Consider the following 65,656-nt stretch of genomic DNA (forward strand, 5'->3'; position numbering starts at 1 on the left):
CTACGGTGAAGCATGGTGGTGGCAGCATCATGCTGTGGGGATGATTTTCAGCAGCAAGGACTGGGAGACTAGTCAGGATCGAGGCAAAGATGAACGGAGCAAAGTACAGAGAGATCCTTGATGAAAACCTGCTCCAGAGTGCTCTGGACCTCAGACTGGGGCAAAGGTTCACCTTCCAACAGGACAACAACCCTAAGCACAAAGCCAAGACAACGCAAGAGTGGCTTCGGGACAAGTCTCTGAATGTCCTTGAGTGGGCCAACCAGAGCCCGGACTTGAACCTGATCTAACATCTCTGAAGAGACCTGGAAATAGCTGTGCAGTGACGCTCCCCATCCAACTTGACAGCGCTTGTTAGGATCTGCAGAGAAGAACGGGAGAAACTCCCCAAATACAGGTGTGCCAAGCTTGTAGCGTCATACCCAAAAAGACCCAAGGCTGTAGTCGCTGCCAAAGGTGCTTCAACAAAGTAATGTGTAAAGGGTCTGAATACTTATGTAAATATGATATTACAGTTTATTTATTTTAATTTGCAAGAATTAAAAAAAAAAGTTTTTGCTTTGACATTATGGTGTAAATTATTATGAAAAAAAAAAATTAAATGCATGAAATGAAATGTATTTATCTTTTACATTTTAATTAAGATTTTTAAGGTTAACCGCATTACAATGATTTTGAGATACAAGGATGATATTATAATATATGGGTTTTTTTTCTCCAGATTTGTAAAATTCTCCTATGACCACATTTTCATATCAGGCGACCCCTAGTGTGGATAGCCTGTCAAATTAACTCGTAATTCATATCTGACAATATTCTAGAACTTGAAAACGTCCCTTTTGATCACTTTACGATATTGAAAGAGGGACATGGGCTTTCCAATGGGGGATATCAGTTTCACTAGTAAATTGAGTGTACCATCCTACTGGGCACATACGTCAATTCAACTTCTATTCCACGTTGGTTCAATGTCAAATTACGTGGAAACAATGTTGATTCAACCAGTGTGTGACCTGTGGGATTTCACTGCATTCTCATTTCAAATGTACATTTCCCGCCATTCCGATGTCAGGCGTCTGAGGAGCCTAATTTCAGATAGAACTATTGAAACCGCTAAGAGATCAGACCATATCTGAGAGACCACCAAAACCACAGTACATGTGTTATTGATGGTCCTCGCCTCCTTAATTAAAGGAAATGACCCTGCAATATGATCTTGCGTGACTACTTTGTCGCACATTGCACAGATATTCGGATCTAATTATAAAATACTTTTTTTAAATCGTCATACATTGGCCCTATCTTTATTTAAAAATATAAAATTAAGCAGGACACATCTTTAAAAATATATATATCTACATCTTCATATTCGTAACGTTTGCTGCAATCATAGAAAGTTGAAAGTGAAAAATGAGCAAAATCTATCACCAGCCTATAGATGAGTTCCAGATAAGAGACAGGCACGGCTCTCCACCAATCGGACAAGGAGAAAACGTTCCGCCAATCAGACAAGGAGAAAACGGAGCGCGCTGGGACGTCAACCAACCAGAGCTCGCGCTAGAAACATTCTGGGTTGAACCCGGGGTGCGGGAATGGAATAGAGAGGGAGTCAGTCTACTTCTATCTTTCAGTAGTCGTGTGGTCGTGATAGTGAGCAAGAGAGAGGAAGGACATCGTACAGGAAACCCTGCAACGATTTCGCTTTCATGTTTTGGAAAGTCCATATGCCTACATCACAAAGGTAGGTGTGCAGTCTACAAATTATATACATTTTCCATGCATAGAGATTATGCACAGTACAATATGTTGAATAAATTAGCCTATACCCAACCCGTCGTCGGCAGTTTTTCATGACAGCTTGTATTGGTGTCTACCTAGACTGCCTGTTATTGAGTGCAAGATGATTGAGTAGCATACTAGCAATAGCTTACTAATATATCAGAGCATTCGATTCATAGTTTTTTTTCATAGCACTTGTTGGCATAACACCTGTCTGCTTGTCAAGCCATTTGTTTTACCATTAGTGGTAGAAGGCTGATGTTGCCGTGTAACAGCTTCTTGATGTCCAGCAAATCAGTCTTGTGTAGCCTAGATAATTCTCTCAATTTTGGATTTGGCAGAATAATGCCATTCCACGCTCTTGTCCTAACAGCAATGATCATCAACCCGAAGACAGTTAAAATATAATTTTGGTTGGGAGCGCGCCGGCGTACTTGTCAGTCAATGTCGATAGCCTACTGCCTATGAATGAGAATTAGTGTATGAAATCCACCGAGCTCCGAGCGCTAATCAATACGCTACATGTGCAAATAGTCTCCTCTCATTCTTCTCCTATGTCCCGAAATATTAAAGCTGTAAAGGCGTAAGAGAGAGTGAGTATATTCACTTACAATGAGAAAGAGAATAAAGAGACTGTATAGGCCTAGGCTATATTCACTTACAGTTTAAAGCCCCTCCAATTATAAAGCAGTAGACTGCTGTTCTTGTTGGTTGTTGAGTGCTTTTCACAGCTGCTTACATTGTATCCTCTCTCCTTTCTTTCCAGGTGAATGCTGCAGCACATCCCCCTCTGAAGGGAATGAGAAGCCTTGTGATTATTTGTTGACGCAGCACCAGCACGACACTCCCGTCTCCCTCAAGACGTGAATAACAAGATGGGGAATGGATTATCAGACCAGATCTTCCCCAGCCTTCCTTCCTTCCAGGCCCTCCATATTGTCATCCTGGGTCTGGACTGCGCTGGGAAGACCACTGTCCTCTACCGCCTTCGCTTCAATGAGTTTGTGAACACGGTCCCCACTAAGGGATTCAACACAGAGAAGATCAAAGTATCCCTGAGCGCGGGCGGAAAGTCCTGGCGGAAAGCGGCGTTCCACTTCTGGGACGTGGGCGGTCAGGAGAAGCTCCGCCCCCTGTGGCGCTCGTACACGCGGTGTGCTGACGGCATTGTGTTCGTGGTGGATTCCGTCGACACCGAGCGCCTAGAGGAAGCCAAGACGGAGCTCCATAAGATCACGAGGTTAGCCGAGAACCAGGGGGTGCCTGTTCTAGTGGTGGCCAACAAGCAGGACCTGAGGAACTCTCTGCCGCTTCACGAGATGGAGCGCTCTCTGGCGCTAGGGGAGCTGGGTAACGGAACGCCCTGGCACCTGCAGCCCGCCTGCGCTATCATAGGGGAGGGGCTACAGGAAGGTCTGGAGAAGCTCCACGCCATGATCAACAAACGGAAGAAGACACAGAAAGCTCAACAGAAGAAGAGATGATTTGAATAGTCGCACACACAACCGCCATCTTGTTGGCGCTACACAAGGACTTAAACTAACAATGGTGGTGAATGGGGACTCACCTGTTGTGGTGTTAATCATGAGCAGGGCACGTGGTGTTGACTGTAGCATGATGTACTACAGTACCCATAATGCTCAGTGTCTCGTGGAGCTCTCAGTGATGGCTCAGCTGCTTGCCTGCCTGTCGTTGGCTGAGTTGTATTAGTCATATGGACTGGGACTAAGTCTGTTCACGGCTGTTGTCACTCTGTCCTGACTGGAACTGATGGAATAGATTTTCATGGACTTTGGATGGCAACTATCCTGGCTGGCACAGCATCACAGGACAGTGGACACTAATGTATGTTTAAAGGAAGTGTTATTCTATACCATGAGGCACACAGGGGTTCTCAGAGACAAAACAATCAAAACACTGTTGAAGTGTCAGAAGTCAAATATATACACTTGATTGTATTCTGTCTATACTCTCAAGTGTTACAAATGTATGTAGCCCACTTTTCAATCAGTTTGAAGCATGAAAACACATTGAAATGATCGGTTTACCAAAGCCTTTTTTGACAATGAGATTACATGTGGAAAACAAAGGACAATCAAGTTGCAGTCAGTCACTTGTTAGTGTGACCTCAAAGTTAGTGTTACAATCAGTCAGTATTCTGTCTCCATGTTGCTCAATGGAAGTTGAGAGGGTCTAGATAGACGGGTTTAGCATAAGCTTGATGATTCACTGAGAAGAGAATACAGAGATGGATGTTTTCAAACGATATGTAACAACCTTATTGTTTCATCAGTGATAAATGATCAGAATCTATAGCAGTTAGGCTATTTTAATGTGACTATCATTTGGGTTAGGTTGGAGGTAGGGGTAAAAACAGCTGTCAGGCAGGGTGGTTGTCTTGTGTAATTCTGTTGATTTGACATGCTGTTGGCTCAACATACCCTGAATATTCCTTCCTGGCTTGGCTAGCTGTCTGATCTGGACCCTGTACTCAAAGTGTCAGGCTTCTGTCAGATCCAGTCCTAGTACCTGCCTAAGACTTTGGGTGCAAGGACCGAAGTAGAATGAGTGAGTGTATCTGGAACACACCCAAAGTTTTAGGTAGATGGCGAAGTAGGGCTGGATCTGTAGATTTAGCCCTTCTTCACTATCTACCTAAAGCTTTGGGTGTGTTCCAGATACTCATTCTACTTAGGTCCTTTCAGTTTATAGGATTGTTATATCATGTTGATGTGGTTCCTAATACATTAAATAGTTCCGCAGATGTAAAGATCTGATCAGATCTCAGACTTGTGCAGAGTTTGTGTACCTGGAACGCACCCATGGACTTCCATGTTGATAGACAGTCAAATAAAGGCACTTTATTGGTCTGTTTTCTGACCTTAGAACTTGCATCAGATTTTTGTATGAGGTTTATTATGATACTTAAAGAAGTGAAATGTTGATATTGCTTCGAAGGAAGCGTTTAAAAATAATGTGTTATGCTGTTATCACATTGGAATGTCAGTTGTCCCCCTGTTTACTCTGTCTGTGTGTGAGGGGAAGGGGTGCTCATATTTATGTATTTGTTTGTATAAATGTGTTCACCTTGAATAAAGCAACAATTAAACACTAACATGATATTGAACATTTTTTTTTTTTCCCTCATCAAAAGTGGTAAATTAATTTCCTAGATGGCATTAGACATTGGGTAACAGGTTTGTGAATACTATTTTCAGAAATATTTAAGTTGTGCTTCTGTCCTAGCTCATCAGCAGTTGTATGGCATTTACACTGCATCAGATGTTGGGGGCAAATAAAATGTAGACTCACTGATATTTCCTCATGCAATAGGTTCCTGCCCTCATGTTCAGTGTAGAAACAGAGAATAACAAACTAGAGCGACTGCACTGCAATCAGAATCAAGTGCATTCATTACACCGTCTACTTTACTGTTCTCGCACACACACATTATTTCACTTTTCACCAACCTGATCTCACTGCCTACGCCCTGAACTCAGTGGTGAAAGTAATTCAGGTTTAACAGCCACTCACTGTTAGATAGAATTGAGGCTGGTGTTCTAAGGCTCATGAATATTCCTGAGAAACACAGGGAAAAGCATGATATGCATAATGGGCAGGGTCCTAGTGGTGGGATTTTAAGCTGGGAACAGAACTAGAACTCTGGATCAGGTGGTCTTGGGATCGTGGCTACTTACAGAACAGAAGAAACAGTAAAACACGTTCACATTACCAGCTGTTGAAATGTCTTATCTTATCTGGGGCTGGTTTCAATGGTGTTGGTGACTGTGTTTGGAGAAGAGACAAGCGGACATCGTCAGTTCTAGCCCAAGAGAACCCGCCCTCCTCAGAACAATAACAGACTAATAGAGGGAGGGAGGAGAGTGGGCATTGGTAAGAGATGACCCAGTAAGGAGTGATCTCTCTCTAAGTGTTTCCCCTGTTAAGCCCTTTCCTGGTTATTGGATGGATGGAGGTGAGGGCACAGTCACGTGAGGGGAGGGCAACACACATGCGCAGGCACGCCCACAGGTACACACACACACATACACACACACAGCGGCTCCAGGTCACCCAGGTATCTATCTGACAGGTATGGATAATGGAGGTGAAACTGAAAATGGCTCACAGTTAATTGTTTCAGAGATAAAAAAGTAACTTTTATTTAACTAGGCAAGTCAGTTAAGAACAAATTCTTATTTACAATGACGGCCTACACGGCCAAAACCGGACAACGCTGGGCCAATTGTGCTCCGCCCTAAATTGAAATATCCAAACAAATTCTCTCTGTATGCATGTTCTCTCACTGCATGTTTGTCTACAGAAAACCTGGTCCTGCACCAACGTTTTTAAGAATTTAGCATTAATTTAATGTAGGAGCAACATGAACATTTTTGCAACTAAATAAGCAGCAGGAAACATAAATAATATTGATTTGACTTTGTAAAGCTTCATACTACTCTTTCAAACTCCCCTTGGCTCTGCTGTAAACATTTGGATGAAACATTTCAATACAACACCTAACCAAGTTTTACTTCCTATTACATGTGTAAATGACTGAACGATCGGCCTTGCCATGTCAACGGTGGCACACACTTTCTGTGACATCCCTTGTCCAGGCGAAATGGCCGTTTGCCCAGTGCCCATGTCAATGTTTCCATCATAGTGACGTCAGACAGGTCTGTGTGGCACCAGAGGTTAAGGCCTCTCTGTTCCCATGGCCAGGGGTACACACATACACATACACACACACACACACAGGGTTGGGAAGGTTACTTTATGTAATCTGTTACAGTTACTAGTTACCTGTCCAGAATTGTAATCAGTAATGTATCTTTTGGATTACCCAAACTCAGTAAAATAATCTGATTACATTCAGTTACTTTTAGATTACTTTCCCCTTAAGAGGCATTAGAAGAAGACAAACATGTATGTTACCAATTGAACAACATCTATTGCAGGATAAATGAATGTTAAAGTTTACATAGCTGGCCATATATGGATGTTAAATTTGACTTTATGGGTTGGTTATGTAGGCTTCTTCTAACCAATCACTTTCTACTACATATAATAATATGATTAAATTATATCTTTATATTAAAAACCAAAGTCTATCAGAATTCCAGTCATTCCAATAAATGTTTTACCCCTTGATCTTCAAGAATAGGACTTGGAAATATGGAAGAATAGATTAACCAAATTGTTTTACCTGAACATAACCCAAAACATAGGACTTAATAGCCAGCTGTGGTGTAAAGTATACTTTAAAGTACAACTTAAGTCATTTTTTGGGGTATCTGTACTTTACTTTACTATTTATATATTTGACAACTTTTACTTGTACTTCACTACTTTCCTAAAGAACATAATGTACTTTTTACTCCATATATTTTCCCTGACACCCAAAAGTACATTTTGCATTGCAAGCAGGACAGGAAAATGGTCCAATTCACGCACTTATCAAGAGAACACCCCTGGTCATCTCTACTGCCTCTGATCTGGCAGACTCACTAAACACAAATGGTTAGTTTGTAAATGATGTGTTGGAGTGTGCCCCTGGCTATCCGTATATAGATAAAAACTAGAAAAGGGTGCCGTCTGGTTTGTTTAATATAGGAAATACTTTTACTTTCGATACTTAAGTATAATTTAGCAATTACATTTACTTTTGATACTAAAGTATATAAAACAAATATACTTTTACTCAAGTAGTACTTTACTGGGTGACTTTCACCTTTACTTGAGTAATTTTCTATTAAGGTATCTTTACTTTTACTCAAGTATGACAATTGATTACTTTTTCCACCACTGTTAGCCGCCCTACTCAAAGCAAAACAAATCACATTTTATTAGTCACATGCTCCGAATACAACAGGTGTAGACCTTACCTTGAAATGCTTACTTACAAGCCCTTAACCAACAATGCAGTTCAAGAAAGAGTTAAGAAAATATTTGCTAAATAAACAAAAGTAAGTAGCAGCAGTGTGTGTGTGGGGGGGGGGGTCAATGTAAATAGTACGGGTGGCCACTTGATTAATTCTTATGGCTTGGGGATAGAAGCTGTTAAGGAGCCTTTTCGTCCTAGACTTGGAGCTCCGGTACCGCTTGCCATGCGGTAGCAGAGAGAACAGTCTATTACTTGAGTGACTGGAGTCTTTGACAATTTTGGGGGGCATTCCTCTGATGCCACCTAGTATATAGTTCTCTGCTGCCAATGATTGGAACGAACTACAAAAATCTCTAAAACTGGAAACACTTATCTCCCTCACTAGCTTTAAGCACCAGCTGCCAGAGCAGCTCACAGATTACTGCACCTGTACATAGCCCATCTATAATTTAGCCCAAACAACTACCTCTCCCCTACTGTATTTATTTATTTATTTTGCTCCTCTGCACCCCATTATTTCTATTTCTACTTTGCACTTTCTTCCACTGCAAATCTACCATTCCAGTGTTTTACTTGCTATATTGTATTTACTTCACCACCATGGCCTTTTTTGCCTTTACCTCCCTTATCTCACCTCATTTGCTCACTTTGTATATAGACTTATTTTTCTACTATATTATTGACTGTATGTTTGTTTTACTCCATGTGTAACTCTGTGTTGTTGTATGTGTCAAACTGCTTGTATAGGTCCTGGATGTCAGGAAGCTTGGCCCCAGTGATGTACTGGGCAGTACACACTATCCTCTGTAGCGTCTTAATCTATTGTTTATGATTTTGTTGTCATGGAGGACTGATTGGGCTCATTTATTCGATTTGAAAAAGAAATGCTAAGCTCATGGAATGGCTTTGAGCACTACTGAAAAGTGCTATTTACGTGTGAAAAATGAATGCCATATGCTGCATTTGCTGTAAGCCTATTGTTCACCTTTTTGTTGGTGACATTTAGATATCTTGATAATATGAAGCTGCTTAAAGGGCAAATCCACAGATGAAACAATAACAAAACGGTCACCCGCCTCTGTTTTGGTAATAAGCTGAGGGATGGGCCTGGAGAAATGTAAGCACTCTCAGATTAATAGACAGAGCTATGGATGCAAGGACTGACCATCCATGATATCAAAAGTATTGTTTTAACCATGTTATGAGGCTATACAGTGTTTGTTTAAACTTACAATGTTTACAAACATTGGAGAAAAACAAGCTTATATTTTGGGTTCTCATGGAGTGTGACAGTTGAACATTTATAAGTTATATTCTTCAAAAATCAATGAATATGTATACAGTTGAAGTCGGAAGTTTACATACACCTTAGCCAACTACATTTAAACTCAGTTTTTTACAATTCCTGACATTTAATCAGAGTAAAAATTCCCTGTCTTAGGTCAGTTAGGATCACCACTTTATTTTAAGAATGTGAAATGCCAGAATAATAGTAGAGAGAATGATTTATTTTCATTTTATTTCTTTCATCACATTCCCAGTGGGTCAGAAGTTTACATACAGTCAATTAGTATTTGGTAGCATTGCCTTTAAATTGTTTAACTTGGGTCAAACATTTCGGGTAGCCTTCCACAAGCTTCCCACAATAAGTTGGGTGTATTTTGGCAAATTCCTCCTGACAGAGCTGGTGTAACTGAGTCAGGTTTGTAGGCCTCCTTGCTCGCACACGCTTTTTCAGTTCTGCCCGCAAATTTCTAAGGTTGAGGTCAAGGCTTTGTGTTGTCCTTAAGCCATTTTGCCACTACTTTGGAAGTATCCTTGGGGTCATTGTCCCTTTGGAAGACCCATTTGCGACCAAGCTTTAACTTCCTGACTGATGTCTTGAGATGTTGCTTCAATATGTCCACATAATTTTCCATACTCACGATGCAATCTATTTTGTGAAGTGCCTCCTGCAGTCCCTCCTGCAGCAAAGCACCCCCACAACATGATGCTGCCACCCCCATGCTTTACGGTTGGGATGGTGTTCTTCGGCTTGCAAGCCTCCCCCTTTTTCCTCCAAACATAATGATGGTCATTATGGCCAAACAGTTCTGTTTTTGTTTCATCAGACCAGAGGACAATTCTCCAAAAAGTACGATCTTTGTCCCCATGTGCAGTTGCAAACCGTAATCTGGCCTTTTTATGGCGGTTTTGGAGCAGTGTCTTCTTCCTTGCTGAGCGTCCTTTCAGGTTATGTCGATATAGGACTCGTTTTACTGTGGATATAGATACTTTTGTACCTGTTTCCTCCTGCATCTTCACAAGGTCCTTTGCTGTTGTTCTGGGATTGATTTGCACCTTTCACACCAAAGTACATTCACCTCCAGGAGACAGAATGCATCTACTTCCAGAGCGGTATGACGGCTGCATGGTCCCATGGTGTTTATACTTGCGTACTATTGTTTGTACAGATGAACGTGGTAGCGTCAGGCATTTGGAAATTGCTCCCAAGGATGAGCCAGACTTGCGGAGGTCTCCAATTTTCTTTCTGCGGTCTTTGCTGCTTTCTTTTGATTTTCCCATGATGTCAAGCAAAGAGGAACTGAGTTTGAAGGTAGGCTTGAAATACATCCACAGGTACACCTCCAATTGACTCAAATGATGTCAATTAGCCTATCAGAAGCTTCTAAAGCCATGACATCATTTTCTGGAATTTTCCAAGCTGTTTAAAGGCACAGTCAACTTACTGTATGTAAACTTCTGACCCACTGGAATTGTGATACAGTGAATTATAAGTCAAATAATCTGTCTGTAAACAATTGTTGGAAGAATGACTTGTGTCATGCACAAAGTAGATGTCCTAACCGACTTGCCAAAACTATAGTTTGTCAACAAGAAATTTGTGGAGTGGTTGAAAAACTAGTTTTAATGACTCCAACTCCACCTATTGCAAGTGTATGTAAACTTCCGACTTCAAATGTATATACACTACCGTTCAAAAGTTTGGGGTCACTTAGAAATGTCCTTGCTTTTGAAAGGAAAACACATTTTTTTCCATTAAAATAACATCAAATGTATCAGAAATACAGTGTAGACATTGTTAATGTTGTAATGACTATTGTAGCTGGAAACGGCAGATTTTTTATGGAATATCTAAGTTGTTCTGATTAAAGAAGCAATAAAACTGGCCTTCTTTACACTAGTTGAGTATCAGTTTTCAGTAGTACTAACATCATTTCAACAATGTTTCTAATAATCAATTAGCCTTTTAAAATGATAAACTTGGATTAGCTAACAAAACATGTCATTGGAACACAGGAGTGATGATTGCTGATAATGGGCCTCTGTACGCCTGTGTAGACATTCCATTAAAAATCAGCCGTTTCCTGCTACAATAGTCATTTACAATATTAACAATGTCTACACTGTATTTCCGATCAATTTGATGTTATTTTAGTGGACAAAATATGTGCTTTTCTTTCAAAAACAAGGACATTTCTAAGTGACCCCAAACTTTTGAACGGTAGTGTATATATATATATATATAATTTTTAAGTAAAATAATAGATGTAGCAACTACAGATTGCCCCTTTAAGTTTATCAAAAGTGTGCGAGTTTGAGCATCTGTCCATTAGGCCCACGGCTTTTATTTTTTTATCAGCATGAATTAGATTGTGAAATAAAAGCCCAACTTGAATTCCATAGACTGGGATCCGCAGTATGCAGCTGTTGCAAGAGCACATTTTTCACTGCCTGTTCACTGGTTTCAAAAACAATGTTAGATAGGCAGCATAAAAACTTATTGAATTCAATCATTATTGGGTTCAAATACACATTTAGATGTGTGAACAGCCACCCACAACAACTACAATCCGTAAATCGCAAATAGCCAAATGATAGAGCAGCAGTGTGATTCACATCAATGCGCCATGTAGATATCAATAAGTGATATCCGTATCGCCGTTGACTACCCCACTGCTTACCCACATCCTTACCTCCAAGCGTTTATTCAAGTTGGATAATCTTTGGATGCCGACAGCAGTCGCACCATTGGAAGACATACATTGGACTGTAGCCTACAAAAGTTTCTTCCTGCGTTTTTTCCTCGATCGATCAAACACATTTGGTGTGTCATCTTAGCGGTCTCTGACTTGTGGTCAGGTGGAACAAACTTAAACTCGCGCCTTTTTTCAATGCTGATTTTAATGTCATTGAGAAAACAGCAAAGTGTCAAAGATTCTTTTCGCAAACATGCTATCTGAAGTAATCATCTAGTTTTTCAAAAATATCTGTAATCTGATTACAATATTTTTGCTGGTAACATAACAGATTACAGTTATCGTTTTTTGTAATCCCTTACACGACCGGTCAAAAGTTTTAGACCACCTACTCATTCAAGGGTTTTTCTTTATTTTTACTATTTTCTACATTGTAGAATGATATTGAAGACATCAAAACCATGAAATAACACATATGGAATCATGTAGTAATCAAAAATGTGTTAAACAAATCTAAGTATATTTTCTATTTAAGATTATTCAAATATCCACCTTTTGCCTTGATGACAGCTTTGTACACTCCTGTCATTCTCTCAACCAGCTTCATCTGGAATGCTTTTCTAACAGTCTTGGAGGAATTCCCACATATGCTGAGCACTTGTTGTCTGCTTTCCCTTCACCCTGCGGTTCGACTCATCACAAACCATCTTAATTTGGTTGAGGTGGGGTGATTGTGGAGGCCAGGTCATCCGATACTGCTTTCCATCACTCTCCTTCTTGGTAAAATAGCCCTTACACAGCCGGGCGGTGTATTGGGTCTATCAGGAATCAAGGTAAGACCCAGATGCAGGCACGTCGAATTAACAAGGATTTAATATTCCAACAGTGGCAGGCAATAGACAGGTCAAGGCAGGCAGTGGTCAGTAAACCAGAGGTGGGGCAACGGTACCGGACTGCAGGCAGGCTCAGGATACGCAGAGATCAACAATCCTATCAAGGCACAAGGCGAGACCCAGATGCAGACACAGGAGGCAGATGGTTGGAGTTTTACAATGTTTATTCATCCAAAAAGGGGTAGGCAAGAGAATGGTTGTGGACAGGCAAAAGGTCAAAACCAGTTCAGAGTCCAATAGGTACCGAAGGGCAGGCAGATTCAAGGTCAGGACAGGCAGGATGATCAGGCAGGCAGGAAGGAAAGTAGTCCAGAGTCAGGCAGTGGTCAAAACCAAGAAGACTAGCAAAAGACTATAGAAAAAGGAGTACGGGGAAAAAACACGCTGGTTGACTTGACTAAACATACAAGACAAACTGGCACAGAGAGACAGGAAACACAGGGATAAATACACTGGGGAAAATAAGCGACACCTGGACAAGGTGGAGACAATCACAGGGACAGGTGAAACAGATCAGGGCGTGACAAATCCAGAGGTGGGGCAACGTTACAGGTCGGCAGGCAGGCAGAGTGGTCAGGCAGGCGGGCTCAGAGTCAGGACAGGCAAGGGTCAAAACCAGGAGGGCGAGAAAGAGGAGAGACTGGAAAAAGCAGGAGCTGAGGACAAAAACACGGGTTGACTTGACAAACAAGACTAACTGGCAACAGACAAACAAAGAACACAGGTATAAATACACAGGGGATAATGGGGAAGATGGGTGACACTTAGAGGGGGGTGGAGATAATCACAAGGACAGGTGCAACAGATCAGGGTGTGACAGGGTCATTGTTCTGTTGAAAAACAAATGATAGTCCCACTAAGCCCAAACATGTAATCCGTTACTCCCAAGCCCTAAACACACACACACACACACACACACACACACACACACACACAGTTTATTTATCACATTGGGGTGTAGGGTTCAGTCGTTCCCATACCATCCTATCAATCTCCACTGCAACACCTGCCTGGGCCCTTGCCCTCTAATCTTTTGATGTAAGTCATATGGTATTAGTAGGCTAAATAAAAAGCATGGTCTCCAAGCCCGTTCAACTTGAGCTGCGCTTGAAATCAAATCAAATCAAATTGTATTTGTCACATGCGCCGAATACAACTTACTTACAAGCCCTTAACCGACAATGCTTTAAGAAGTTAATAAAAATAAGCATTAAGTAAAAAATAGATAAGTAAAAAATAGAAAATAAAAGTAAGAAATATTTAAACAGCAGCAGTAAAATAACAAGCGAGGCTTTATACAGGGGGTACCGGTACAGAGTCAATGTGCTGAGGCACCGTATAGTTGAGGTAATTGAAGTAATATGTACATGTTGGTAAAGTGACTATGCATAGATAATAAACAGAGAGTAGCAGCTGTATAAAAGAGGGGTGGGGGTAGAAGCTGCTAAGAAGCCCTGGACCTCGACTTGGCGCTCGGGTATCGCTTGTCGTGTGGTAGCAGAGAGAACAGTCTATGACAGGGTGGCTGGAGTCTTTGACCATTTTTAGGGCCTTCCTCTGACACCGCCTGATATAGAGGTTGTGGATGGCAGGAAGCTTGGCCCCAGTGATGTACTGGGCCGTATACACTACCCTTTGTAGTGCCTTGCGGTCGGAGCCCGGGCAGTTGCAATACCAGGCAGTGATGCAACCAGTCAGGATGCTTAATTTGTCCTGTACAATGGAACCAATGGATTAGCCCCAAAAGTGCAGACTCTGAGATAAATCAAGCACATCTGCTGACCAGGTCCCTGCGTCATGGGCTTTCTTCCTGCCCTCAGAACTAGCTGATTCAGAAGCTATATGTCAAACCACACCCTGTTCCACTCCAACCCTGTTCCAGTCACACCCCCTCCCTGACCCACTCCCCCCACACCCTCCACTCCTCCTGCGTGACACTGAACAAGGCCTACACTATGGTCATAAAAGAGCAGCTCGAAGCCATAAAAAACACTCTGCACATGGTCATTAAGTGTTTCCGTGGAGGAATGTAATGGCGAGCCAGATCTGGACTGTAAATGCTTTCATCTGCACCAGATGGTTTACTGTACCTTCCTCTCTGTCTGCTATGTTCTAAATGACGAGAGACAAACTCACACCCCCATGAAGTCCCAGTCACCATGTCCACCCTTTACTTCCTCATTTCATTTCATGCCATTTGTATTTATTTAACTAGGATAGTCCACTCACTCACAATTAGCACTTTTATGTTAAGGTAACAGATAGGCTTTTTGTGTACTCCACCAACAGACTAGTCTGATCTGATGGCTTTCTGTGGTTGAGGAGATATTACCAGAGCAATCTCTGTATTATGGTATTTCTATCACTATTACCAGTCATGTGAAGCCTGTCTGTCTCACAGGTCTAGCACAGTGAATACTCCAGAGCTGTGAATGTTGGAGTGGAACCATTCCTGTTGGATGGGTGTGTGTGTGAAGCTCAGATGTTCCCTCACCTCTAGTTTGTGTGTGCTAGGGGCAGCCAGGGTGTGGCTGGTGAGGCCGTCGGGCAGAGGAAGGGACTCATTGATAAGAGAGGAACCAGAGTAACCACTCCCTGTAGCATGGCTTTCCTGAGAGGAGGCCTTCATCGCCTCGCCCTTGCTAACACTCAGGACATTACAGTAGAGCTTTTCACACTTTGCAAAGTATAGGGAAATGTTTTTCCTTCTTTACAAATGTGGCCTATTGTCTTACCTTTCCCCTCAGTTTTCTTATGCAGCAGCAATTTTTTACTGGCATCAATAATAACAATTTAAGACATTTTGGTCCATGGTAATTTTTGGAAAAGCACAGTGTAATGTTGTGAAACATTAATTATCCCCTCTCATTTGTTTTAAGGTGAACAAATATCAGATTCAAAATGATTTCTGTGCTTAAATACTCCTTAATAACAACTAACTGCTGTGTAAATTGCATAATAAGGCTCAATGAAGCGTTTTAATTTCTTTTTCATAATAGCAGGAAATGAAGCTCATTGTTGAGTAGATATTATCAGGGAGCAATAAGCTCTGGAATCTGTGCCCTGTTTTCTGCAAGGTGAACCTTCAAAATGCCCTGAGGGATTGAAACCGAACTCAGATATTTTCTCATATATTTATTAGATTTTGAGTTGAACAGCAGTGCAACATCTGACTCATGTCAACACAGCATGCAGAATGTTATCTTTCAAGTAAACAGACTGACTCAACTAATGCAGTGTGTGTGTGTGTGTGTGTGTGTGTGTGTGTGTGTGTGTGTGTGTGTGTGTGTGTGTGTGTGTGTGTGTGTGTGTGTGTGTGTGTGTGTGTGTGTGTGTGTGTGTGTGTGTGTGTGTGTGTGTGTGTGTGTGTGTGTGTGTGTCTAAGGGTGGTGGAGCAAAAGGAGGAACACCTCAGACCAAAACAGTCTTACTTTACTCCGTTACATAACTATAGCCTGCATTTGGATGTCCCAGTATTATTCTTTTTACCTCTTTAGATGATAGTTCACCAATAGCAATCGTCTCTCTATTTAACTTCAATTACAGGCAATCTTAAAGCATTAAGAGGGTGCTGCCGTTGTTTATTTTACTGAATACTATTTTGGTCTGTTTCTCACCACATGGCTGCGCTCCACATGCAATGTGATCCACAGGAGACGTTGACACTTGTCTGACTGTTTCTGAAACAAGGCAGGCCTCACTTTCTCCTTGAGACAATGGGAAGAGAAAGGGAGGGAAAGAAGGAGGGAACGGTGGGGGAGGTTAGAGGGTGGTGGCTGGATAGTCATGGACTTACACCCTTCAAACGGTGTTGCCCTAAGAATAAGATGTCAAACCGAGTCACAGTAAGTATGGGTGTTAACCCTGGTATCCAGGCTAAATAAACAACATGTAGTAGTATGGGTGATAACCCTGGTGTCCAGGCTAAACAACATGTGTAGTATGGGTGTTAACCCTGGTGTCCAGGCTAAATAAACAACATGTAGTAGTATGGGTGATAACCCTGGTGTCCAGGCTAAATAAACAACATGTAGTAGTATGGGTGATAACCCTGGTGTCCAGGCTAAATAAACAACATGTAGTAGTATGGGTGATAACCCTGGTGTCCTGGCTAAATAAACAACATGTAGTAGTATGGGTGATAACCCTGGTGTCCAGGCTAAATAAACAACATGTAGTAGTATGGGTGATAACCCTGGTGTCCAGGCTAAACAACATGTGTAGTATGGGTGTTAACCCTGGTGTCCTGGCTAAATAAACAACATGTAGTAGTATGGGTGATAACCCTGGTGTCCAGGCTAAATAAACAACATGTAGTCGTATTGGTGTTAACCCTGGTGTCCTGGCTAAATAAACAACATGTAGTAGTATGGGTGTTAACCCTGGTGTCCAGGCTAAATAAACAACATGTAGTAGTATGGGTGTTAACCCTGGTGTCCTGGCTAAATAAACAACATGTAGTAGTATGGGTGATAACCCTGGTGTCCAGGCTAAACAACATGTAGTAGTATGGGTGTTAACCCTGGTGTCCAGGCTAAATAAATAACATGTAGCAGTATGGGTGTTAACCTTGGTTTCCAGGCTAAATTCTCAACCTGGCCCTCATACTATCATGACCATCACCTAATTATTCTCACCTTCCAATTGGCTCATCCAACCCCTCTCCTCTTATTTCTCCTCCTCTTCTGTGCTGTGAATCAGAATGTATTCTCTTCTCAGTCAACTTACCTTAGTAATTTTAGGGTTAAATAAAACAAACATTAAAGCTGGAGGGACTGTGTGAGTTGGCAGTTGGCACTTTGGTGGGTCTGGGAGCAGGAGTTCTGAAGAGTCACACCAGACAGGAAGTAAGGTCACTCACCAGCTTGTTCTGTTCCCTGTTCCTGTGATAAAAGAGCATGTGCTATAATGTGTACAGTACATTGGGCCCTTTCAACTCTGCTTTTAGTGGGGGAACATCCAAAACTTAAGATATCAAGACGTGCCCACGGCAACCCATTTTTACATTTTAGTCATTTAGCAGACGCTCTTATCCAGAGCAACTTACAGTAGTGAATGCATACATTTCATACATTTTTTTCTCCATACTGGTCCCCCATGGGAATCAAACCCACAACCCTGGCATTGCAAACACCATGCTCTACCAACTGAGCCACACGGGAAAGAGGTAATCTGATCTCAATTGGACTTTCTGGTTAAATTTGTTTTTTTTAACATTGACTGTAATATGGACAAATTAATAAAGTTATGTTTTGTTGGGGGAAAAAAACGAATTGTTTATCACCATGTTCAGGATCCAACCTGAATCCCAGAAGCATAATGCATGCAATAATAATATACAATATATATTTCTATGACTTAATAGGGCGAGGCAGACAGGACGTTGATTCTCTGTTTGTCTTTAATGGCTCCAGACTCTTAGGGTCAGAGTATTTCTGAGCTTTATTAGAGGAAACTCTGGTCTGGACAGGATCCAACCTGCGCCCCCGCATGCTGGCGGAAGCAATAGCTGAAAAGGGGTGGATGAGGATGGGATGGAGGGAGGGATGAGGAGGGGTGATGAGAACTAAGAGGGGTGGGGAGGAACTGGAGGAAGGGAGTGGTAGAAAGATAGGTGAGGAGGGGTGAGAAGAACTAGAGGGGAAGGGAGAGGTGATGGAGGGAGGGAGGGAGGTAGAGCAGTATGGAGGTAGAGAGGAGGTCAGTATAACAGGAGCTTGCAGAATCAGAATCATTCCTATACAGTGTGGGGATGTCCTGAGCTTCCTGCTCTTTGTCCCGACCCCGGCCTCGACCCACAGCCCACTGGGTAACACCGGGGTTAGGAGGTGACGTCTTTGACGTGTTCCTCAGACAGATGGTAGCCCACCGAGAGGAGACAGGATTTAAGATTTCCTCTGGATGTCCCACCACTACAACTGCAACTCTGTTCAATTCTGAGGAAGAGCCTCAATGGCATGTTGTTATATACTTCTATCCATCGATACTGTGCCCTATCTTTATACTGAGCCCAACATCTTTCTATCTACAGTATAGGTTATCCCTAAACCTCGAGTAGCCAAACGGACTGATGATACTGATCTGAAATCTAGTTGAAGGTGTGATGAAGCCTACATGCTCTGACTTGTCTTGCCGTACCTTCCTCCACCTCTCTCCACCTTCCTCCGCATTCACTACTGTAAGTCGCTCTGGATAAGAGCGTCTGCTAAATGACTAAAATGTAAATGTAAAATGTCTCTCCACCAAACCCACTGGGCACAGACGTCAATTAAACGTCTATTCCACATTGAAATGACGTGGAAACAATGTTGATTCAACCAGTGTGTGCCCAGTGCGAACCTTATATAATGTCATGTTCATCATTCCCTGTGCTTGCTGGTAAGAATTGTTCAAGGCCTGTGTGTGTTCAAGGTGTGTACAGTATTGTGTGCCCTGTCAGCCCTCTACTGAACTTTCAGCCACTTAAACAAACAGTAAAAAGTCACAGGTTGTAAAAGGCATTGTACCAAACTGCTTTTTAATGGTCCTTCTTCTCCCTTCACAACCATGGATACATCTCACACCCTCCACATTCCCCCTGGCGTGATGGTGTGACTCAAAACGTCTGCTAGCTCAGCCCTTAAAAGCAACAATGATTCAAACTCACAATGATAAAGGCAGAATGATTTTTAGAGTATTTAGAGACTACCAAAGATGCATTTCCTTTACACCGATTGGTACCATTCTATACCACATAGAGAGAGTGTGAGGTTTATGCATATTGGAGAGCGAGGGGAAATGGCTAGGCTTGGGTTATGCAACACTTGTTGGCATGATGATCAGGCAAACCCCAGGCAGGCAGATCACTGTGAAAACACGCAGTCTAGAGTTAAGCCTCCCAACAGACACAGTAGACACACAGAGTGTATATACTGTACCTATTTGTACACCCAAAACAGAGACACCCCAGCTAGGCCTGCTGGAGGGTGATGGACGTGCTGCTCAGAGAGCCATGTTTTCTCTGGAAACACACACCCAAGTGCTGAGGAGAGACTGACTGCATCACTTCTTTTTATAAGAAACATTAATGTGTTGAAAATCCCAAATTGTTTGCATAGTCAACTTACACACAGCTCTGACATACACACTTACCCCACCAGACATGTCACCAGGGGTCTTTTTACAGTCCCCAAATCCAGAACAAAATCAAGAAAGCGTACAGTATTATATAGAGCTATATTGCATGGAATTATCTTCCATCTCATATTACTCAAATGAACAGCAAACCTGGTTTTAAAAAAACAGATAAAGCAACACCTCACGGCACAACGCCTCTCCCCTATTTGACCTAGATAGTTTGTGTGTATGCATTGATATCCTGTTAGGGCTAGGGGGCAGTATTGACACGGCTGGATACTACTCCTGCCCAGTAACTAGAATATGCATATAATTATTGGCGTTGGATAGAAAACACCCTAAAGTTTCTAAAACTGTTTGAATGGTGTCTGTGAGTATAACAGAACTCATATGGCAGGCCAAAACCTGAGAAGATTCCATGCAGGAAGTGGCCCGTCTGACAATTTCTTGCCCTTCTTGATTATCTTTATCCATTACAGAAGATCTCTGCTGTTACGTGACACTTCCTACGGCTCCCATGGGCTCTCAGAAGGCAGCAAAAAGCTGAATCATGGCTTTGCAGGCTCTGGTTGAAAAAAAGTAGCGCGTTTGGGTAGTGGCTGGTTACAGTACTGTGAGACTCAGGCGCGTGCCCGCCTCGACCGAATGCTTTGTTTTCTTTCCTCTGTTTACCTAAACGCAGATTCCCGGTCAGAATATTATCGCATTTTTACGAGAAAAATTGCATAAAAATGGATTTTAAACAGCGGTTGACATGCTTCAAAGTACGGTAATGGAATATTTAGACATTTTTTGTCACGAATTGCGCCATGCTCGTGACCCTTATTTACACTTCGGATAGTGTCTTGAACGCACGAACAAAACGCCGCTATTTGGATATAACGATGGATTATTTTGGACCAAACCAACATGTGTTATTGAAGTAGCAGTCCTGGGAGTGCATTCTGACGAAGAACATCAAAGGTAATCAAACTTTTGTAATAGTAAATCGGAGTTTGGTCAGTGCTAAACTTGGTGGGTGTCTAAATAGCTAGCCGTGATGGCTGGGCTAGGTACTCAGAATATTGCAAACTGTGCTTTCACCAAAAAGCTATTTTAAAATCGGACACCTCGATTGCACAAAGGAGTTCTGTATCTATAATTCTTAAAATAATTGTTATGTTTTTTGTGAACGTTTATCGTGAGTAATTTAGTAAATTCACCGGAGGTTTGCGGGGGGTATGCTAGTTCTGAACGTCACATGCTAATGTAAAAAGCTGGTTTTTGATATAAATATGAACTTGATTGAACAAAACATGCATGTATTGTATAACATAATGTCCTAGGGTTGTCATCTGATGAAGATCATCAAAGGTTAGTGCTGCATTTAGCTGTCTTCTGGGTTTTTGTGACATTATATGCTAGCTTGAAAAATGGGTGTCTGATTATTTCTGGCTGGGTACTCTGCTGACATAATCTAATGTTTTGCTTTCGTTGTAAAGCCTTTTTGAAATCGGACAGTGTGGTTAGATTAACGAGAGTCTTGTCTTTAAAATGGTGTAAAATAGTCATATGTTTGAGAAATTGAAGTAATAGCATTTCTAAGGTATTTGAAAATCGCGCCACGGGATTACACTGGCTGTTGCGTAGGTGGGACGATTTCGTCCCGCCTAGCCCAGAGAGGTTAAGTAGGCTACGAGTGCCATTTTTAAATTGATGTGGTTCTGTCCTTGTGGTTCTGTCTATTAATGTTCTGTATTATGTCATGTTTCATGTTTTTTGTGGACCCCAGGAAGAGTAGCTGCTGCTTTCGCAACAGCTAATGGGGTCCTAATAAAATACCCCCCCCACCACCACCACACACACACACTTTGTGTTTACTGTAACAGATGTAGATCCAGGGTGGGCAATGCAGAGAGCTACTGACTGACACCCCATTATCACCTCTGAGTGACACACCGATAGGAGGAACAGCTTACACACCTTCAAACAGGCACACATAATCCTCAAATAGACCCTGTGTTTAAGCAAAGACACTGAGGTATCCTTCAAATAGCAGCACATGTTTAAATACACTCAGATATCCAACTTCATCTTGCCAAGTATTTGACACAAACAAATCACACCTGGAAAGGATTACATCCCACAGCAGCTTAAGAACATTCAGTTCCTCATCACATCTCCTCAAAAGGAAATGCTTGTCCATTCTATGTCTTATCCAATACTGTGTGTGTGTGTGTGTGTGTGTGTGTGTGTGTGTGTGTGTGTGTGTGTGTGTGTGTGTGTGTGTGTGTGTGTGTGTGTGTGTGTGTGTTTGAGGACATGAAACAGAGTAGAACTATGATAGTGTACACAGATTAGATCAGAAGGCCCTAAAATGACACAGAAGAACAGAATACAGTGTTATCTGTTCCAGGGCCATTTACTGTGTCATTTCCCTCCACAGTGTCTGCTGTGGTATGTCCAAATGAGGCTCTGGAACGTGCTGCAGCAGGAGACACCTGTTATTGTACAGTAAGTGTATGTGTTTGTGTGTGCATGCGTGCGTGCATGCGTGCGTGTGTGTGTGTGCAGACTGAGCTTTAAGCACACTGTCTGGCTCAGAGGAATGCTATTTTGGAAGGCCTAAATTAAGTAATGGCTGATTCTCATGCCATGTTTATGGACTTTAGTTTGTACTGTCTGTTCTTTAGTTTGTACTGACAGTCCCCTCTGTCACTTCAGATTGTTATTACTCATAAGAATTATCTGATCATTTGTTATGCTGAAAACACACATAGAGTAAGTATGAAATCAGTTTCATTTACAAAAAAATCTGCTTTAAATATGATAGGCAAGTAATCCCTGCATATATTTGTACAGTGTTTGCTAGGCATCAGACCCCTATTCTTTTACAATGGGACAACTGAGTTGTAAATCCATCATAAAAAACGGCCACAAATATCTTCAAAAGTATTTCATCAACACTACACTACAATCAACACTACACTACAATTTAAAGTAACCACATCCACGGTAAATGTTTACAAACAAAACTGAATGGTTGAACCGCCCTAAAGCCGACTTTTATAAAACCTTTTTCCCACTTTCCTCCTCCCTCCCTTGTCCCTCACTCCCCCTCTCTCAGCTTACCCCCCGTCCCCGTCCCCCGTCCCCCCGTCCCCGTCAGCCCAGCATGTTGATATTAATGTTAATCACGTCAGAGCTCAGAGAACAATGGCAGGGGACTGGGGGAAGGGGAGGGAAGTGTTTTCCTCTGTAAAGACTCTGTAAAGAGGTGAGCAGCAAGACTGGGATGTTGCCATGGAACCAGCGAGTCAGGGACACAGTCGTGGGCCCAAGCATGTCCCCCCCGTGTTAAAGTAATCTGGGCTGGGACAGAGACTGTATTGGCCAGGGCAGGAGCTGGGGCTGGGGCTGGCTTACACACACAAAGGGATTGCAATTTGAGGGTTGGCCCCTGATCCCCCTCCAGGGTTGGTTGCATCATGTTTCATCACCTTGAATCTTTACTGTCAATACCTTCTCTCACTAAGTTCTCACAGTCAAGCCTTAGTGTAAAATAACAATTCACAGTACTGTAGAGCACAACACAACTGATCCCTCTCCCTGACTGATAAGATGGCGCCGGAGCAGAAGGCAGATGTTTTACGTTCCCCCAACCGATTGTGTTTTTTGTTTGTTTATCTGCGTTGTTTGTAACTTATTTTTGTACTTATTTTGTACATAATGTTGCCGCTACCGTCTCTTACGACCGAAAATAACTTCTGGACATCAGGACTGCGATTACTCATCACGGTCTAGCAGAATCATTTTTCTTCTTTCACGACTCTGATGAGCCCAAGGCAGAGGATATACGGCTCCCCCAGGAACAGGCCCCGACCACAGTGATCTGCGTGAAGAGGAGGCGGAGAAAGAGGGGCCGGAGAGCGGGCTGCCTTCTGAGAATTTGAAGGCGATAGAATAAACCCCCACTTCCCTCAATTCTGCTAGAAAACGTACAATCTTTGGACAATAAAATCAACGAGTTACGTGGAAGATTAAACTACCAACGTGACATTAAAAACTGTAACATCTTATGCTTCACGGCTGAACGACGACATTATCAACATACAGCTGGCTGGTTATACGATGTACCGACAAGATAGAACAGTGGTGTCTGGTAAGACAAGGGTCGGCGGACTATGTATTTTTTTAATAACAGCTGGTGCACTATATCTAAGGAAGTCTCGAGCTATTGCCTGAGGTAGAGTATATTATGATAAGCTGTAGACCACACTACCTACCGAGAGAGTTCTCATCTGTATTCTTCGTGGCTGTTTACATACCACCTCAGTCAGAGGTTGGCAGTAAGATAGCATTGAATGAGCTGTATCCCACCATAAGCAAACAAGAAAATGCTCACCCAGAGGCGGCGCTCCTAGTAGCCGGGGACTTTAATGCAGGGAAACTTAAATCAGTTTTACCAAATTTCTATCAGCATGTTAAATGTTCAACCAGAGGGAAAAGAACTCTGGACCACCTATACTCCACACACAGAGACATGTACAAAGCTCTCCCTCACCCTCCATTTGACAAATCTGACCATACTGACCTACTGATTCCTGTTTACAAGCAAAAATTAAAGCAGGAAGCACCAGTGACTAGATCAATAAAAAAATGGTCAGATGAAGCAAATGCTAAGCTACAGGACTGTTTTACTAGTACAGACTGGAATATGTTCCGAGATTCCTCCAATGGCATTGAGGAGTACATCACATCTGTCATTGGCTTCATCAATAAGTCTATCGATGACATCGTCCCCACATATTTTAAGCAGACCACCATAGTGCCTGTGCCCAAGAACACTAAGTTAAACTCCCTAAATGACTACCGACCCGTAGCCCTCACGTCTGTAGCCATGAGGTGCTATGAAATCAACAACATCATCCCAGAAATCCTAGACCCACTTCAATTTGCATACCGCCCCAACAGATCCACAGATGATGCAATCCCTATTGCCCTCAAAACTGCCCTTTCCCACCTGGACAAAAGGAACACCTATGTGAGAATGCTATTCATTGACTACAGCTCAGCGTTCAACACCATAGTGTCCTAAAATCTCATCTATAAGCTAAGGACCCTGAGACTAAACACCTCCCTCTGCAACTGGACCCTGGACTTCCTGACGGGCCGCCCCCAAGGGGTAAGGAGAGGTAACAACACATCCGCCATGCTGATCCTCAACACAGGGGCCCCTCAGGGGTGCGTGCTCAGCCCCCTCCTGTACTCCCTGTTTACTCATGACTGCCGGCCAGGCACGACTCCAACACCGTCATTAAATTTGCCAATGACACAACAGTGGTAGGCCTGATCACCGACAACAACAAGACCGTGTGGTGCGAGGACAAACTCACCCTCTTCCTGATCAAGTTAAAGGAGATGATTGTGGACTACAGGAAAAAGAGTACCGAGCATGCCCCCCTTCTCATCAATGGGGCTGCAGTGGAGCAGGTTGAGAGCTTCAAGTTCCTTAGTGTCCACATCACCAACAAACTAACATGGTCCAAGCACACCAAGACAGTTTTGAAGAGGGCACGACAAAACCTATTCCCCCTCAGGAGACTGAAAAGATTTGGCATGGGTCCTCAGATCCTCAAAAGGTTCTATAGCTGCACCATCGAGAGCATCCTGACTGGTTGCATCACTGCCTGGTATGGCAACTGCTCGACCTCAGACCACAAGGCACTAAAGAGGGTAGTGTGTACGGCCCAGTAAAAACGCTGGGGCCAAGCTTCCTGCCATCCAGGACCTCTTTAGCAAGCGGTGTCAGAGGAAGGCCCTAAAAATTGTCAAAGACCCCAGCCACCCTAGTCATAGACTGTTCTCTCTGCTACCGCATGGCAAGAGGTACCGGAGTGCCAAGTCTAGGTCCAAGAGGCTTCTTAACAGCTTCTGCCCCCAAGCCATATTTGCATCCCCCCCCCCCCCTTCCCCCCCTGTCCACACCACTGACACTCTCTGTTGTCATCTATGCATAGTCACTTTAATAACTCTACCTACATGTACATACTACCTCAACTAACCGGTGCCCCCGCACATTGACTCTGTATCGGCACCCCCCTGTGTTTATTGTTATTTTTTACTGCTGCTCATTAATTACTTGTTACTTTTATCTCTTATTCTTATCCATATTTTTTTTAACTGCACTGTTGGTTAGAGGCTCGTAAGTAAGCGTTTCCTTGTAAGGTCTACACCTGTTGTATTCGGCGCATGTAACTAATAAAATTAGATTTGATTTGAATTTTACAGGAGCTTAACCGTGGTTCATGTGATGTTCCTAGATGATGTAGTACTGGTACTGGCTCACAGAGGTGCTTCTGAAATCGATCTGGTTCATCAGGGTACCTGTACACAATTAGTAGGTCCTAATATGTTCCTTTTTATTTTCAGAGTTAGAAAACATTTCATCTTATTTTAGAGTGTGTGGAACTAATCCTGCCTGCAGGGCTCTGGGGCTGTTGGGTAACTGAAACAGCTGAGACAGAGGGAGAAGGGGACAGGAAGGGAATGGGAGAGAGAGAGAGATGTCATCTCTTTGATTTGAACCCTCATATCTCTTACAGTAGAGGCGTGGGCTTGGTGCGTCAGAGCGGCCTGCTTCTCTCAGGAGGAAGTAGATAAAGCACCAGTGCGTTCTGGGAAGGTGATAAGACCAGAACCTCATCCCTCACTGACATCACATCTGCCCTGGGTTCACACAGGGGCCGTGTCTGTCTGTCTGTCTGTCTGTCTGTCTGTCTGTCTGTCTGTCTGTCTGCTTGCGTGTTTGTATTTCAGCCGACTTGAGATCTAAAACCGTGCTGAGAGTTAAGTGATATGAATGATGCAGAGTTTAATGAGTGAATACCGGCTTTATGATAACATCTCTCCTGTTATGTAACTTAGAGTAGTAGTTCTCAACAGGTGGTACTAGGACCCCTGGGGATACTTGGCTTATCCACAGGGGGTACTTAAAAATGATACCATAGGCCTACTGGTAAAAAACACATGCGGTACTTCAGGGGGAAAAAAGGAATTTGGTGGTACAGTAACTGAAAAGGTTTGGGAAACACTGGGCTGGAGTGTGTTGTCTCAGTGGAGGGAGCACTGGGGAGAAATGAGGCCTGTTCACAAAAACAGAAAGTGTGTCTGTATCTGGATGTGTTGATCCCCGCAGTGGCACCACAGCATATCTGTGAGTCATTGAGTTGTCAAACTCAGGGAGAGTGGAAGACATCCCTGGTAGATTACAGCAACACAATGGTAAACAACACTATTAAAAGGTCTCGTTAGTCATCCAAAGCACTGCAAGGTATTACCTTAGAGAGTTTGTTTTGTTTATTCCAACTTCTTTGACTTGGATATGGTGTCCTGGTTCAGGAGCATACATGTAATACTGTGCGTGTCTTTTCTTCATGACTCACCACGTCTGATTTGATCAAACCTAATTGCTCCGTTCAAGATTCTTCGTCCAGTTTTCTAGATGAGCTCTGCAGTTGCTGATCCCTGCGGTACTTGGTCCAACCCTTAATTAACCATAAAGTCATCTTGAAACCCATGAAGGCACAGACACTGCGCTAGCATTTGCCGACTCGAGGAAAACTCAGCACCTCTGAACAGTGCCGGCCATAATTTGTAAACCTAATGCAAACCAATTCTACATGTAGAAATGGTCGAAAATGTCAGCAGTCAGACGGCTACTGGCGGGTGCTCCCTGAAACACACTGCACCAAATGAACAGCAAATGAACGTCAAACAAAAGGCAGACCATCGTTCAGTGCAATGCGTTTCCTCCTTAAGAGATTAACTATTGAGTGACATAGTGGTGTGATGTAGTGAGGAGAGCCAGGCATGGCCCATATTATCAATATCTTGAACTGGATATCTGTTAGATTAGAGAGATGCAGGACAGGGAAGAGATGATATAAACAGTGTGATGAGGTGGAGAGAGCCTATAGGGATGACCTCACAGGGAGAGAGTTGAGAGCTCAAGGGTCAAAGGTTAGTTTGCCTAAGGAGGGTTGTTTAGCTCGGATCACAAGAGAAAACAGATCCCACTCCACCTTCCCTCTCATCTCTCTTTTTTTCTCATGAAGGCCTGTAGGTGAACTGGAGTATGTAGAGTAGTGTGTTCTCTTCCTCTCGCCGTCTCCCCATCATTCCCCTCTCCCTCCACCTTCCCCTACCCATAAAAAGGGTTTCCGTTTCTCTGCTTTCTTCCCGTTGAATAATTCTGTACCACGTCCTTACAGATGTCTCCGAGGCTGCTGAGCCCACGTCTTCACAATGTGCTTGGTAACTGTAATACTCGGATTACCACCATGTGTTATCTACAGAGGGTAGCAATCTGACTGAACCAAGAGAGAAAATAGTAATTTCTCTAACAGCCTGGAGTTATGTGTAATGAACACACATCGCAGCGTGAAGAAAATCTCAAACTTCACAGGGTAAATCTAGATACTCTTATAGGTTATTCAAAAAATGCAGGCAAGCCCCCAAAATAATCACCCCGAAATAATCACCCCAAAATAATCACCCACAAATAATCACCCATAAAATAATCACCCCTAAATAATCACCACGAAATAATCCCCCCGAAATAATCCCCCCAAAATAATCACCCTAAATAATCACCCCAAATAATCACCCCTAAATAATCACCCCTAAATAATCACCCCTAAATAATCACTCCCAAATACTCACCCCCAAAAACCACCCACAAAAAGTCACCCATAAAATAATCACCCCTAAATATCACCCCTAAATATCACCCCTAAATAATCACCCCTAAATAATCACTTTGAGGAAAAAAAGTGTTATTGCTCATACAGTGCTGTCTGCTGGAGTAATAAAGGCCTAGTTCACTAAATTTGTCCCCAAATTATTTTTATTATTATTATTATACATTTATATTTGTTATTTATCAGGGGGAGATGTAGCACCCTCTGCAACCCTACTTCCTGTGGCTATGCACCAAAATACCTCACAAACATATGTTCACAGATGCAAAAACATCAAGTTATTTTTACTCTCTAGCCCTTAGCACTCTGTGTGTGTGTGTGTGTGTGTGTGTGTGTGTGTGTGTGTGTGTGTGTGTGTGTGTGCGTGTGTGCGTGTGTGTGTGAAGTCATATTCCCTGGTGTGTAACAAGCATGGCCTGTGTGTGTGTGTGTGTGTGTGTGTGTGCGTGTGTGAAGTCATATTCCCTGGTGTGTAACAAGCATGGCCTCTGTGTGTGTGTGTGTGTGTGTGTGTGTGTGTGTGTGTGTGTGTGTGTGTGTGTGTGTGTGTGTGTGTGTGTGTGTGTGTGTGTGTGTGTGTGTGTGTGTGTGTGTGTGTGTTTGGACCTGTGTCTGCTCTGCTCTCCTCTGGCTGCTCTTCCTTGGTAAAGATCCATCTCTAATTACTTCAACACTCCAAATCCCTGGGCTTTTATTCATTATTCAACACACACCCATGCACTGCCACCAAGAAGCACTGCAATGCAGCCGTGGAGTAGGAGAGGCTTGTTCTAAGGCATGACACTGAATAGACAAGAAAACCTTCAGTGACTGGGCAGAATAAACCCTATCTGTGCCCATCTGTGGCGCATCAACCACCACCCAGCCAACCGACACATAGAGTGAGGCCAGTGGCCTACATCCCAAACCAACTTTCCATTCAGCTCTGGAATCTATTGAACCAACAATCCGCTCTCTCACATCAAGCCCCAGCTAACTGATTTAAACAACTTGTCCCTGTTCTCTTTGTGGGGTTCTATTGATCTTCCTAACACATTTGTCAGTCACAGTGATGCCACAGAAACTAAACATAGAAAACGAATGTACAGTCTACGTGAGTATTGTCTTGCTTGCCAAAGTTGATTACAAAGACAATGTTATGGAGCAGGTCAATCATTCAAACCACGCATGTACGCACATACACACACACACACACACACACACACACACACACACACACACACACACACACACACACACACACACACACACACACACACACACACACACACACACACACACACACACACACACACACACACACACACACAAGAAGGGAGCAATGGGATTAAGTAGGAGCTGGAAGCACGGTGTCCAGAACTAGTCCTCCATGAATACACCAAGGAAACGTCTTCATCTGTTTATCTATTCATGGTAACACCATTCCTCCGTTCAGTTCATGTCCAGGCCCCTGTTAGCATATCACCAGATCGTTAATCCAACCTGATTAATATATCCCCCTTTACACATCTTTTACTGCTTCTCCCCAAGTCAGTTATTTAGGAATATACTAATAAAATACCATCCCACAAACATAATGTAGGAATATGTGGGAAAGTTCAATTTCTCACTTAGCAAGTCTGTCACTTTACAATATGTTCTTCTCTTTAACTTTCAATTCTGAATTCCAAATGTCATTTCACTCTGCTCCATTTGGACTTTTGTTTATGTTTTATATCATCCCCACCTCTTTAGTGGAGTCTAAGGTCCGGATTCAATCCATATCGCGGAAGTATTGCGGAACATCCGCGAACCTAAAGGTAATTTCCGATTGAGACGACATGTGCAGCATTTACTGTGAATGCAGCAGTCTCCGTGAACGTTGCTTTGAATTGCAATCGCGCTATACGTTTCAAGTTTTATTATGGGATACACATGGTATACAGTGGCAAGAAAAAGTATGTGAACCCTTTGGAATTACCTGGATTTCTGCATAAATTGGTCATAAAATTTGATCCGATCTTCGTCTAAGTCACAACAATAGACAAACACAGTCTGCTTAAACTAATAACACACGAAACAATTATACGTTTTCATGTCTTTACTGAACACATCATGTAAACATTCACAGTGCAGGGTGGAAAAGTATGTGAACCCTTGGATTTAATAACTGGTTGACCCACATTTGCCTCAATCAAACGTTTTCTGTAGTTGCGGATCAGACCATTCCTCTTTACAAACTGTTTCAGTTCAGCAATATTCTTGGGATGTCTGGTGTAAACCTGTCATGCCACAGCATCTCAATCAGGTTGAGGTCAGGACCCTGACTGGGCCACTCCAGAAGGCGTATTTTCTTCTGTTGAAGCCATCCTGTTGTTGATTTACTTCTGTGTTTTGGGTCGTTCTCCTGTTGCATCACCAAACTTCTGTTGAGTTTAAATTGGTGGAGAGATAGCCTAACATTCTCCTGCAAAATGTCTTGATAAACTTGGGAATTTATTTTTCCGTTGATGATAGCAAGCTGTCCAGGCCCAGGCCCACCATACTTTACAGTTGGGATGAGGTTTTGATGTTGGTGTGCTGTGCCTTTTTTCTCCACACATAGTGTTGTGTGTTCCTTCCAAACAACTCAACTTTAGTTTCATCTGTACACAGAATATTTTGCCAGTAGCGCTGTGGAACATCCAGGTGCTCTTTTGCGATCTTCAGACATGCAGCAATGTTTTTTTTGGACAGCAGTGGCTTCTTCCGTGGTGTCCTCCCATGAACACCATTCTTGTTTAGTGTTTTACGTATCGTAGACTCGTCAACAGAGATGTTACCATATTCCAGAGATTTCTGTAAGTCTTTAGCTGACACTCTAGGATTCTTCTTAACCTCATTGAGCATTCTGCGTTGTGCTCTTGCAGTCATCTTTGCAGGACGGCCACTCCAAGGAAGAGTAGCAACAGTGCTGAACTTTCTCCATTTATAGACAATTAGTCTTACCGTGGACTGATGAACATCAAGGATTTTAGATATACTTTGTAACCCTTTCCAGCTTTATGCAAGTCAACCATTCTTAATCTTAGGTCTTCTGAGATCTCTTTTGTTGGAGGCATGGTTCACATCAGGCAATGCTACATGTGAATAGCAAACTCACATTTTGTGAGTGTTTATTATAGGGCAGGGCAGCTCTAACCAATGTCTCCAATCGCGTCTCATTGATTGGACTCTAGGTTAGCTGACTCCTGACTACAATTAGCTTTTGGAGAAGTCATTATCCTAGGGGTTCACATAGTTTTTCCAATCTACACTGTGAATGTTTAAATAATGTACTCAATATAGACAATAAAAATACCATAATTTGTGTGTTATTAGTTTAAGCACACTGTGTTTGTCTTTTGTTGTGACTAAGATGAAGGTCAGATCACAATTTTATGACCAATTTATCCAGAAATCCAGGTAATTCCAAAGGGTTCACATACTTATTCTTGCCACTGTATATACAGTGGGGGGGGAAAGTATTTGATCCCCTGCTGATTTTGTACGTTTGCCCACTTACAAAGAAATGATCAGTCTATAATTTTAATGGTAGGTTTATTTGAACAGTGAGAGACAGAATAACAACAAAAATTTCCAGAAAAATGCATGTCAAAAATGTTATAAATTGATTTGCATTTTTATGAGGGAAATAAGTATTTGACCCCCTCTCAATCAGAAAAATGTTGGGGTCCCAGGTGTCTTTTATACAGGTAACGAGCTGAGATTAGGAGCACACTCTTAAAGGGAGTGCTCCTAACCGCAGCTTGTTACCTGTAAAAAAAGACACCTGTCCACAGAAGCAGTCAATCAATCAGATTCCAAACTCTCCACCATGGCCAAGACCAAAGAGCTCTCCAAGGATGTCAGGGACAAGATTGTAGACCTACACAAGGCTGGAATGGCTACAAGACCAAGCAGCTTGGTGAGAAGGTGACAACATTTGGTGCGATTATAAGCAAATGGAAGAAACACAAAAGAACTCTCAATATCCCTCGGCCTGGGGTTCCATGCAAGATCTCACCTCGTGGAGAAGCAATGATCATGAGAATGGTGAGGAATCAGCCCAGAACTACACAGGAGGATCTTGTCAATGATCTCAAGGCAGCTGGGACCATAGTCACCAAGAAAACAATTGGTAACACACTAAGCCGTGAAGGACTGAAATCCTGCAGCGCCCACAAGGTCCCCCTGCTCAAGAATACATGACTCAGAGGACAACTGGTGAAAGTGTTATGGTCAGATGAGACCAAAATGGAGCTCTTTGACATCAACTCAACTTGCCGTGTTTGGAGGAGGAGGAATGTTGCCTATGACCCCAAGAACACCATCTCCACCGTCAAACATGGAGGTGGAAACATTATGCTTTGGGGGTGTTTTTCTGCTAAGGGGACAGGGCAACTTCACCGCATCAAAGGGACAATGGACGGGGCCATGTACCGTCAAATCTTGGGTGAGAACCTCCTTCCCTCAGCCAGGGCATTGAAAATGGGTCGTGGATGGGTATTCCAGCATGACAATGACCCAAAACACACAGCCAAGGCAACAAAGGAGTGGCTCAAGAAGAAGCACATTAAGGTCCTGGAGTGGCCTAGCCAGTCTCCAGACCTTAATCCCATAGAAAATCTGTGGAGGGAGCTGAAGGTTCGAGTTGCCAAAAGTCAGCCTCGAAACCTTAATGACTTGGAGAAGATCTGCAAAGAGGAGTGGGACAAAATCTCTCCTGAGATGTGTGTAAACCTGGTGGCCAACTACAAGAAACATCTGACCTCTGTGATTGCCAACAAGGGTTTTGCCACCAAGTACTAAGTCATGTTTTGCAGTGGGGTCAAATACTTATTTCCCTCATTAAAATGCAAATCATTTTATAACATTTTTGACATGCATTTTTCTGGAAATTTTTGTTGTTATTCTGGCTCTCACTGTTCAAATAAACCTACTATTACAATTATAGACTGATCATTTCTTTGTAAGTGGGCAAACGTACAAAATCAGCAGGGGATCAAATACTTTTTCCCCCACTGTACATTGTCCAACAAAGGGCTTACTTGCAGGTTCCTTCTCGACAATGCAACAACAATAAGAAATAATAAAAGATAAGAATACGCGATACTTAGGCGACACGGATTGAATCCAGCCCTAAATCAGGTCTCTCTCAAAGAAGAGATTTTATCCCAGTGAGACTTACCTGGATAATAGCAAGTGAAATAGAAAGGAGTTCTTCGCTCTACTACCAGAATCAGGTCAGGAAACCTGATAGGGTATCCCTGAAAGAAAGGATAGAGAGAGGGAGGAATGTGCTCGTTTAATCACAGGTGATGACAGAGAGGCTCAAAGGAAAGCTGAATGTGTTTTAATCTTCTTATTACGAACACCTCACACACTAGAGTTTTATGACTTCTCTCAACATATACTACTGTAGATCATGTGAAGCCTAAGTGCGATCATTGTTAATCAGCACTTTCTCTGTGTGAGGCAGAGATAATAATACAGATAATAAACTAATTAAGGAAATTAGGCTTTTCCCCGTTATCTGTGATCAGTGTTGCATTAACTGTGTCACCCATTTATAGATGAAATACGATGGTACATCTGAGCTGTCCTTGTCCTGTGAGAGGAAAGAGGAGAGAGGAGAGGAGGGAAACATTTTGGATTGGGACGAATCCTGTTTTAAGTCATCAGATACTCAAAGGCAAGTGTTTCGTCTGATATCATACCCCACCAAGCTCATTAGCCCAATCTGGGGCCTTGTGTTTGAGAGAACAACAAGGCACTTTGATGTTTGGATGTCAAGTTTGGATGTCAGATCAAGGGAACCGAAGTCAGAATAAAGTAAACTGTTTGTTTGTTGTTTATTTTTGAATTTTTATGAGGCTATTAAATTAAAAGATCACAGTAAAGATCATTTGGAGTCATCAAACACACACTGAGCAATAGAGATAAAGCAAAACAAAAACGAGGTAAACTGTAGATAAATAGATCAACTATCTCTACACACTGACCTTTCACCTACAGGCCTTCACCTTGGATTCAAGCTTGTCTGTTTGAGGATCAATTTCTCCAGGTGGAACTAAGATACATTAATATCTCCAGTCAGACAACTGGCTTCCAAAAACAAGGCAGTTCCCACGCACATACACGCCATGCTCACACGCCACACAGCATGTTTATGTCTTTGCAAATACCACAAAGCAGTCTTTCCTTTAGAGATATTCTCCGGGGACCCAATTCAGACTTAGGAAATGTACGCCTTTCTTTCGCACGCCTTTCCTACGCACTTCTCAGTAGTTGGTATTCCAACTTACCTTATGCAGGTGCATAACAGGCTTTGCAGCTTCCCTTGCACGTGCTGAATACTTTTAATTAAACTGCTAAAAACCCTCCCACTTTCTGGCTAACAAATTTTCTCTTGGAGTTTTCATTCAATAGGTTTTTCAGTGCATACAGTACCAGTCAAAAGTTTGGACACACTTACTCATTCAAGGGTTTTTCTTTATTTTATTATTTTCTATATTGAAGAATAATAGTGAAGATATCAAAAATATGAAATAACACATATGGAATCATGTAGAAACCAAAAAAAGTGTTAAACAAATCAAAATATATTTTATATTTGAGATTCTTCAAAGTAGCCACGCTTTGCCTTGATGACAGCTTTGCACACTCTTGGCATTCTCTCAACCAGCTTCATGATGTAGTCACCTGGAATGCATTTCAATTAACAGGTGTGCCTTGTTCAAAGTTCATTTTTGGAATTTCTTTCCTTCTTAATGCGTTTGAGGCAATCAGTTATGTTGTGACAAGGTAGGGGTGGTATACAGAAGATAGCCCTATTTGGTAAAAGACCAAGTCCATATTATGGCAAGAACAGCTCAAATAAGCAAAGAGTAACGACAATCCATCATTACTTTAAGACATGAAGGTCAGTCAATGCGGGACATTTCAAGAACTTTGAAAGTTTCTTCAAGTGCAGTCGCGGCAACCATCAAGCGCTATGATGAAACTGGCTCTCATGAGGACCACCACAGGAAAGGAAGACCCAGAGTTATTTCTGCTGCAGAGGATAATTCCATTAGAGTTAACTGCACTTCAGATTACAGCCCAAATAAATGCTTCACAGAGTTCAAGTAACAGACACATCTCAACATCAACTGTTCAGTGGAGACTGCTTGAATCAGGCCTTCATGGTCAAATTGCTGCAAAGAAACCACTACTAAAGGACTCCAATAAGAAGAAGAGACTTGCTTGGGCCAAGAAACACGAGCAATGGACATTAGACCAGTGGAAATCTGTCCTTTGGTCTGATGAGTCCAAATTTGAGATTTTTGGTTCCAACTGCCATGTCTTTGTGAGACGCAGAGTATGTGAACGGATGATCTCTGCATGTGTAATTCCCACCATGAAGCATGGAGGAGGTGGTGTGATGGTGTGGGGGTACTTTGCTGGTGACACTGTCATTATTTATTTAGAATTTAAGGCACACTTAACCAGCATGACTACCACAGAATTCTGCAGCGATACGCCATCCCATCTGGTTTGCACTTAGTGGGACTATCATTTGTTTTTAACAGGACAATGACCCAACACACCTCCAGGCTGTGTAAGGGCTATTTGACCAAGAAGGAGAGTGCTGCATCATATCACCTGGCCTCCACAATCACCTGACCTCAACCCAATTGAGATATTTTGGGATGAGTTTGACCCCAGAGTGAAGGAAAAGCAGCCAACAAGTGCTCAGCATATGTGGGAACTCCTTCAAGACTGTTGGAAAAGCATTCCAGGTGAATATGGTTGAGAGAATGTCAAGAGTGTGCAAAGCTGTCATCAAGGCAAAGGGTGGCTACTTTGAAGAATCTAAAATCTAAAATACATTTTTATATTTTTAACACTTTTTTGATTGCTCCATGATTCCATATGTGTTATTTTATAGTTTTGATGTCTTCACTATTGTTCTACAATCTAGAACATTTTTAAAAAATAAAGGAAAAACTCTTGAATGAGAAGGTGTGTCCAAACTTTTGACTGGTACTGTATATCTTAAGCCATCCCTTTAAATATGGTGTACCGGTGTACAGAATATAGGGATCAATGAAAGAAAGCCATCTAAATGTATGCACATTCGTCTCCGTTTCAGCAACAGCTGGTAGATTAAAAAATACTATTATTTAGGCACATTTTAGGGTTAGGAAAATATGTATGTATCATAAAATTACTGGTTTGGAGGGCCTTTACACACTAAATGTACTGATGAATCAAAAATACAGTGGTTTTATTCATCTTAAAAGTTGTCATATTCAAGTTCAATCCATGAAATATTGGAAGGTGGAAAAAAGTGTGAAGTAGGGGTTGAACAATAGTCCCCTAATCCTCACTAATCATGAAACTGTATGACAATGGTCCAGTCGTCATGAACCTGCACCAGGCTTCAGGTTTAACCTGATACAAATTCCATCATGACTCAAATAGGCTACATGTCCCAAATTATTGCACAACGTTAGCCTAATATGATCCTCTAATGCTAGACGTGACAGAGGAAAGAAAGGTTAATGGAATGATGCCAAATGTAAGCTACAAATTGAAGAAAACTAAACACTAAGGTGACAGGTGGATACCGTTAGTGGCTAATATTTAACATGATGCAAATTGTAAAATAAAATGGAGAAGAGCCCGGGGATATAATTAAAACATTCTACAGCACATACATCAACTCTGCAGGTTCAGACCTACAGAAGCCTATAGCTTGGGTCTCCGAATTTCATCCAAATTAATTATGAGGGCATACAATTTAAATTCTGAACAACAGCTCAGCTATTTATAGCCTACTTTACTGTGGAAAAGGTGTTACAATTGGGGATCATAAGGAAAAACAATTGCTATGTGTATTTACAATCCCCTCCAAATGGATTACTCATTTATCTAGCTCTTATCAATAGCTCTTATCAATTTATAAATTAGAGTGTATGGAGAATGCTGTTTTTTCTATAGGATAAAATAAGGTAGGTGCTTTTTCACCTGGAACCGGCACGTTCGCTTGACCTTATTTGTGGTTTCCGTAAAGGTGGTGGAATTAGGAGGGAATTAAGTCAAGGTCAGAATATGACGTATCTGTAGACACACCTCCGCCACACCTTCATTTCTTAGATCTCCACCCCAAACGAACAGTGGATGAATAGCATGCTATTCTCATGCTTAAATTCAACGTCAGAATATGCATACACTCTTAGAAAAAAAGGTGCTATCTAGAACCTAATTGGGTTCATCAGCTGTCTCCATAGGAGAACCCTTTGAAGAACCCTTTTTGGTTCCAGGTAGAACTTTTTTGGTTCCAGGTAGTACCCTATTGGGTTCCAGGTAGAACCCTTTCATGAGAGGGTTCTACATGAAACCAAAAAGAGTTCTACTTGGAACCAAAAAGTGCTGTCCTATGGGAACAGCTGAAGAACCCCTTTTCGAACACTTTTTTCTAAGAGTGTAGAGACGAAAGTGCATGAAAAGGGATTTAGTTCCGGCATCGGCCCCCAGGTGAACCAACCTCTGCCTTGACCTCTTGTACGCTATGCTGCTCCAATTCCCAGCTCTTCAGGGACTTCAACTTTACAATATAGGCCTCTACTCAACTGTACTGACTTTTGCCCCACAATGAGTCCTTAGCACCAATCCACTGCCCTGCCAACTATGCCACAATGTTGATCTGACCACTCCCCTGTTACTCTGACTTTACACTTTTCCCTCCTACCATTTCAACTGGTGAACCATGGCCTGGACCTCTACTCCACAATACTGCTCCATAAAAAAAAACCCGGCCCTTCAAGGACCTTTGTCACAATATGGGCCTCTGCTCCAACCCACTGACCTGCCCACTACACATACTTGTTCACCAACGACCAACTCCAAAACCAACATTAAGTTTGCTGACGTGGTTGGCCTGATCACCGACAACAATGACACTGCCTATAGCAAGGAGGTCAGTGACATGGCAGTGTGGTGGCAGGACAACAACCTCTCCCTCAAAGTCAGCAAGACAATGGAGCTGATCGTGGACTACAGGAAACTCCCCCATCCAACTTAGATGGAAAATGACTGAGGATAATAGCGGACGATATTGCCACTCCTATTTGTCATATATTCAATCTAAGCCTACAAGAAAGTGTGTACCCTCAGGCCTGGAAGGAAGCAAAAGTAATTCCGCTACCCAAGAATACTAAAGCCCCCTTTACTGGCTCAAATAGCTTACCAGTCAGCCTGTTACCAACCCTTCGTAAAATTTTGGAAAAAATTGTGTTTGACCAGATACAATGCTATTTTACAGTAAACAAATTGACAATAGACTTTCAGCACGCTTATAGGGAAGGACATTCAACATGCACGGCACTTACATAAATTATTGGCTGAGAGAAATTGATGAGAAAAATATTGTGGGAGTTGTTTTGTTAGACTTCAGTGAGCCTTTTGACATTATCAATCAATGTCTGCTAGTGGAAAAATGTATGTGTTATGGCTTTACACCCCCTGCTATGTTATGGATAAAGAGTTACCTGTCTAACAGAACACAGGGGGTGTTCTTTAATGGAAGCCTCTCCAACAAAATCCAAGTAGAATCAGGAATTCCCCAGGGTAGCTGTCTAGGCCCCTTACTTTTTCAATCTTTACGAATGACATGCCACTGGCTTTGAGTAAAGCCATGTATGTATGCGGATGACTCAACACTATACACGTCAGCTAGTACAGCGAGTTAAATTTCTGCAACACTTAACAACGAGCTGCAGTCAGTTTCAGAATGGGTGTCAAGCAATAAGTTAGTCCTAAATATTTCAAAAGCATTGTATTTGGGACAAATCATTCACTAAACCCTGGACCTCAACTAAATCTGTGAAAATTGAGCAAGTTGAGGTGACTCAACTTGTTGAAGCAACAGTAGCTAAGATAGGGAGAAGTCTGTTCATAATAAAATGTTGTTCTTCTTTCTTAACAACACTATCAACAAGGCATGTCCTACAGGCCCTAGTTTTGTCGCACCTAGACTACTGTCAAGTTGTGTGGTCAGGTGCCACAAAGAGGGACATAGAAAAAATTGTACACGGAGAGCTAACATTAATAATATGTATGTCAATCTCTCATGGCTCAAAGTAGAGGAGAGTTTGACTTCATCACTACTTGTTTTTCTAAAAAGTATTGACATGCTGAATGCACTGAGCTGTCTGTTTAAACTACTAGCACACAGCTCAGACATCCATGACTACGCCACAAGACATGCAACCAGAGGTCTCTTCACAGTCCCAAAGTCCAGAACAGACTATGGGAGTACAGTACTACATAGAGCCATGACTACATGGAACTCTATTCCACATCAAGTAACTGATGTAAGCAGTAGAATCAGATTAAAAAACAGATAAAAAAATACCCCTTATGGAACAGCGGGGACTGTGAAGAGACACAGACACAGGCACAGACACTCACATGCTAACACACGTGCTCTACACACACGTACACATGGATTTTGTATTGGATTTTGTATTGGAGATATGTGGTAGTAGAGCTGTTCCCTGTGGCTCAGTTGGTAGAGCATGGTGTTTGCAATGCTAGCATGGTGTGTGCAATGCCAAGGTTGTGGGTTCAATTCCCACGGGGGGCCAGTACAAAAAAAAAAGAAATGTATGCATTCACTGGATAAGAGCGTCTGCTAAATGACTAAAATGTAGTGGCCTGAGGGAACACACTTAATGTGTTGTGAAAAGTGTAATGTCTTGTAATATTTTTGTTGTGTATAACTGCCTTAATGTTGTTGGACCCCAGGAAGAGTAGCCGCTGCCTTCGTAGCAGCTAATGGGGATCCTTAATAAATACAAATACAAATCGATCCTTAATAAATACAAATACAAATACACATAGACAGGGCTGTAGTGGAACGGGTCGAGAACTTCAAGTTCCACATCACTAAGGAATTAACATGGTCCACACACACCAACACAGTCGTAAAGAAGGTATGACAACACCTCGACCCCCTCAGGAGGCTGACAAGATTTGGCATGGGCCCTCAGATCCTTAAAAGGTTCTACAGCTGCACCACTGGCTGCATCAGTGCTTGGTATGGCAACTGCTTGGCATCCGACCGCAAGGCACCACAGAGGGTACATCACTGGAGCCGAGCTCCCTGCCATCCAGGACCTTTATACCAGCCGGTGTCAGAGGAAGGCCCTAAATTGTCAAAGACTCCAGCCACCCCAGTCATAGACTGTTCTCCCTGCTACCGCACTGCATGCTGTACCGATGCACCATGTCTGGAACCAACAGGACCCTGAACAGCTTCTACCCCCAAGCCATAAGACTGATAAATAGTAACCAAATAACTACCTAGACTATCTGCATTAACCCTCTTTGAACTAACTCTTTAGACTCATCACATATGCTGCTGCTACCATTTATTATCTATCCTGTTGCCTAGTAATATCTACCTCAATTACCTCGTACCCCTGCACATCGACTGGGTACTGGTACCCCGTGTATATAACCAAGTTATCATTACTCATTGTGTATTTATTCCTCCTGTTGTTATTTTTCTCTGCATTGTTGGGAAGGGCCCGTAAGTTAGCATTTACCTCTTAGTCTACACCTGTTGCTTACGAAGCATATGACAAATAAAATTGTATTGGATTTACACTGTCCACTATCCTGTCCACTACTCTGCAGAGTGTCTGAAAACGGTGGTCAGACTGGTCTCTGGAACACAATGACCTGGCCTGAAAATAAAGAACTTAGTTGAATGGGAGGAAGGAGAGTGGCACGGAGACAGGAAGTCAATCAGACCAGAGGAAATGTGCTGCAGAGTTCTTCTCACTCCTGACACACACAGAGGCTGTGCCCCGAATGGCATCCTATTCCCTATGTAGTGCATTACATTTGACCAGGGCCCATAGGGCTCTGATCAAAAGTAGTGCACTATACAGGGAATGGGATGCCATTCGGACACAGCCAGAGGCTTCCAGTGGCAAACACTGGTTCTGGACTATAGTAACCTTTTCACACATCTGAGCTTAGCCAAGCCTCTACTGTCCTTCTCACCTTCCTGATGTCTGGAATTCTGTTGACCTGGTTACTAAATGTTACATGTGGATGTAATGATGCTGTTTGAAAATGTAATCATTCAGACCTGCTCTAGAGCTCTGAACTATTGACCTTTTCAATGATTCAGGGAATATTTAATGTGAAAAAAGCTGAATCTGAGATGATATGATTCTCCATCTCTCAACATACACACACACACACACACGCACGCACACTTGTTTTACTATCCTTGTGGGGATCAAACAATTGATTTCCATTCAAAAACCTATTTTCCCTAACCCCTAACCCCTAACCATTAAACCTAACCCTAACCTTAACCCTAACATTAAACCTAACCCTAACTCCTAACCCTAAACCTGACCCCCTAAGCCTAAAATAGCCTTTTTCCTTGTGGGGACTGTCGAAATGTCCCCACTTGTCCAAATGTTTTCCTTCATTTACTATCCACACACACACACACACACACACACACACACATGCAGAGAGAGAGAGAGAGAGCGGTGGTAGCTGGCGGTGGTAGCTGGCGGTGGATGCTGTTGACACTGGATGGCTCTGTCTGTCTGAGTCTATACCTGGGTCCTCACTGAAATACCAGACGGCTGTTTGTTTGTGTGTGTGTGCCTGCGTGCGTCTCTGTGTGTGTACATATGTGTCTGTGCAGGCTTGCGTATGCATGTCTGTGTGTGTTTCTGAGCGTGAAGGTTAGGCCCTTCAAAGAAGGAAAAACCTTTTGTTGTCAAACAAAAATCTTTGAAACAAACGTTTTCTGCCGTGTCACCTGACACGTGTGTGTGTGTGTGTGTGTGTGTGTGTGTGTGTGTGTGTGTGTGTGTGTGTGTGTGTGTGTGTGTGTGTGTGTGTGTGTGTGTGTGTGTGTGTGTGTGTGTGTGTGTGTGTGTGTGTGTGTGGGGCAGCGACTGCCTGGCGCGTCGACACATCACCCAGACTGTGAGGATGGCAGATAGGCAGGAGTTTCACTGACACACACACACACACACACAAACACAACACACATACACACACGGGGATTTATCATTGGCAGAGCTTTACAGCAAACAGTACCAGAGTTGAAATGAGGTCAAATCCTCCGGTCTGAATTCACAGTAGGTCCTGTGGTCAGAGGGATCATGTGTAGCTACTAGAAGTATTATTCACATTTCTAAACAATAAAAGGACCAGTATCATAAAGACATGAGGGTAGCAACAGGGTTAATTCTATGGTGCAGATATGAGCAGGTATTTACTTAAAAGGTACGTAGGGTACATCACTGGGGCCGAGCTCCCTGCCATCCCGAACCTCTATACCAGGTGGTGTCAGAGGAAGGTCCTAAAAATTGTCGACGACTCCAGCCACCCTAGTCATGGCCTTCTCTTTCTGCTACCGCACGGCAGGCGGTACCGATGCACCAAGGCTGGAAAGTTTGAAGTACTTTAATGTAATCAAATATGTTGAAAATATTTTGACGTACAGTATGTGATTGATTAAGCTTAGTTTGCACATTTAGGACTATTCCAATGGTTCCACGTGCAGCTCTAGTGCTTGAAAGTGTTTGAGCTGTGTATTTGCCCCAGGTCTGGAGATCTGGTAATCACTGTTTGAGTGACAGCAGCTAGCTGACTGTCTGACAGGTCACGAGCGCTGACGCCACCTCGCAGACCTCACAGACAAGTCACACTCCAGATATTAATAGCAATGATGACAACAAGTATAGGATGACCCCTGGAGCACAACACAGCAACCAATAAACTCAATACAGTTTCTGCAGGGAAATATCTGGAACGTGTCAAAGCCTGCAATAATATACCAACGGGCATATGTGTGTGGCAATGGTTCAACTACATTTGTTGTTAGAAAATCACAGCATGTTTTATTTCCAACACATCTTTATGTCCACAAAAAGATTTAAGTGCATATTTAAGAGCGTATCTTAATATTGATTTTTCTCTTTTAGCTACTAATGCAGGTAAACATACATTCTCTGATGCTGGCTGATGGAAGGGAAAGTTCCAAAGGATGGGAAAACCAGTGGTATTTATACGACTTACTGTTGATGATCCTATTTGGATCAACAACTCAGAGTTTGTGCATGCATGCACGGCAGTGTGGTGGTGGGTGCAGTATGCATGTGTGTGCATGTGTGTGCATGTGTGTGTATGTGTTTGTGCATGGGGGGTGTTAAAGTAGCTCTTCTGCGGGTGGCATGTGAGAGTGAAATCAAGACGAGATCTACATACAGTAGATACGTACTGTAATCTGATTCTCCATGGAACTTTATTCACGTCGATCCGCCCGTCTGTAAGCCTGCCTGCCTGTCCACCTGCCTGCCTGCCAAAAACAGCCTGGTAACAGACATGAGATCACTTGAAATGCAGATCTATCATCTACTGTACCCACACGGCCCACATACAGTAGCTATCTATGACTCTATATGGCCTTCTGAAGTAAGGGAAAACCCTGGTTGGGCACTGGAAGATCAGTAGCGGTAAAGAAAAGGTACCTAAGGTCTGAAGTCTTGTATATAATGTTTTGATTTATTCAAAACATTTATTTTAGTATTTTACCTCTCTATGACCTTCTGCCAGAGGTCTGTGTGCAACATGAATTCTCCTCCACCTGGTTGTGTGTATTCCTCATCCTCTCCTCCTCACCTCCCCCTCTCCTCCTCTCCTCCCCCTCTCCTCCCCCTGTGTTTCCATCTCATCAGCTGTTTCTCAGCAGGAGGGCCAAAGCGAAGGAAAATCTCTATTTTCTCTCTCTCTCTCTCTCTCTCTCTCTCTCTCTCTCTCTCTCTCTCTCTCTCTCTCTCTCTCTCTCTTTCTCTCTCTCTATTTCTTCCAGAGACGTTTGGGCAGAGGCAGAGGAACTAGGTCAAAGAGTAAACAGTACATACTGATACAGCACAAACATGTACTATATCCGCGGTTCTCTCATGACTGATCCACTGGGATGTAAAGGGTTCTTCTCCTGACCAGTAATGGATACCAAAACCATATCAAAACCTATAGGAGGTTCTGTTGTTCTGGGAAAAGCCAAACATCCACAAAGATATGGAAAAATATAGAAATAATGGGCACCCATGCAATCAGACTGAGCAAACAAGACAGACTCTCCCCTGCTTCTTCTTCAAACATAGGGGAGAAGAGAAGATTAGAGGATGAGAGAGAGAGAGAGAGAGAGAGAGAGAGAGAGAGAGCGAGATAGACAGAGACACAGACAGAGAGACAGAGACACAGAGACAGAGAGACAGAGAGACAGAGAGACAGAGGGAGATGAACATAGGATGAAGCAGATGATGTGATTTGTATAGTCAGCAGTGGTGGAAAAGTACCCAATTGTCAAACTTGCTTAAAAGTAAAGATATGACCCAAGTAAAAGTGAAAGTCACCCAGCAAAATAATACTTGAGTTAAAGTCTAAAAGTATGTGGTTTAAAATATTCTTCAATTATTTCAAATTCCGTATATTAAGCAAACCACATGGCATGACTATGTTGTTGATTATTTATTAACATTGTACTTACAGATAGCCAGAGGCACACTACAACACTCAAACATAATTTTCAAACAAAGTATTTGTGTTTAGTGGGTCCACCAGATCAGATCAGAGAACTGATAATACATACCGAGATAGTGGCTTGCTCTATTCAGACAATCATAATGCTTAGGACTTCAAGTCACATACCATATCATACCATTTTGTCTGATGAATGAAAATGATTTATACTGTTAAAGCCAAAATGAACTGTCAGTTGGTTTTTAATCTTTGTACAGAATTTCCTGCTCGGTGACGTGGATGCGGGGGAGGGCATTCAGGCAGGTGTGCCCTCTACCCATCTCTATGCTGATGTGGGGACAGAGGGCACTACATAACTCTTTGGCAAGATATTTATATGGGCAGTTTTGAGGGTGCCTCCTTTCAATCCGGGTCCTTCACCCAGACAGAGCTGAACATTTGAGCTAGTGATGGGAAACCATGGCTTTCTGTGCCGAAAAACGCGTCATTACTCGGAGCTTCATTATCTGTTCACAATGCACATTAGTGATATCTGCTGGTCAGCAATAAATAGCAGCGTGTGATCATCAGATAGACATTTCTTTCCTCCACTGCTTACATCAAAACTGTGGTGCAGCGGTAAGTCGTTAGCTTTAGTAGCTTATAATCAGTTGGAATGCCAGTTTTACATCATGCTTCCCTTTCTATCCTTCAAGTTTACAATTTTTCAAAAACTGAATATATGGCATTATTTAGGATGCTTAAGACAGAAGCTTATAAACTCAGCAAAAAATGAAACGTCCTCTCACTGTCAACTGCGTTTATTTTCAGCAAACTTAACATGTGTAAATATATGTATGAATATAACAAGATTCAACAACTGAGACATAAACTGAACAAGTTCCACAGACATGTGACTAACAGAAATGAAATATTGTGTCCCTGAACAAAGGGGGGGTCATAATCAAAAGTAACAGTCAGTATCTGGTTTGGACACCAGCTGCATTAAGTACTGCAATGCATCTCCTCCTCATGGACTGCACCAGATTTGCCAGTTCTTGCTGTGAGATGTTACCCCACTCTTCCACCAAGGAACCTGCAAGTTCACGAACATTTCTGAGGGAATGGCCCTAGCCCTCACCCTCCGATCCAACAGGTCCCAGATGTGCTCAATGAGATTGAGATCCGGGCTCTTCGCTGGCCATGGCAGAACACTGACATTCCTGTCTTGCAGGAAAACACACACAGAATGAGCAGTATGGCTGGTGGCATTGTCATGCTGGAGGGAGGGTCATGTCAGGATGAGCCTGCTGGAAGGATACCACATGAGGGAGGAGGATGTCTTCCCTGTAACGCACAGCGTTGAGATTGCCTGCAATGACAACAAGCTCAGTCCGATGATGCTGTGACACACTGCCCCAGACCATGATGGACCCTCCACCTCCAAATCGATCCCGCTCCAGAGTACAGGCCTCGTGTGTAACGCTCATTCCTTCGACGATAAATGCGAATCCAACCATCACCCCTGATGAGACAAAACCGAGACTCATCAGTGAAAAGCACTTTTTGCCAGTCCAGTCTGGTCCAGCGACGGTGAGTTTGTGCCCATAGCCGACGTTGTTGCCAGTGATGTCTGGTGAGGACCTGCCTTACAACAGGCCTACAAGCCCTCAGTCCAGCCTCTCTCAGACTATTGCGGACAGTCTGAGCACTGGTGGAGGGATTGTGCGTTCCTGGTGTAACTCGGGCAGTTGTTGTTGCCATCCTGTACCTGTCCCGCAGGTGTGATGTTCGGATGTACCGATCCGGTGCAGGTGTTGTTACACGTGGTCTGCCCCTGCGAGGATGATCAGCTGTCCATCCTGTCTCCCTGTAGCGCTGTCTTAGGCGTCTCACAGTACAGACATTGCAATTTATTGCCCTGGCCACATCTGCAGTCCTCATGCCTCCTTGCAGTATGTCACGTTCACGCAGATGAGCAGGGATCCTGGGCATCTTTCTTTTGGTGTTTTTCAGAGTCAATAGAAAGGCCTCTTTAGTGTCCTAAGTTTTCATAACTGTGACTTTAATTGCATACCGTCTGTAAGCTGTTAGTGTCTTAACGACCATTCCACAGATGCATGTTCATTGTTTATGGTTCATTGAACAAGCATGGGAAACAGTGTTTAAACCCTTTAGAATGAAGATCTGTGAAGTTATTTGGATTTTTACTAATTATCTTTGAAAGACAGGGTCCTGAAAAAGGGACGTTTATTTTTTTGCTGAGTTTACTATACTAAATAAAACAAATTATTTGAACAACAATGCAGAAAGCGTGGTTTCACATAAAACTATTTTCTAAATAGTGTGCCTTCAACAGGATTTGCCTTCATACCCTGAAGTCCCTGAATGTTCCATAGTTCCCTACTCTACATGCTAAGCAATATACTCAAAATGGCTGTTTGACTGTGCCATTAGCATTTCACAGCTATTAGAGGCTGATATCAACTACACAAAACAAACAATGGTGAAGGAGTCCTCTTCTTATCCTTTTCTATAAGGTAAAAGGTTTGTACTTACATTTCAATGAAACATACTGGTTGTTGTTTGTAAGAGTTGTTTGTCGTACTCAAACTAGTGATGCTACGTTTGATACCAGAGATCTGAGGTATGCGTCAAAATCGCTAAGCAGCTAACATTGAAGTAGTGTGCTGATGCGTGTTTTACTTTATCAGAAGTACGTTATCAATGACGTCCAAAGCTTCATTTGATCCCACCGATTTTGCCGTGGTTCCAGTGCTTTCTTTGATTCCTAGCTGCTTTCAAACAGTGACCTCTATTGGACACCATACTTCACCTGACTGGTAGCTTAGTTGTTCTCTTTGGTACTTGTAGTGTCAATGGTCACACGTTAATAATTGTTGCACTTTTTGTGCATTTCCTTTATTATGCTTATTAGGCCTGCTTCATTGCTATGCTTTCTACTTCTGTTAGTTTTATATTGTTTGATTGCTTACCATGCTGTGATATGCTATGTAGCCATTGATAAACTAGCCTGCTATTGCACCCCCTTTCTGGCCATTCATTGTTAAGTGCTGCTATATTTATACATAGCTTTACCCATTTATATGCTTATTGCATTTGCATATTGTCATTGATTATTGCCATTAACAGCCAATTCATTATATATGTTATTGCCCGTTATTTGCACCTTTCTGTGTCTCCTTTTAGATAAAGCATACTCCATACAAAGCCAACCAAGTCTCAAGTCAAGACGAATCTCATGTCAACTGTCAACCATGTATCATCTGCATGACCTGAATCTATATAGACTCTTAAACTGAACTGCATCTCTGCCTCCTCCTTCTCTTTAACTAGAGTCCCACAGCAGATGGGCAGCACCATAACCATAACCCTCACCTAAACCTCAATAAATTACAATGCAGTGACTGAAGAATATTGTGCGACAGGCTAGGAACCAATGTTTTCGTCAGTGTTTCCCTGTGCACCTTTATTAGGGGAGGACATGCAGGAAATGTATACAAGCACTCCTTGGTCATGTTCAGGTGAGAGCTTTGTACTTGGAATGTCCTTTGTGGGTATAGGTTGTATGGCATCGTAGCTGTTGGTTTATTTCTGTGAACAAGTTGTGGTCGATTGTTCTGAATGGTTTGAGTTGAGTTTGACCATCAGTGAGTTTATTCATCCCAGTGCCGAAGAAAGTGAAAGTAATTGAACTGAATGATTACTGACCAGCAGTGGTGTAAAGTACTTAAGTACTTTTTTGGGGTATCTGTACTTTACTTTACTATTTATATACTTACTTTTACTTCACAACATTACTTACTTTTACTTCACTACATTCCTAAAGAAAATAATGTAATTTTTTACTCCATACATTTTCCCTAATAACCGAAAGTACTTGTTACATTTTGAGGGTTTGCTGGTTTGATTTCCAGGCAGTTTATTGGCAGTGCCCTCCAATAAGGTGACTGTCTTTAAGTAAAGTCCTTTGTACTTCTAAAATATCTCTTTATGTACATGCGGTGGTTAACTGTTATTTTCTATCATCGGAAGTGTTGTTTGGCACTGTTTTTGGTCATCTTGTGAACTTGGTCAGCTGAATCTCAGTTAAAATACTTTTGTATTTCAGAACGCTACCTAGTGGAAGTAATATATCTAAGAAGTGATTTTGGTGTTAATGTGTTATGTGTCACAAGCAAACCTAATCGTCTAAGCTTCAATAAACGTTGCTTTTTCTTTATCTACCTCTGTATTGTTTCCATTTAACGGGCCTAGAAGCTGTAACATTTACAAGTTAGAATTGTAATAAAAATGGTATATTTTTGCTACGGTGTTGTCTAGTCCATTGCGTTGCTCTGAACAGTTGGCTTTCCCAATAGGTGGCCTGTCATGAACCTGTGTGTCTAATGTTATGTTTGAGGTGTTCCCCTCATTAAACATTAACTGTCATAGTCTGGTAGCTGTGACATTTTAGCTAACCCTAGTCGGCAAGTGTTACTACAAAATACTACAGTAAAATCCACAAAAACACTACAGTGAACACTATTTGGTATTTTATTAGTATCCCCATTAGCTGTTGCAAAAGCAGCAGATATTCTTCCTAGGGTCCACACAAAACATGAAACATGACATAATACAGAACATTAATAGACAAGAACAGCTCAAGGACAGAACTACATCAATAAAAAAAGGCACACGTAGCCTACATATCAATGCATACACACAAACTATCTAGGTCAAATAGGGGAGAGGCGTTGTGCCGTGAGGTGTTGCTGTTTTTTGAAACCAGGTTTGCTGTTCATTTGAGCAATATGAGATGGAATGGAGTTCTGTGCAATAATGGATATATTTAATACTGTACACTTTCTTGATTTTGTTCTGGATTTGGGGACTGTGAAAAGACCCCTGGTGACATGTCTGCTGGGTAAGTGTGTATGTCAGAGCTGTGTGTAAGTTGACTATGCAAACAATTTGGGATTTTCAACACATTAATGTTTCTTATAAAAATAAGAAGGGATGCAGTCAGTCTTACCTCAACAGCCAAAAGAGACTGGCATGCATAGTATTTATATCAGCCCAATGAAGAGCAAGACGTGCCGCTCTGTTCTTGGCCAGCTGCAGATTAACTATGTCTTTCCTTGCAGCACTCAGCCACACGACTGGATAATAATCTTGATAAGACAAAACTAGAGCCTGCAGGACTTGCTTTTTGGAGTATGGTGTCAAAAAAGCAGAGCATCTCTTTATTACGGACAGACCTCTCACCATCTTTACAACCATTGAATCTATATGTTTGACCATGACAGTTTACAATCTAAGGTAACACCAATCAATTTAGTCTCCTCAACTTGTTCAACAGCCACACCTTCATTACCAGATTCAGCGGAGGTCTAGAACTTAGGAAATTATTTGTACCAAATAGAATGGTCTTAGTTTTATTTCTGGCCACCCATTCTAAAATGGACTAAAACTCTTTGTTAAGGGTTCATTAGCTGTGGTTGCCAATGCGTATGTGGTTGAATCATCAGCATACATGGACACATATGCTTTGTTTTATGCCAGTGGTAGGTAATTGGTAAACATAGAAAAGAGTAGAGGGCCTAGAGAGCTGCCCTGTGGTACACCAAATATTACATGTTTGATCCAAACTCAAAATTTAGCTAGCTACTAAAGAAACTTTTCAATACACTTTCAAAACAACAAACTTTCCAAAGCAACAAACTGAGCTCTCCCTCGTTCTGCTTTCAACATACTATAGTATACTGCAGTCATGTCCACAAAAACATTACAGTGAATACCATAGTATACTGCAGTCATGTCCCAACAACCCTACAGTGAATACTATAGTATACTACAGTAAAGTCTGCAAAAACACTACTGTGAATACTACACTATACTACAGTCATGTTCGCAAAACACTACAGTGAATACTATAGTATACTAGTCATGTCCACAAAAACACTACAGTGAATACTACAGTAAAGTCAGAAAAAATACTACAGTGATTACTATAGTATATAAATATAGTAATAGTAAAGTATTTAGACCATAGTATTTGTTCATGTGGGTTAGCTGTAAATGTGTAACGATATTTGAATTAAGACAACAATGGACATAAATGTTAAACTTTAAAAAAAGAAATGGCTCCCGAGTGGCACAGCAGTCTAAGGCACTGCATCTCAGTGCGAGAGGCGTCACTACAGAACCTAGTTCGATCCCGGACTGTATCACAACCGGACGTGATCGGGATTCCCATACTGTGGCGCACAATTGGCCAAGCGTCGTCCGGGTTAGGGGAGGTTTTGGCTGGGGTAGGCCTTCATTGTAAATAAGAATTTGTTCTTAACCGACTTGCCTAGTTATATAAAGGTTAAATATATATATATATATATATATATATATATATATATATGTATATATTTAACCTTTATTTAAAATATATATATATATTTTAAATCAATCAAGGGATACAGTGTGAAGTATAGTATTCTAAAGTATACTACAAAATTCTATAGTAAGCACGACATGATCGAGGGGAAAACTCAGAGGAAGTCCCCTGCATGAGCAAGTTAAAATCAAAACGTCATCGACGAAGCTAGCAGTAACTAGCTAGCAGTCCAATTGAGCAAAACGTTCTAAAGTAAGTACTACGTGATCAAGGGATTCTACAGTGTGTAGTGTAATATTTTACACAGTATACTACAACATTCAAGGGAAGCATTACATGATCAACGGATACTACAAAGTGTAGAAGTATTTTTACTTAGTTACTTTACACCGCTGACAGTCAGTTGCTAACGTATTCAGCAGCCCTGGCTGGAGGGAGGGAGAGAGATAATCATAGAGGGAGCATACTTCCCATAATTGTGACACTCCCCTTGTTTAGCCATACTGTGCAGACATGATAAAGACATTGCAACTGCGACACAGTACTCTGCTCTAGATATAACTTCAGTTGGGGACTTAATCTGGGTCCAGGACCTACAAGGTTCAACTGCTTATCAAACATTTCACATTATTTATTTATTGATCATAGTCTGCGTCATCACATGTTTATTTAATGTATTTTTGTCTTTCATTCACGCCAATGGAAACAAAATGGACCATATATAATTATACATGTAACAGTATGTTAATTACATGTTACGCAACTTAACTGAACTGAGGTCAGTTCACATGTGTCTCTAACTCTGACACAGTTTAGATTTCAAGACAAGCTATAGCAAACCAAACCCCAAATCTGTTTGGTCAGAAACATGATCTACCCACCGTCAATTTAGCACAGTCTGTATGATCGTAGTGATGAGAGCCATGCACAGACTGAAGGGAATAAAAAACACAAAACGTACCCTACATCCTGGATCAGCGTAACCCAGTCTTGTTTCCCAGTTGGACTCGACAGCTAGCTACGTGATTACACATTCATTTAAAGCCTGAGAGCACACTGTGTGGAATTAAATGTGGTTTTGTGAAGTATGATTTTAAGCTGAATGTGGGACACACACACATCACACTCTATGTAGGGGATGGCGTGTGGTGTTAGTTGGGCGTGGGTGGCCCTGGAAGGGTATCTCTCTAATCACAAAGTGAGAATGTTAACAGAGACTTGTAGGGGGAGTGTGATGTGAGAGCATGAGGGGAGCTGTGGCCTGGCCAGAATGTGTTTACACTGAGAAAAAGAGAAAGAAAGAGAGAAAGAGAGAGACAGGGAGAGAGATAGGGAGAGCGAGAGCTAGTGCGAGAGGAGTGAGAGAGAAAAACAGGGAGAGATAGGGAGGGCGAGAGAAAGGGTAAGGGAGCGCGAGAATGAGAGAAAGAGAAAAAAAGAGGAAGAGCGAGAGAGAGAAAAAGAGAGCGAGAGAGAGGCAGAGAGAGAGAGATGGGGAGAACAAGAGCAAGTGTGAGAGCAAGAGCGAGAGAGAGACAGGGAGAGACAGGGAGAGCGAGAGACAGGCTAAACGAAAGCGAGAACAAGAGAGAGAAAGAGAAAGAAAAGAGAGAGAGCTAAGAGAGAAAAGAGAGAGGCAGGGAGAGATAGGGAGAGAGATAGGAAGAACGAGAGCGAGAGAGACAGCGAGAGAGACAGGGAGAGAGAGAAGCAGGGAGAGGGATAGGGAGAGAGTTAGGAAGAGCGAGAGAGACAGCGAGAGAGACAGGGAGTGAGAAAGGGTAAGGGAGAGAGAGGAGCTAGAGAGAGAACGAAATAGAAATGAGAGAGGGGATGGGATAGAGAGCGTTAGGAGAATGAGAGCAAGAGCGAAAGAGAGACAGGGAGGGAGATAGGCTAAGGGAGAGAGAGGAGCTAGAGAGAGAGAGCGAAAAAGAAATGAGAGAGGGAATGGGAGAGCATTAGGGAGAGCGAGAGCGAGTGCAAGAGCAAGAGCGAGAGAGAGACAGGGAGAGAGATAGGGAGAGCGAGACAAAGGGTAAGGGAGAGCGAGAACTAGAGAGAGAGAGAGAGAAAGAGAAAGATGAGAGAGAGAGAGCAGAGAGAGAGAGAGAGAAAGAGTGTGAGAGAGAGAGATAGGGAGAGCGAGAGAGAGACAGGGAGAGAGAGGGTAAGGGAGAGAGAGGAGTGTGAGAGAGGGGAGAGAGAGAAGTGTGAGAAAGAGGAGCAAGAGAGACAGGGAGAAAGAGAGAGAGAGAGAGAGAAAGAGACAAAGAGAAAGGAGAGAGAGAAAAATAAAGGACAGAGATAAAAGAGAAGGAGAAGGAGACACAGGGATAGTGAGAGAGAGCAGGACAAGAAGAGAGAGAGATATGGAGAGTGATGGAGTGAGAAAACCAGAGAGAGCGAGAGAGGAGCGAGAGAGGAGCGAGAGAGAGAGAGAGAGAGAGAGAGAGAGAGAGAGAGAGAGAGAGAGAGAGAGAGAGAGGCCAGCCAGATAGGTCCGGCCAGCCAGATAGGACCAGTCAGGCATCTTGAGACGACGTAGCCAGTCTCAAAATAGTCCGAATTAATTGAAGATAACTCCAGAAATCTGTAATTAATTTTGAGGATTTTGGCAAGGAGATTGATTCCATTCCAGGCATTACAATTAGCCCGTTCTTCCATAGCTCCTCCTATCAGCCTCCTCTGTTCCCCACCCACTGCGTTGTCGAAAGCCCAGTGAACCAAATTGACCTGACTAGAGTGTCAGTCAGACAACACCCTCCCCTGGATGAATGCCTCTGTACTAAGTTGTGTCTGATGAGTACCGGTGTTCCTCTGTCCCCTCTCAGGTGCGGGAGCAGTATGATGATGTGTTGAGCTCTGGCCAGCAGGCCTTCCTATTGGAGGAGACAAATCAGAGTCCAGACATGTTCCAGACGTGTAGGTAGTCTGCCTCCAGCGGGGAAGGCCTCTGTCAGCCTGGACTATGTGACGGACAAGTTGAAAGGTGTGTTAGTGCTGGGCTGGAACAAAAACATCATAATCTGTGGGTCTCTTTCTCCTCCTTTCTTCTCTCCCTGTCTCTCTCCTTCTTCCTCCATCCCTCACCCCATCTCTCTCTAAGTGGTAGTGTAGCCAGGTGAGGGGGCAGTGGGTGTACTCTGTTGTAGATTTGTGTATGTGAGATCATCTGTGGATCTGTTGGGGCGGTATATGAATAGGAGTGGTCCAGGGTTTCTGGGATGATGGTGTTAATGAGAGCCATTACCAGCCTTACAAAGCATTTCATGTGAGTGCTACGGGACGGTAGGCATTTAGGCAGGATGCCTTGGCGTTATTGAGCATGGGGACAATGGTGGTCTGCTTGAAACATGTAGGTTTTACAGACTGGGTCAGGGAGAGGTTGAAAATGTCAGTGAGGACACTTGCCATCTGGTCAGCGCATGCTCTGAGTACGCGTCCTGGTAATCCGTCTGGTCCTGCAGTCTTGTGAATGATAACCTGTCTTACTCACATCAGCTACGGAGAGCGTGATCACACAGTCGTCCAGAACAGCTGGTATTGTGTTACTTGCCTTGAAGCGAGCATAGAAGGCATTTAGCTTATTCGGTTGGCTCGCGTCACTGGGCGGCTCGCGTCACTGGGCAGCTCGCGACTGGGTTTGTAATCCGTGATAGTTTGCAAGCCCTGCCACATCTGACAAGCGTCAGAGCTGATATAGTAGGATTTATCTTAGTCCTGTATTGAAGCTTTGACTGTTTGATGGTTCGTCGGGGGTGTAGCGGGATTTCTTATAAGTGTCCAGATTAGTGTCCCGCTCCTTGAAAGCAGCAGCTCCAGCTCAGTGCAGATGTTTCCTGTGCAGTTGAGTTTGGATATATTACAGTACCTACGGTCACTGTGGGGATGATGTTGTCGATGCTCTTATTAATGAAGCCTATGAACTCCTCAATGCCATCGGATGAATCCCGGAACATATGCATATGTCTCTATGTGCCTGTGTGTTCCAGTCTGTGCTCGCGAAACAGTCCTGTAGCTTAGCATCCACTTCATCTGACCACTTATCTCAGGTGAGCAAAACCTCGAGACTTCCTTAATATTAGAGATCGCGGACCAGCTACTGTTGACAAAGGCACACACCCCACCCCCGCTGATCTGTTGTTCAGTCCTGTCCTGTCGATGCACAGAAAACCCAGCTAACTATATATTATTAATGTTCTTGTCAGCCACGACTCTGTGAAACATAGGATATTACAGTTTTTAATGTCCCGTTAATAGGATAGTCTTGAATGGAGCTCAACCAGATTATTCTCCAGTGATTGCATGTTTGCCAGCAGAACAGTAGGTAAAGGCGGATTATCCACTCATCAGGTATCCCATTAACCGGCCTCTTCTTACGAATGACGGGGATTTGGGCATGGTCCGGGAAGAGCAGAATGTCTTTTGCTACCGACTCATTGAAAAAAAATCCTTAACCAGATCAAAGTGAGTACTTGTTGTTCTAATGTCCAGAAGTTATTTTCGGTCATAGGAAACGATGTTGGAAACATTATGTACAAAAATAGTTCAAATCAATGCAAAGAAAATTGACAAATTAGCACAATTAGTCAGGAGCCCGTAAAACGGCGGCTATTCCCTCCTGCGCCGTCCAGGTTTAATTGTTGTTTAATGTCAATGTTGTAAAAAGAGTGCCCCAAAGGACAGAGTTAAGGTCATAACTTATTTGCACGACCACTACCGGTATTCTTTAGTTGCGGTCCACGTGTTTCACTCAAAACCCTGTATTTCCTCTTCTCTCTTTCTCTCCCTCACTCTCTCTGTCGGTCTGTCTGTCTGTCTGTCTGTCTGTCTGTCTGTCTGTCTGTCTGTCTGTCTGTCTGTCTGTCTGTCTGTCTGTCTGTCTGTCTGTCTGTCTGTCTGTCTGTCTGTCTGTCTGTCTGTCTGTCTGTCTGTCTGTCTGTCTGTCTGTCTCTCTCTTCCTCTCTCAGATCTCAGTGGACACAGAGAGCTTAGTGACCTGGCAAGCAGCCTGTTGAGAACGAGCTGAGCTTCAGTCTCAAGCCTGCAGAGGACACTGGGTAAAAACAACTATATTTATAGTGTTCTCAATGGTACAGGCCACTGTGCAGGCCTTGGTCACACCTGGCACATGTAGCCTAGCCTACATCACTGGTGATCTGTGGGGAGCAAGCGAGGAGAGTTATCAGACAGGCCTATCTGCAACATTTTGGCCTTGGGAACATTACCAGCAGCATATATGCAAACCTTTTGTGGCACAGAAAGAAAGGAAGATGGATAAACTATTTAATGACTAAATCCCTCTTGCCACTACACTATATGTTCATTTTGAGTTAAGGTGGACCCAGTGACTCAGACTTGAACACTTGGACCAGGACTCGAGCACGGGGTCTTCAGCCATAGGGACTCGTAACCCAACTCATGACTCGACCATTGGTGACTTGGACTCTGGCTCGAGAACAGGGGACTTGGGACTTGATTCGGACTCAAGATTTAGTGACTCGACTACAACACTTGTCAAAACAGTCATTAGCCCCTGTTCTACTTCTGGACATCAATGTGGCTGCGGAGTCTGTGGTAAAACGTTGATAACAATGGTAATGACGTGACTGAGTGATGGCGGTACAATCCATACTACTTTGCCAATACTTTGACACACCATCTGGTGTTACGTTCCCCAGCAAGAACCAAACATTGTTGCTCAAATAGAAAGGGGAATTAACAAATAGTCGCTGACAACGTAAAAGAAACAGGTGGGGTTTTAGGAGGGGTTCGGAAGGACACTCATGGGGACGTCCACTGAAAGTTGACTAGCAACAACAACTGGGACCTAAAAGACACCCACCATGAGACCCACTAAATTTGCAAAAGAAGAGGCAAACAAAAGAAAAACCCACACACCAAAAAAGACAGCAAGCAAGGTGAAACACCTTCCCTCTAATGAGATGACCAACAAGCACAGGTGTAATACAGACTGACTAACGAGGTGGCACCAATCTGTGCGCCCCACATGCTAACGTCCGACCTCTAAATATAATATGGAAAACCAAAGTCTGTAACACTGGTGATTGTGCTACTCTCAAGCGTGTGCGTCTGTTTTTTTAATGTAATGTGTAATTTCTGTGTAGGCTGTGTAGGAATTTACATGGCAAGATAATTGTTATATATTCTTATATACAGTATGTTTGTCATATTTCTGCTGTTGGGAAGAGAATAGGATGTTATGCAGAAAAATATGTTGGTAGGACAAGGCTATGTATGTTTGTGCACATGGACATCAGTGATATATGTGGCCCCATCATCGGATGGGGCCACAGTGTCTTCTGATCCCTCCTGTCTCAGCCTCCAGTATTTATGCTGCAGTAGTTTATGTGTCGGGGGGCTAGGGTCAGTCTGTTACATCTGGAGTATTTCTCTTGTCTTATCCGGTGTCCTGTGTGAATTTAAATATGCTCTCTCTAATTCTCTCTTTCTGTCTTTCTCTCGGAGGACCTGAGCCCTAGGACCATGCCTCAGGACTACCTGGTATGATGACTCCTTGCTGTCCCCAGTCCACCTGGCCGTGCTGCTGCTCCAGTTTCAACTGTTCTGCCTGCGGCTATGGAACCCTGACCTGTTCACCGGACGTGCTTGTTGCACCCTCGACAACTACTATGATTATTATTATTTGACCATGCTGGTCATTTATGAACATTTTAACATCTTGACCATGTTCTGTTATAATATCCACCCTGCACAGCCAGAAGAGGACTGGCCACCCCTCATAGCCTGGTTCCTCTCTAGGTTTCTTCCTAGGTTTTTGGCCTTTCTAGGGAGTTTTTCCTAGGGAGTTTTTCCTAGCCACCGTGCTTCTTTCACATGCATTGCTTGCTGTTTGGGGTTTTAGGCTGGGTTTCTGTACAGCACTTTGAGATATCAGCTGATGTACGAAGGGCTATATAAATAAATTTGATTTGATTTGATTTGATTCAAAATGTACACTGAAGATGGATGTGGAGGACCAAGCTGATATGGCTGTGTGATGCTCAGCGTCAAAGTTTAGCACAAAGAGTAAGACACGTGAAAGTAACAGTAAGCACTGTCTAAATGTTTTTACAAATATTATTATTATTGTTGGGAAGGGCCTGTAAGTAAGCATTTCACTGTTAGTCTACAGCTGTTTAGGAAGCATGTGTAAATTAAAATGTTATTTGAAATGAAGTCTGTTTGGTTTAGAAAGAAATTCAAATCAAATCAAATGTGTCATATACTCTGAAAACCGTGACATGCTTACTTACAACAAAGAAAATAGAGTTAGGAAAATATTTACTAAATAAACAAAAGTTTTGAAAAAAGTTACAATAACAAGGCTATATACAGGAAGTACCGGTACAGAGTCAATGTGCGAGTACAGGTTAGTCGAGGTAATTTGTACATGTAGGTAGGGGTAAAGTGACTATGCATAGATGATAAACAGCGAGCAGCAGCAGTGTAAAAACAAAGGGGGGGTGTCATTGGCAAATAGTCCGGGTGGCCATTTGATTAATTGTTCAGCAGTCTTACGGCTTGGGGGTAGAAGCTGTTAAGGAGCCTTTTGGACCTAGACTTGGTGCTCCGGTACTGCTTGCCATGTGGCAGCAGAGAGAACAGTCTATGTGTTGCCGCTTTGCTTGTTTGATGGTTCGTCTGAGGGCATAGCGGGATTTCTTATAAGCATCCGGAATAGTGCCCCACTCCTTGAAAGCGGCTGATCTAGCCTTTAGCTCAGTGTGGATGTTGACTGGCAGGTTACCAGGAGGAGAGAATGCCAAGAGTGTGCAAAGCTGTCATCAAGGCAAAGGGTGGCTACTTTGAAGAGTCTCAAATATAAAATATATTTAGATTTGTTTAACACTTTTTTGCTTACCACATGATTCCATATGTGTTATTTCATAGTTTTGATGTCTTCATTATTATTCTACAATGTAGAAAATAGTAAAAATAAAGAAAAACCCTTGAATGAGTAGGTGTTCTAAAACCTTTGACCGGTAGTGTACATCAAGAACAACGTAGGTAGGTGGTGAAAGCATAGACTCCACACATGATAAGGATATGTTATTTGTTGGCCTGTGACCTACCATTATTGATTCACAGCCCGGAGAGTCAAGGAGTACATTTTATACTTTGTTTGAGCTAGAGCTACATGGCGGCACATGTCAAATGACTCGTTAGGTTGTCACGAACAAAAGTAGCCTGTTGTCAATGTTCTCTGTATGTTTGCCGACTAGAGTTTTGTGCACGAAAAGTGTTGTTTTTATCATTCAACCTTTTGTGAAGCCTTAGACTGGGAAGCGGGTAAAATGAAAGATGGACAGTCATGTAGCCAATAAAATAACCTTTCCGCCCTCATAAAAAAGACTGCCGTTTTGAAACTGCAGTGAAAGTGCAGTAACTGCACTACAGTTACACTGTAAAATTACTGCAGTAAAAAAAAGCTGTGTTATTTTGGACGCAGTATTTGTAGCATACCGCAGTTATACTTCACTTTGACTGCAATCGTCTTTTGTAAGGGCAGTCATATGCAGATGACCTGCGGGGTACTGTATAGGACTGAGTAGTTCCTTTGCATAATGTGAACCATTGCTATGGAATTTCGAGAGAAAGCACTCAGAACGCAGTATAGTATTTTTGGCATAAAAATGGCTTCTCAGGGATGTAAAAGATAGCCAAAACCAAGCATACTAGCCAACATAGGAGTCCTATGAAGTCCTATGTAGCCAACATAGGACTACATACCAAGTAAGAGGCTTTGGAGGAAATTCTCAGTAAGTCAGACACAAGGCTGGTCATGTCTCACATCAACACAATCATCCCAGAAACCCTGGACCCACTCCAATTCACATACCGCCCCAACAGATCCACAGATGAGGCAATGTCTATTGCACTCCACACTGTCCTTTCCTACTTGGACAAAAGGAGTGCCTATGTGAGAATGCTGTTCATTGACTACAGCTCAGCGTTCAACACCATAGTGCCATGCAAGCTCCTCACTAAGCTAAGGACTCTGGTGGAGCAGTGAAACATGTATATATATGTAATCACAGATTAGACTAGAAGTGGAGCACAACCATTTGGCATCAAAAAACACATCTACAATTTAACACAAACACACACACATACCCCAGCAAGATTCCCAGGACATTTGCAACCATGTACTCTGTTCTCTAAAGCCTCCTGCAAATTCAGTTGATCAAAGGAAATTTTAAGCACATTTTAATCTAATTCAGTTTGAGGTGAGTGATGAGCATTTCTGATAATCAGATCAGGATTGAAGGTAGTAAGGTAACTACTTAGGCTAAAAGCGTCTGCTAAGTGGCATATGCATTATATTAGCCTGTTGTATTATTATATATCACCTGGGCTCACATTATGCAACCTAATAACATAGCTATAGTAACTAATATATCAGCTGAAATATAACTACAATGGTCATTAGACTGTCTAGTAGCTAGTTAGTATATTTCAGTGAGTCCTGAGATAGCAACAATGCTAAACATCCTTTTACTACCATCTGAAACGACAGATCCCCATCCTAACCTTTGACCTGGCCTCATTCCCATTCACACAGGCTTTAGGCAACAGCAGTAATGTTCTGTGATCTCTCTATGGTGCATAGATCTATAAGAGGCTAAAAGGCCCCATGTAGTAATGGAGGAGAATTGGTCTTTAGTTGTCAGACACTCACACACACACTTGCAACCGGACGCACGCACTCACGCACATACGCACATACGCACACAGGCACCCCCCCCATACACACACACACACACACACACACACACACACACACACAAACACTCCCCCATACACACACACAAACACCCCCCCCCCACACACACACACACACCATACTAGTATATACAGTTAAAGTCTGAAGTTTACATACACCTTAGCCAAATACATTTAAAAATAGTTTTTCACAATTCCTGATAATTAATCTTACTAGGATTAAATATCAGGAATTGTGAAAAACTATTTTTAATCCTAGTAAGAATTCCCTGTCTTAGGTCAATTATGATCTCCATATTTTAAGAATGTGAAACGTCAGAATAATAGTAGAGAGAATGATTTATTTCAGCTTTTATTTCACATTCCCAGTGGGTCAGAAGTTTACATACACTCAATTCGTATTTGGTAGCATTGCCTTTAAATTGTTTAACTTGGGTCAAACGTTTCGGGTAGCCTTCCACAAGCTTCCCACAATAAGTTGGGTGAATTTTGTCCCATTCCTCCTGACAAAGCTGGTGTAACTGAGTCAGGTTTGTAGGCCTCCTTGCTCGCACACGCTTTTTCAGTTCTGCCCAAACATTTTCTATAGGATTGAGGTCAGGGCTTTGTGATGGCCACTCCAATACCTTGACTTTGTTGTCCTTAAGCCATTTTGCCACAGCTGTGGAAGCATGCTTGGGGTCATTGTCCATTTGGAAGACATAATTTTCCTGCCTCATGATGCCATCTATTTTGTGAAGTGCACCAGTCCCTCCTGCAGCAAAGCACCCCCACAACATGATGCGGCTGACTCAAATGATGTCAATTAGCCTATCAGAAGCTTCTAAAGCCATGACATAATTTTCTGGAATTTTCCAAGCTGTTTAAAAGCACAGTCAACTTAGTGTATGTAAACTTCTGACCCACTGGAATTGTGATTAAGTGAAATAATCTGTCTGTAAACAATTGTTGGAAAAATTACTTGTGTCATGCACACAGTAGATGTCCTCACCGACTTGCCCAAACTATAGTTTGTTAACAAGAAATGTGTGGAGTGGTTGAAAAACAAGTTTTAATGACTCCAACCTAAATGTATGTAAACTTCCGACTTCAACTGTACCAATATAGTACAGCACCACTGACAAATTTACAGCCTTACCATAATCAGATTAAAATGATTAGGGGGGTCAAGTTGGATAACTGTATAGCCATAGACCGCTCTATTCAATCATGATTGGGAAAGCTGAAAGGTCTCTGAAATGATTTCCTTCAACATATTAAAGGCTTAATCTGTGATAATTACAACATCTATGTCGCGATAGGGAGTACTAGAGTTTAAAGTTAATCAGAAGTGAGAAAATACAGTTTGATCCCACTGCCTGCCAAGCTACGCAACACACCTTCTGTGTTACGTTGTGAAAGTGGACCAAAGTGCTCCGCTTACGGAACTGAATACATTCTGTATAATTTCACATGATGTCATGGCCATCGGCTATATTATAACCTAGCCTACTGAGTCTGAGGGCAGCTTGAATTACACTGAATAAATAGGAAATAGGACATTTAAAAAAGGAGAATATTCCGTCTCTCGCTCTCGCTCTCTCTACAGCAGTTAAAGTCTAACCAGACTTCTGCCACCTTGGTTCTGAAGGCCGCCAGTTGTAAGGGTCAAAGGTCAGCCAACTCCAAGATGGTTTGACCCGAACGATTAGCACACTGAACTCTGACCTCATGGCACATGTCCACTGTGGGGGTCCCTGACCTGTTTATGTCACTGCACCTTTAGCCCGTGTCAGACAGCCAAACAGCCTTAAACCCCTATAACCTCTAGAATCACTCGTTGGAGGAGAGATAGAGAGAAGGAGAGGATATTGAAGCTACTGGGAGTTGTTGTTTATATCCAGCATGTCTCTCTACATAACACTTCTAACAGCACACTTATATCAGATTAACAACAGAGCCAAGAGAACCCAGCCTCATCACCTCTGCCGGGAACACTGTGTACGTAAACACTCTCCAAACATCTGAAGGAGAGAGGGTGAACAGTCTGCCAGCCACCAGCCGCTTTACTGGAGCCCCATTTCATGTAATGGTGAAGATACTGTATCTCTCAGCTTCTACTGCCTCAGCAACTGCCAATTCCACCCTGTGTACCTTCCTCCACCACACAAACAGACAGTTAGATTGGAAACTATGTGAAAAGATTCACTAGGAATGGGCCGTGTAGAACCATGAAAACAAAAACAGACTTGGGTGAGGATCAGACATGGCCTGGAGCCATGGAGCCATGACAGAAGTTTTTCAATAACGCCAGGAAGTAGGACAGTAGGACTCATGTTGATGCCAGAAGTTTAGCTTTGATGTAGCTACATGGTTTGGAGATCAGTTTGAGCCGTTCTCTCTCTCTCCTTTCTCTATACGATCTTGTTTTCCCTCCCTCATTGTGTCCCTTGCACCCTCTCCATCTCTATTCCTTCCACAGATCCTCTCCAATCCCAGAGGCAGTAGATGACAGAGAGAGAACTTCAAAGTTGTCATAGATTCTCTCTCATCATACCTGAGAGTGTGGAATGCAGGATGCTCACAGAAGAGAAGGCAAGAAACCAATTGTACTGTAAGTGACAAATAAGTCATGGAAAAGAAATGCGGATGACTCCAAAAGTTTTTGTGATGGAATTTTAGCACCCAAGTGTAGTGCTCTGAGGAAGTGAGTGTTTATGCATAGATGTCAATGCAAAGTCAAACTACTTGTGCTGAGATATTTTAAGGTGGCAGACTTGTTATATCATTAACTGTGTCTTTAAGAGTGAGTTCCTCAGAGGAAACAAACAGCCCTTAGGACAGACGGACAGACGGATGGCGACCGAGACATAAACAACATGTCGGTTGTTTACACTGTTCCGACGGCGGCCGCGGCGTGCATCCTCCCTGGGTCAAGGGTCACAGCTGAGTCAGAGTTTTAACGAGGCACCACGTCAGGCTGCCTAAGTGGGGTCGTGACTGAGCGTGTGTCCAGTGAAAAGCTAAGTGCCGGTGCCGAACAGGAAGTTAGTCAGCGAAAGAAAAGTATTGACGCAGAGGTGGCGGCAGCTTGCCAAGTGGCATACAGTACAGTACATCCTCTTGGTCCATCTGACGCTGAGGTTAGTTCTCCCCCTGAGACTAAAACTAGATGGAGATATGGTGGCCTTTGATTTCACAACATGTTTCTGTTTAGATATAATATGACATCATCGTCCTTGAGAAGAAGTCCTCAGGGATTTCGTTTATGGTTTTTGATCATGAGACAGACTACTAGTAGTCCTAACAGCTTGGTCAGTGGCCTACTGTAACAGCTTGGTCAGCGGGACCTAACACTTGATTCCCATTAAAAATCCTATTTTTCCTAACCCTCAACCTAACCTTAAAATAGCTTTTTTCCCTTGTGGGACTGGTGAAATGTCCTTTAGGATAGTTATACACACACACACAGAGAGACGGAGAGAGAGCGCGCTCAGGAGGGAAGGCATGAAAGAAGAATAGAAGTGAGGAGAGGTATGGAGTGAATCCCATGATGGAGTGTTATCGCTCCAGCATGTCACCCATACCATATGATAACCAGCTGTAACTGAGATAAGATCAGAGAAGCAGCCTCTTGATTCATACTCAATGGAATCTCCAAGGAATTCTCTCTCCATGTTGGTTGGTTGGTTGGTTTCCACCTGCATACACTGGCTCAATGTTGTTGGTACATTATTGTTTTCATATTGTTGCTGTACTGTGCATTTGTTTGTGTCAATTTTACCAGTGTAACGTTACATAGATAGACATCTCTCTGTCTCTCAGTGGAGGAGCTATAGCAGAGGGCCTTGGAAATCAATTCATGTCAAATGATGGTTGGAGCAGAGAGGAGATTAGCAGAGCAAAGTAGTGAGGAGAGGAGAGGAGAGGAGAGGAGAGGAGAGGAGAGGAGAGGAGAGGAGAGGAGAGGAGAGGAGAGGAGAGGAGAGGAGAGGAGAGGAGAGGAGAGGAGAGGAGAGGAGAGGAGAACTGCTTTGATTGCCAGACTGGGTAATACTGACTGGGTACAGTGGGATTAGAGAGAGGAATGTAAACAGCTCGGATGGAGTAGCTCTTCCTCCCTCTGAGGCGAGATAGAGAGAGATTAAAGGAGTGTGCTGTATCAATGGGGAGAGTGGATGTGGGTTACACATCCAGGGGGACCTCTGTCTATCAGAGCCCCACTCTCAGTGCATCAACCTCGGGGAGATGAATCAGGATTCAGGGGGTGATCAATATACATTGTACACACCACAGTGCATTCTGGGAAGGGCTCCAGGGTGGGTTCCTACCTAGCCCCTCTCGACATGCTCCAAATTTGTTTTCTGTGATTGCCTTCCCGAAGCTCGCCATCACAGACACACACACAGACACACACACAGACACACACACAGACACACAGACACACACACTCAATCGAACCGACACCACTCCATCTTTAGCGCTGAAATATAAACACCTTCCCTTTCCAAAATAAATCATGGGCCCAGCTTGATAGAGTAGCACACATCAACGACAGGGCAACTGTATGAGAGGAGAGGAGAGGA

General features: G+C 42.7%; 1 protein-coding gene and 2 long non-coding RNA genes across 6 annotated transcripts; 2 read left to right on the forward strand and 1 right to left on the reverse strand.

Moving 5' to 3' along the window:
* Positions 1-1,645: 1,645 nt before the first annotated feature.
* arl4a (ADP-ribosylation factor-like 4a) lies at positions 1,646-4,894 on the forward strand. Its single transcript, NM_001173771.1, is given in 2 exon segments — positions 1,646-1,741; positions 2,546-4,894. A coding segment is annotated over 1 exon segment (609 nt). The 5' UTR covers positions 1,646-1,741; positions 2,546-2,654; the 3' UTR covers positions 3,264-4,894.
* Positions 4,895-13,153: 8,259 nt separating this feature from the next.
* Positions 13,154-52,831, reverse strand: LOC106570316 (uncharacterized). The gene is made up of 6 exons (XR_006758939.1): positions 52,303-52,831; positions 33,585-33,663; positions 17,401-17,422; positions 17,177-17,229; positions 16,157-16,246; positions 13,154-13,195 (listed from the first exon to the last, which is right to left on the reverse strand). It is a non-coding gene; the product is annotated as an uncharacterized lncRNA (long non-coding RNA).
* On the forward strand, positions 48,304-57,906 carry LOC106570317 (uncharacterized). 4 transcript variants are annotated; one of them, XR_001320645.2, is made up of 4 exons: positions 53,740-54,333; positions 55,698-55,811; positions 56,315-56,404; positions 57,834-57,893. It is a non-coding gene; the product is annotated as an uncharacterized lncRNA (long non-coding RNA). The 4 variants fall into 4 exon arrangements; XR_001320647.2 differs by lacking the exons at positions 53,740-54,333; positions 55,698-55,811 and adding an exon at positions 48,304-48,495; XR_006758941.1 differs by lacking the exon at positions 55,698-55,811 and having other exon boundaries at positions 57,834-57,906.
* Positions 57,907-65,656: the final 7,750 nt, after the last annotated feature.

This window comes from Salmo salar, chromosome ssa14 (genome assembly GCF_905237065.1).
Source record: "Salmo salar chromosome ssa14, Ssal_v3.1, whole genome shotgun sequence".
In the NCBI taxonomy this organism is placed as follows: Eukaryota; Metazoa; Chordata; class Actinopteri; order Salmoniformes; family Salmonidae; genus Salmo; species Salmo salar.